At 48.8% G+C, this 72,089-nt stretch overlaps 2 long non-coding RNA genes across 2 annotated transcripts; one reads left to right on the forward strand and one right to left on the reverse strand.

The window, feature by feature from the left end:
* Window positions 1–27,934: 27,934 nt before the first annotated feature.
* Window positions 27,935–29,304, reverse strand: LOC134935818 (uncharacterized). The gene is made up of 3 exons (XR_010180409.1): window positions 29,151–29,304; window positions 28,863–29,075; window positions 27,935–28,238 (listed from the first exon to the last, which is right to left on the reverse strand). It is a non-coding gene; the product is annotated as an uncharacterized LOC134935818 (long non-coding RNA).
* A 40,515-nt stretch (window positions 29,305–69,819) lies between these two features.
* On the forward strand, window positions 69,820–70,397 carry LOC134935819 (uncharacterized). The gene is made up of 2 exons (XR_010180410.1): window positions 69,820–70,003; window positions 70,113–70,397. It is a non-coding gene; the product is annotated as an uncharacterized LOC134935819 (long non-coding RNA).
* Window positions 70,398–72,089: the final 1,692 nt, after the last annotated feature.

Here is a 72,089-nt window from a genome sequence, read left to right on the forward strand (position 1 = left end):
GGGGAGGGGTGGACCTAGCTGTTAGGAAAGTACAGCCTTTAAGGGGAGGGCTTGATATATATAGGGAAGGCGAGGCCATTTTAAGTCTCTTGGTGATTTGGTTTCCCTCCCTCCCGCCCTGGTAGTTGGAGATTGTGGCACGTGGTGCTTTGGCTCTAAGTTGTTGGCTGTTTTCGTTGGCTATTTATTGGCGGAAAAGAACGGCAGTTTCGTATGGTAGAGAAAACTGTAGTGTTTTACAGTTTGTTGTGGTTTAGGTGCACTCACCTCCATCGACTTATGGCCGCTTGACCACCCATCCGGGAAGGCAGCGGCAGGGCACCCAGGAGCGGTGGGTAGCCACTGTGGGGGTTGAGTTGTCACCTATTACCAGTTTATGGTAAGCTTTTAGTAAATTTATAGGATTGAGTTATTTAAGTTAATTTAGATTAAGGAGCCGTTCTTTTGGGCCGCCACCATATGCCAGATGGAGCGGCATATTAAATTAATCTCTTTTTATTACAGGTTTCCTAATGGTTAGGGACAAATAAATAGCTAGCAATTTTCTGCCAAATTCAAGTCTCAGTGTCGTTATTTCTGGTTATGATTATGAATGCTTTACTTTCAAAGAAAGGGGTCCACCAAATATCACTAAGATGTTTATGACGCACTCACTGTTGTATCAAGAACCCATTTTTGTATTCGACGCCCACAGGGGCATTTTTACAGAGGAGGGGGCCCGTGTGCAGACTCCTCCTCATCACGGCACTGTAGGCTCTGGCGTTGTGCATTGTGCCAGAGTCTACAGCGCATGCGATTTTTACAGTGGCTGGAGCCCTGACTCGGGACTCCAGAGGGGTAATTAATAAAACATAGATGCACCCATTCTAAAAATGCCAATGGATGCCCACCACCTTCCCTTTCTCGATTCTATGGCTCTAGAAAAACAATTTCCACCCCGGATAAATTTGAAGGGCGGTATGTACTAAAGGAAAAATGTGGTAAAACCCCTGTTTTCGGGGGTTTTACCGCATTTTCAAATGTACTAAGACCCGGCCGCCGGGTTTTCATCGCCCAGGGTATCACCATCTTTGGATGGCGATACCCCATAGAAGCCTATGGGCTTCTAATCGCCTGCTGCCGCAACCCTCCGCCGCACCCTGCCGCAGATGCCTCCCCCCTCCACCAAAATACCTTCCTCCAGGCAGTCTCGACCCGGAAGGTAAACTCCTCCCCCTAGCAACGCAGCCGGAGGTCCTTTCCGGCTACAGGGAGAGGAGGAGGCGCCGGGGACAGCCTGCTGCTGCTTCCCGTCGGTGGAGTAGTGTGGAGACCCCCCCGCACACCACCTCAGAGGTATCGCAGGGGGCCTCCGTCACTGCATTGCGATGTTGATCGCATATGTTAGTGCATCCCGCCCCAATGATGATAAACAGAAAATATAAACAAAAAATTTATTCATTTCACCATTCACTGCAATTAAGCCTGGAAGGAGGAAGGGCACAACTGTCCTGTGTTCCGTAACCATTTTCATATTTTGGGGTCTATTCATGAAGCAGTGAAAAGACTGGAGAAGTGAGTCAGTGGAGGAGTTGCCCATGGCAACCAATCAGTGTTGAGCTAACATTTAAAAAGTGCATTCTATAAAATTATACAGAGCAGCTGATTGGTTGCCATGGGCAACTTCTCCACTCTTTTCACTGCTTTATGAATAGACCCCATAGGGGGAGATTTATCAAAGCTTTTTGAGAGATAAAGTGGAGAGAGATAAAGCACCAACCAGCTCCTGTCATTTTTAAACACAGCCTGTAACATGACAGTTAGGAGCTGATTGCCTGGTACTTTCTCTCTCTCCACTTTATCTCTCCAAGGCTTGCTAACTCTCCCGCATATTCACGGACTGTGGAAATGTTACATCTGTATTTCCCCTACACCGCCACTTGTCCCCTGGTTTAATCTGCAGTGTGGGTTACTCGCTGGCCAGTCAGACATGAAAGGGTTACCCGCGTTTATTTCTCCATTTTCTGGTCATTATTTGGTGATGTCAGTGCGATACGTGCAGTTTATCACCACTATCTATATCATTATTTTTATCATTTATTTTTTATTTTCGTTCAATGTATTTCTATTTTATGGTTAATGGTGATATATTAAATGTATAACAAAAGGTCAGTAATGAAGATAATGTTACACGCACGGTGGACACACATGAAAACAGCGCCCATAAAACTTATATGGAACACTAAACGCACACATGTATATTGGAGTTGCTGAGTGTAAACAATTAACACGATAAAAAGTAGAATGCACTGGTAGATTACAGTATCGAGTTGGAGGAGTGGAGATAGGGTCAATCTGCAGCCATTAAGGCGTCACAAGAATATAAAGATATAAGTTATCAGTACAGATTCTGACAGACATTGTGCTGCGTCCGATACTGTGTGTACACATATTAGTAAATGGCATTACATGGGGTTATGTAAAGAAATACATCGCTCTTCATCATTTCATGGCTCCTAATTTACAGTATATTCCCTACCAGTCACCTATAGTAGTAGCACTGGCAGGGCCACCATCGGGGGGGGGGGGGACTGTCAGGATTGTAGTACCAGGCCTAGACAGAGAGGGGGTCTGTCTGTGCAGCTGCAAATGAGGATCTACATAGAAATGTCCTGAACAAAATGGCCGCCGCCATGGAGGAGACAAAAAAAAAAAAACAATATGGACCAACAAGTACATAGGAACAGAAGGAAGCTTAGCATCATGTTTAACAGACGTCAGAGAGAAGGCCACAGTGTGTCTGCAGGATCAGGTGGCGGGGGTATTTGTATGAGAGGGAGGTGACTAGGGCAGGGCTGGGCATATATGTGTGAGAGGTAGGTGGCTGGGGTATATGTGTGTGAGAGAGAGGTGGCTGGGACAGGGCTAGACATATATGCGTGAGAGGTAGGTAGCTGGGGTATATGTGTGTGAGGGAGGTGGCTGCGGCAGGGCTGGGTATATACAGTACGATGGGTGTGGAAAAAAAAGCTGCAAAGTAAGATTGCTTTAAAAAAATAGAAGTGCTTATAGTTTATTTTTATCAATTAACAAAATGCAAAGTGAAGGCACAGAAGATAAATCTAAATCAAATCAATATTTGGTGTGACCACCCTTAGCCTTCAAAACAGCGTCAGTTCTTCTAGGTACACTTGCACACAGTTTTGGAAGGAACGCGGCAGGGAGGTTGTTCCACATATCTTGGAAAACTAAACACAGATCTTCTGTGGATGTAGCTTGCTCATATCCCTCTGTCTCTTCATGTAATCCCAGACAGACTCCATGATGTTGAGATTAGGGCTCTGTGGGACCATATCATCACTTCCAGGACTCCTTGTTCTTCTTTACGTTGAATATAGTTCTTAATGACATTGGCTGTATGTTTGGGGTTGTTGTCCTCACAGCCGACCTTAGGCCATACTTGCCTACCCTCCCGGAATGGCCGGGAGGCTCCCGAAAATTGGGTGACCCTCCCGGCCCCCCGGAAGGTGGGCAAGCCTCCCGCTTTCCCGCTCGGGCGCCCGCAGCAGAGAACAAGTGGGCGGCCCGAGGGGGTCCGATGACGCGATTCGCGCTGAATCGCGTCATCGTACCTCCGTCCCCTGCTATGCAGCGCCTCGTTTCTCGGCACAGCACAGCGGGGGGTGGAGTCACGATGACGCGACCCTTATGAAACGCCCCCAGACCGCCCATCCTGCTGCCGGCCACGCCTCCATACCGCCAGTCCTGCCTCCGGCCACGCCCCAATACACCTACAACGCTGCCTCCTCCCGGAGGAGGAGGCAGCAAAGTAGGTAAGTATGCCTTAGGCATAGGCAAACTAGACAAATGCCTAGGGCATTTGGTATGCCTAGGGGAACAAGCAGCTTCTGCTGATTAAAATTATATGCGGCATGCCTATATTCTGTGTTTGACTGTGGCTGTATCTGCATACGAAATGCTACGTTACAGTGTATTCCTGGAAATCATTGTAACGTAGCATTTCATATGCTGATACAGCCACAGTCGCACACAGAATATAGGCATGCTGCATATCATTTTAAACAGCAGAAGCTGCTTGTGCATTCTAGCCACATAGTAATGCAAATAAGATGCATTTTCATTAAAAAAAACGTCGCCCAACGTTAACAGAGCTGCCAGCTGACTCACGCCAGGCATCTCCTGCTGCATGGCGTATTGAGGCAAGATGTATGAGGACACATCTGTATCCAAGCAGAGGCAGAGGTCACAGTGTTAGTGGCTGTGTGAGTGATGTGTGTGGGTGGGTTGGTTGTGTAGTAGTGTTCGGCATATGTGTAAGGGGCATTATGTGTGTGAATAAAGTTGCACTAGTGTGTGGCATAATTTGAATTAGGGGTACTATTGTGTGGCCATGCCCCTGCCCAGCAAGAACACAGCCCTTTTGGGACTGTGTGCCAAATGCGCAATGTTCCTATTTAAAATATAGGGGGTAGGAACACCAATATGAGGACTGCTAAGGGTGAGGGGTGATGGTGCTGGGAAAGGGGTGCAGGGACAGAGGCGGAACTAGCAGCGGTGGTAGGAGTCACCAGCCAAAATCTTGCCTAGGGCATCATATTGGTTAGAGCTGGCTCTGGTTGTCCTGCTGCAGAATAAACTTGGAGCCAATCAGACACCTCCCTGATGGTACTAATGATGGATAAGTACCTGCCTGTATTTCTCAGCATTGAAGCAGTCGGCGGGAAATCATGACCATAGCCAGATTAAGGGGGAATGCAGGGCATACTGTACCCCGGGCCTCCCTCTGTCACGGGGCCCCGCGGCCATGGCACACTGACATCACTAGCTTTCCCTCTTATGCAGCAGCAGAACCAGATAGCCAGAATGTAAGCAGGACAGAATGCAGTACAGGCAGAGACACAGGATTTCATGAACTATCAATGGAGCTTTCCACCTGGGTGTCTGAGTCCTGTGTAACTTATTCCTCCTGAGTCCTGTCCCAGTGTGTAAGTAGTACAGAGACTGCTGCTATTTTTGCATGTGACAAGATAATTATAGATTTCATTTTTCTATGTGTATTTTAAGGTTGTTCTTAAAGTTGTCTTTGTTTCACTAAAAGAACATTTTATAAAATAGTTGTCTCTCAATTAGGTGGAGGTATAAACAGTACCCAGGTATTATTAAACTATTAGTTTACATCTAATATACACCATTGGGTTAAATTTAATATACACAATCCATACCTCCCACCATGACCCATTCCAGGAGGGACAACATGCTCTCTACCTGGACTTCCTTCAGAAGTTATGATTGCAATCTCCTGTGATGAAATACCTTTCTTATCAATTACATAGTTCAACACAGGTGACGCCAATCATATACTGTATATTAAGAGGGAAGTCCAGGTAGAGAGCGTTCTGTCCCTCCTGGAATTGTTTGGAGGTATGCACAATCTTATATACATTCCCCCTTCCATTGGGGCCCCCCTGTCTAAAGTGCCGCGGGCACCCCCAAGGCTTAATCCGGCCCTGATCATGACATGCATCTGTTTCTTAAGATGGGTCCAACTCAGCAGAGCCATAACTAGGCATTTTGGTGCTCTTGTGCAAGAAAGAGCATTGGCATCCACTCCCATATTACGAATACGGACAGCACATGACCAAGGCATGAGGCTAAAAAAAAAGTGGTTAACAACCTTATTCACATTAGACCACACATTAGTGTCCCTTATTCACCTTACATCATACGTAAATACCCCTTATATATGCTATGCCACACAGTGGTTAACATTATACAATAGAGTAGTACCCCTTATACACCTTATGCCACACAGTAGTACCACTTATTCATGTTACAATACACAGAAGTATCCCTTAAACACATTACATCACACAGTAGTGCCCTTTATACACATTTTGCCACACAGTAATAACCCTTATAGACATTACCTCACACAGTAGTGCCACTTACTCACATTATACCACACAGTAGCACCCCTTAAGCCACACAGTAGTGCCGCTTATTCATGTTATGTAACACAGTAGCACACCTTATACATGCTATGCACACAGTAGAGCTACTTATACACATTATGCCACACAGTAGTGCCACTTATACACGTTATGCCACACAGTAGTAGTGTCCCTTACACACATTACACTACACAGTAGTATCATCCCTTATAACACATTATGCCACACAGTAGCCCCCCCTTATAATGCATTACGCTACACAGTAGTAGTGTCCCTTATATACATTACACCATATAGAAGTAGAACCACTTATAACACATTATGCCACACAGGAGTAGCGACCCTAATAACACATTATGCCATACAGGAGTAGTGCCCCTTATAAAACATTATGCCACACAGTAGTAGTGACCCTTATATACATTATGCCACTCAATAGTACCTAGTTTATAGAAGAATGGAAGGAGAGTGGGGAGGGGGGGGGGGGGGGGTAAAGTGACTGTGAGGGCTGGCAGGTGCAGGCAGGATGGCTCTTCTCCTCAGGCCAGGCTCAGAGTTTTCATGCTAGGGATATCAGGGCAGGCGGAAAATGCGGTAGATATACAATAAAAAAGAAGAAAGGCTGCGCTATTTTGATGAACTGATAATGTAATCCTCTTATGTATAATTAATACAATTTATTAAAAGATATATAAAGATATATAATATCACTGTGCTTTTGTGATAATTAGAACGTAAAATGCATGCAACATAAAACAAAATAGATAAAACCATACAATATGGATGATAATATTGAAAAAGGGGTTACCCAATGATCAGAGCTGTGAGTGTATTTTAGTGGAAGAGTCCGTTCCAAATAGTTCCCCCAAATGGTTCTGTATCCGGTATAAGTATTCAATGGGAGGTAAGCAGTGTCCCGTGGAGTGGCAGTGTCCGCTAGAGGAATTAGTGCTCCAAGATCTTAAATGGCGGGCTCCTCATGCAATGCGGAAAGTTGAATCAATCGGTCCAATCTGCTATTTGTGTCCTCCAACTTTATGTCACAATCCGGAATTAAGATGGGGGATGGTTCGGCCTTCCAGTCGATAGTCGTCAGCTCAGGGTCCCTTGTTAACCTAACGCGTTTCGCTGCGTTCAGCTAGCAGCTTTTTCAAAAAATGCGGTAGGACAGCTTCAGAGAGAGGCGGATCCGAGGGGGGGGGGTGACATGTGGGGAGGGACCCCCTATTACTGTACCTGACCCAGCTGCAGCAGCTGCCTGTGAACCTGGAAGGTGTTGCAGGTGCAGCCACTACTCTTCCCTCACTCACTGCCGCCCGCTCCCCCTCATGCTGCTGCCTCACCTCCAATGTCCTGTAAGTCCTGCCAGGCGCACAACTAGCAACATACATCGCAGCGGGCGCCCACCCTAGTAACAGCTCCGCAGCCCAAACGCTGTAAACTTGTTCAGATCCTGCACTTCCCCATTTTTATGTCACACAAATGTCATTTTATAATGTCATGTAATTGTATAATAATAATAATAATAATAATAGAAATTTGTCTCCATCTGAAGTCCTTGCTGCGAATGCAGTTTTCTCTCAGTCTGAGCGCTAAATAGAAATGTCTCTTACTGTACTCAGAGCTGACTCTGATAGTCTGATAGCGCTCTCTCTATATATATACTGTATATATACATCTCCATGATTAGCTGTGGAAGTGAAGCAGAAGCAGCGTGCTGGGAATTACTGTACCGCTGAGGGGGGCATCTGACGACGTGTCACAACAAACTCGCTGACATATGTCTAATATTATACAGAAAACTTGAATTGCTAAAAATAATCCTTCTACCCGTATCCGGCACCAGCCTGAAATATGTTTTTTACTTGAAACCCACTCAGATACAGATGTAGGGTTCCGCAGATAATGGGCTTGGTTCGGATTCGGAAGGCAGAAAGAGCATGTAACTTTGGGGGTCATTCCGACCTGATCGCACGCTAGTTTTTTTTTGCTGCGCTGCGATCAGGTCAGAACTGCGAATGCGTATGCACCGCAATGCGCAGGCGCATCGCACGGGTACAAAGCGAATCGTTGCTGGGCGATGGGTTTTACGAAGAATCCATTCGCACAGCCGATCGCAAGGAGATTGACATGAGAAGGCGTTTGTGGGAGTGTTTGGAAAAACGCAGGCGTGTCCAAGCGTTTGCAGGGCGGGTGTCTGACGTCAAATCCGGGCCCGGACAGGCTGAAGTGATCGCAGCGGCTGAGTAAGTTCTGGCCAACTCTGAAACTGCACAAAACTTTTTTGTACCGCTCGGCTGCACATATGATCGCACACTTGCCCAGCGAAAATACACTCCCCCATGGGCGCCGACTATCTGCTCGCAGCAATGCAAAAAAAAAAAACAAGTGAGTGATCAGGTCTGAATTAGGCCCTTTGTGTCTGGAACAAACCATTTTGCAATGCAAGGGGAGGAAATACATTTACATTGTTTCTGTGCAGGGTAAATACTGGCTGCTTCTGCATGTAGCCCACATGTTAGCTTTATTTTTACACTGCAATTTAGATTTCAGTTTGGACCATATTTGCCTACTGTACTTTATTTATCTTCTCTCCGGGAGAACAGGCAGCAGCAGCAGTCAGCCTCTCCTATGTGCGGTGGAAAGGCGATCGCACCTGCCCCCTACTGCCCACCAAATATAAACGTAGCCCCCCACTACCACCACCAGCTCACGCTGCCGCCTAGCAGCCGCACATAATGATTTTATTTTCTATTTTGTAAGTAGGTGGCCTGGCAACACCTACCCCACTGGCCATACCCCCTCCCATTACCCGGGGCCCGGCAGAGCTGTCTTACCCCTGATCTAAGCAGCTGACTGACCCATCCATCCACTTGTGAAAGCAGCCGCCACCACTATCAGCCCACCTTTGCCTCAGTCCTAGCCCCGGTGCAACAGATCCGTCTGACTAGTCCACATTTTCACCTACAGTAAGTGCCCACAGTATATCCGGGAACACTCAGCCAGCATGCCAAATGCTGCCCCCAGTTATTATAACCACCCTGCTCGGCTATGAGGCATGCAGTGATAATGATCCATCAGCAGAATACACTTGTGTGCACCTCTCACTCAGCACCATGTCCTTCCCCGCTGGCTCAGTGTGTAATGGAGCCCATTCCATGGTGGCTTAGGGGCCTATTTATCACCATCTGCATCCAGGATGCGGATGACAGGTAATAAAATTGCCCCAACTCGCACTGCAATAACTGACTACATCGCAGGGATGTATAAATTATCGCGTGCAGGGACAAAGCTTGCGGTCAAGCTCTGTCCCTGCGATGATACTCCGCAGCATCATCAAAGTATTTTTCGGAAAAAATACCCCAATGTCCTGCTGCGCATGCACCGCCCTCGTCGACATCGTCGCTGCCCGGTCGACTCCCCCCGTCGCGACTCCCCCTGCGCGCCGCGGACCCCCTCCCCCAGAAGATCAATATACCCACCAGTCCAGGGAGCCGGTCCGCGCTGTTCCTGCTGGGCTGCCCGGCGCCGGATCCTTTTCGCTGCGGTGCTGTAAAGTGTGCTGCCGCTTTGCAGATTCACTTTACTGCACCGGGGTCACTTTGCAGCACATGGGGGACCCAGCGCCCGGCAGCGCTCACCGGAGCAGCGGACACCGGTTCCCTGGACAGGTGAGTATGTTTTTTTTTCTTTTTCATTTTTACACTGTGATCAGCTTGTGGGTCCAGCGCATACACGGAGCTGATCACTGGAGCCAGATACCCGCACAGCTCACTCTGCCAGGGGCAAATGCCACATTATCGCAGTGCTGCGCTGTGATCTCGCCAGCCTGAGCTGTTATTATCACAGGGCACACTGCTGTATTTTTTTTTAATTTTTTTTAGTAAATTTGGCCACATCACATTTCCCATTATAAATATGGTGAATACGATGCGGGGTACTAAAAAAAAATTAATTAAAGGGTTTGGAGCAGTTTTTCATGAAATAAATTCAGGTGATACTAAAATAATGTGAAAAGGGGGGTTCTCTGTTTTCACACCCTTTTCACATTATTTTAGTAAAAATAATTTTAATAAATAGACCCCTAAGTGTGCAATTGTGCTCCTTCCCTGGTGGCTCAGTGTGTAATGGTGCTCCTTTCCTGGTGGCTCAGTGTGTAATGGTGCTCCTTTCCTGGTGGCTCAGTGTGTAATGGTGCTCCTTCCCTGGTGGCTCAGTGTGTAATGGTGCGCCTTCCCTGGTGGCTCAGTGTGTAATGGTGCTCCTTCCCTGGTGGCTCAGTGTGTAATGGTGCGCCTTCCCTGGTGGCTCAGTGTGTAATGATGCTTCTTCCCTGGTGGCTCAGTGTGTAATGGTGCTCCTTCTCTGCTGACTCAGTGTGTAATGGTGCTCCTTCCCTGGTGGCTCAGTGTGTAATAGACCTCCTTCCCTGGTGGCTCAGTGTGTAATGGTGCTCCTTCCCTGGTGGCTCAGTGTGTAATGGTGCTTCTTCCCTGGTGGCTCAGTGTGTAATGGATCTCCTTCCCTGGTGGCTCAGTGTGTAATGGTGCTCCTTCCCTGGTGGCTCAGTGTGTAATAGAGCACCTTACCTGGTGGCTCAGTGTGTAATGGTGCTCCTTCCCTGGTGGCTCAGTGTGTAATGGTGCTCCTTCCCTGCTGACTCAGTGTGTAATGGTGCTCCTTCCCTGGTGGCTCAGTGTGTAATGGTGCTCCTTCCCTGGTGGCTCAGTGTGTAATGGTGCGCCTTCCCTGGTGGCTCAGTGTGTAATGGTGCGCCTTGTCTGGTGGCTCAGTGTGTAATGTTGCTGCTTCCCTGGTGGTTCAGTGTGTAATGGTGCTCATTCCCTGCTGACTCAGTGTGTAATGGTGCTCCTTCCCTGGTGGCTCAGTGTGTAATGGTGCTCCTTCCCTGGTGGCTCAGTGTGTAATGGTGCTCCTTCCCTGGTGGCTCAGTGTGTAATGGTGCGCCTTCCCTGGTGGCTCAGTGTGTAATGGTGCTTCTTCCCTGGTGGCTCAGTGTGTAATGGTCCTCCTTCCCTGCTGACTCAGTGTGTAATGGTGCTCCTTCCCTGGTGGCTCAGTGTGTAATAGAGCTCCTTACCTGGTGGCTCAGTGTGTAATGGTGCTCCTTCCCTGGTGGCTCAGTGTGTAATGGTGCTCCTTCCCTGCTGACTCAGTGTGTAATGGTGCTCCTTCCCTGGTGGCTCAGTGTGTAATGGTGCGCCTTCCCTGGTGGCTCAGTGTGTAATGGTGCGCCTTCCCTAGTGGCTCAGTGTGTAATGTTGCTGTTTCCCTGGTGGTTCAGTGTGTAATGGTGCTCCTTCCCTGCTGACTCAGTGTGTAATGGTGCTCCTTCCCCGGTGGCTCAGTGTGTAATAGAGCTCCTTCCCTGGTGGCTCAGTGTGAAATGGTGCTCCTTCCCTAGTGGATCAGTGTGTAATAGCACTCCATCCCTGGTGGCTCAGTGTGTAATAGAGCTCCTTCCCTGGTGGCTCAGTGTGTAATGGTGTGCCTTACCAGGTGGCTCAGTGTGTAATGGTGCTCCTTCCCTCATGGCTCAGTGTGTAATAGCACTCCATACCTGGTGGCTCAGTGTGTAATAGAACTCCTTCCCTGGTGGCTCAGTGTGTAATAGTGCTCCTTCCCTGGTGGCTCAGTGTGTAATAGAGCTCCTTCCCTGGTGGCTCAGTGTGTAATAGAGCTCCAACCCTGGTGGCACAGTGTGTAATAGTGCTCCTTCCCTGGCGGCTCAGTGTGTAATAGTGCTCCGTCCCTGGTGGCTTAGTGTGTAATAGTGCTCCTTCCCTAGTGGCTCAGTGTGTAATAGCGCTCCATCCCTGGTGGCTCAGTGTGTAATAGAGCTCCTTCCCTGGTGGCTCAGTGAGTAATGGTGCTGCTTCCCTGGTGGCTCAGTGTGTAATGGTGCTCCTTCCCTGCTGGCTCAGTGTGTAATGGTGCTCCTTCCCTGCTGGCTCAGTGTGTAATGGTGCTCCTTCCCTGGTGGCTCAGTGTGTAATAGAGCTCCTTCCCTGGTGGCTCAGTGTGTAATGGTGCTCCTTCCCTGGTGGCTCAGTGTGTAATGGTGTGCCTTCCCTGGTGGCTCAGTGTGTAATAGTGCTCCTTCCCTGGTGGCTCAGTGTGTAATAGTGCTCCTTCCCTGGTGGCTCAGTGTGTAATAGAGCTCCTTCCCTGGTGGCTCAGTGTGTAATAGAGCTCCATCCCTGGTGGCTCAGTGTGTAATAGTGCTCCTTCCCTGGTGGCTTAGTGTGTAATAGTGCTCCTTCCCTAGTGGCTCAGTGTGTAATAGCGCTCCATCCCTGGTGGCTCAGTGTGTAATAGAGCTCCTTCCCTGGTGGTTCAGTGTGTAATAGAGCTCCATCCCTGGTGGCTCAGTGTGTAATAGTAGTCCTTCCCTGGTGGCTTAGTGTGTAATAGTGCTCCTTCCCTAGTGGCTCAGTGTGTAATAGCGCTCCATCCCTGGTGGCTCAGTGTGTAATGGTGCTCCTTCCCTGGTGGCTCAGTGTGTAATGGTGCGCCTTCCCTGGTGGCTCAGTGTGTAATGTTGCGCCTTCCCTGGTGGCTCAGTGTGTAATGTTGCTGCTTCCCTGGTGGTTCAGTGTGTAATGGTGCTCCTTCCCTGCTGACTCAGTGTGTAATGGTGCTCCTTCCCTGGTGGCTCAGTGTGTAATAGAGCTCCTTCCCTGGTGGCTCAGTGTGTAATGGTGCTCCTTCCCTAGTGGATCAGTGTGTAATAGCGCTCCATCCCTGGTGGCTCAGTGTGTAATAGAGCTCCTTCCCTGGTGGCTCAGTGTGTAATGGTGTGCCTTCCCTGGTGGCTCAGTGTGTAATGGTGCTCTTTCCCTAGTGGCTCAGTGTGTAATAGCGCTCCATACCTGGTGGCTCAGTGTGTAATAGAGCTCCTTCCCTGGTGGCTCAGTGTGTAATAGTGCTCCTTCCCTGGTGGCTCAGTGTGTAACATAGTAACATAGTAACATAGTAACATAGTATCTGAGGTTGAAAAAAGACAATTGTCCATCGAGTTCAACCTATTTGTGGTCTCCTATGCATGATGATTTGACTAAAATTTCTGACTGATGCTGCTGTCAGCCGTTGCATTTTATCCCTATTTATAGTAACTATAATGCATGACTATGCACCATACCCCTGGATATCCTTATCCAATAGGAATTTATCTAACCCATTCTTAAAGGTGTTGACAGATTCCGCCATTACAACTCCCTCGGGCAGGGAATTCCAAACACGTATTGTCCTTACCGTGAAAAAGCCTTTACGCCGTATTGTGCGGAATCTCCTCTCCTCTAACCTGAGCGAGTGTCCACGAGTCCTCTGTGTTGATCTAACCAAAAACAGGTCCCGCGCAAGCTCTGTGTATTGTCCCCTTATATATTTGTAGATGTTGATCATATCCCCTCTTAGTCTCCGCTTTTCCAATGTAAACATGCCTAGTCTTTCAAGCCTTTCCTTGTATTCCATCGTCTCCATGCCCTTAATTAGTTTGGTCGCCCTCCTCTGTACCTTTTCAAGCTCCAGGATATCCTTTTTGTAGTACGGTGCCCAGAACTGTACACAGTATTCAAGGTGTGGCCTCACTAGTGATTTATATAACGGGAGTATAATACTCTCGTCCCTAGCATCAATACCCCGTTTTATGCATGCTAATATCTTATTAGCCTTCTTTGCTGCAGTCCTACTTTGGGTACTACTGCTTAGCTTGCTATCTATGAGGACACCTAAGTCCTTTTCCAGTACAGAATCCCCTAATTTTACCCCATTTAGTAGGTAGGTGTAATTTTTGTTCTTGTTACCACAGTGCATTTACCTTACACTTGTCTGTGTTGAAGCGCATTCTCCATTTGGCTGCCCATGCTTCTAATTTAACTAAGTCGTTCTGAAGAGACTCGGCATCCTCCTCTGTATTTATAGCCTTACACAATTTGGTATCATCTGCAAAAATTGACACCATGCTCTCTAGACCTTCTGTTAGGTCGTTAGTGAAAATATTGAACAATAGCGGTCCTAATACTGAGCCTTTCGGCACACCACTTAGCACTTCAGTCCAAGTTGAAAAAGATCCATTAACCACAACGCGCTGCTTCCTATTATCTAACCAGTTTTTGACCCAAGTGCATATTGTGCTTCCTAGCCCTGATTCTTGTAGCTTGTATATAAGTCTCATGTGTGGTACAGTATCGAACGCTTTGGCAAAGTCTAAAAAGATTACATCCACGTCTTTACCCTGATCTAGGTTTGCGCTTACTGTTTCATAAAAGCCAAGTAAGTTGGTTTGACAGGATCTGTCCTTCATAAACCCATGTTGATTCCTTTTAATGACCTTATTGGTTTCAAGGAACTTCTGAATACTATCTCTTAGAATACCTTCCAATACTTTCCCCACTATAGATGTAAGACTAACTGGTCTATAATTACCTGGTTCAGCTTTACTTCCCTTTTTGAATATAGGCACTACTTCCGCTATACGCCAGTCTTTGGGAACCATACCTGATATAACTGAATCCTCAAAGATCAAAGATAGCGGTTTTGCCAGTTCAGAGTGAAGCTCCATTAGAACCCTTGGATGAATACCATCGGGCCCTGGTGATTTATTAATCTTTAAATGTTTTAATCGGTCACAGACTACTTCCTCGCTTAAATAAGTACCTATCAGTGTGATATTCTCATTATTGAGATTGTGTGTCAGTCCCTGAATTGGGTCCTCTCTAGTGAATACTGTTGAAAAAAACTCATTTAGTGTGTCCGCTATGTCATTATCATTTTTGCTTAAGACTCCCAACTTGTCTTTCAAGGGGCCTATACTCTCCTTTTTTAATCTCTTGCTATTAATGTATTTAAAGAATTTTTTGGGATTCGCTTTGCTTTCCTTTGCTACTAGTTTTTCAGTTTCTACTTTAGCCGCTCTTATTTCCTTTTTGCAATTTTTGTTACATTCCTTATAGTGCTGAAATGACTCTGCTTCCCCGTCAGATTTGTATTTTTTAAATGCTCGCCTTTTCTTGCCCATAAGTTCCTTAATCTTTTTGTTAAGCCACATCGGTTTATGATTTTTATTCCCTTTTTTGCTACTCATAGGAATATATTTGAGTGTATTTTTAGCTAGCAGGAATTTTAGTACCTCCCATTTCTCCGTAGTATTTTTTCCTAAAAACAAACCTTCCCATTCAATATCCCTGAAAAATACCCTCATCTTTTCAAAATTTGCTTTGCTAAAGTTTAAAGTCCTAGTTGAGCCAGTATAGGGCTGTTTGTAGAAACTGATATTGAATGTGACCATATTGTGGTCGCTGTTTCCTATGGGTTCCCCTACTATAATACCCGATACCAAATCCTGATTGTTTGTTAATACCAGGTCTAAGATTGCATTGTACCTAGTTGGTTCCTCAATTAGTTGGACTAGGTAGTTATCATTTAGTGTGTTTTAAAAACATACTGCCCCTAGCAGTATCACATGAATCGTTTTTCCAGTTTATCTCTGGATAGTTAAAATCTCCCATCACTACTATGTCTCCTACTCCTGCTGCTTTTTCAATTTGCTTTAGTAACAATTCATCATCAGATGCGTTGATACCAGGCGGCTTATAGCATACACCCAATACTAACTTTTTTGTTCCTTTTTCCCCGCATGCAATTTCTACCCATAATGTCTCAACAGTGTCTACAGTCCCCTCCTGAATATCTTCCCATATATTAGGTTTTAAAAACGGCTTTACGTAAAGACACACCCCTCCACCCTTTTTATTTAGTCTGTCTCTCCTAAACAGTGTATAGCCCTCTAGATTGACTGTCCAATCATGAGATTCATCCCACCAAGTTTCAGTAATGCCTATAATATCATACTGTTTGCTTGCTGCAAGTATTTCTAGTTCATCCTTTTTACCAGTAATGCTTCTGGCGTTTACATACATACAACTAAGATAAGTATTTTCCCTTGCGTTAGGGACATCTTTCACCTTATGTGGCAAGGATGACCTGTAATCGTCATTGGTTAGTGCTTTGGTAAAATCCCTTTTAGTACCCTGGTGGCTCAGTGTGTAATAGAGCTCCAACCCTGGTGGCACAGTGTGTAATAGTGCTCCTTCCCTGGCGGCTCAGTGTGTAATAGCGCTCCGTCCCTGGTGGCTTAGTGTGTAATAGTGCTCCTTCCCTAGTGGCTCAGTGTGTAATAGCGCTCCATCCCTGGTGGCTCAGTGTGTAATAGAGCTCCTTCCCTGGTGGCTCAGTAAGTAATGGTGCTGCTTCCCTGGTGGCTCAGTGTGTAATGGTGCTCCTTCCCTGCTGACTCAGTGTGTAATGGTGCTACTTCCCTGGTGGCTCAGTGTGTAATGGTGCTCCTTCCCTGCTGGCTCAGTGTGTAATGGTGCTCCTTCCCTGCTGGCTCAGTGTGTAATGGTGCTCCTTCCCTGGTGGCTCAGTGTGTAATAGAGCTCCTTCCCTGGTGGCTCAGTGTGTAATGGTGCTCCTTCCCTGGTGGCTCAGTGTGTAATAGAGCTCCTTCCCTGGTGGCTCAGTGTGTAATAGTGCTCCTTCCCTGGTGGCTCAGTGTGTAATAGTGCTCCTTCCCTGGTGGCTCAGTGTGTAATAGAGCTCCTTCCCTGGTGGCTCAGTGTGTAATAGAGCTCCATCCCTGGTGGCTCAGTGTGTAATAGTGCTCCTTCCCTGGTGGCTTAGTGTGTAATAGTGCTCCTTCCCTAGTGGCTCAGTGTGTAATAGCGCTCCATCCCAGGTGGCTCAGTGTGTAATAGAGCTCCTTCCCTGGTGGTTCAGTGTGTAATAGAGCTCCTTCCCTGGTGGCTCAGTGTGTAATAGAGCTTCTTCCCTGGTGGCTCAGTGTGTAATAGAGCTCCATCCCTGCTGGCTCAGTGTGTAATAGAGCTCCTTCCCTAGTGGCTCAGTGTGTAATAAGGCTCCATCCCTGGTGGCTCAGTGTGCAATAGAGTTCCTTTCCTGGTGGCTCAGTGTGTAATAGAGCTCCTTCACTGGTGGCTCAGTGTGCAATGGGGGTGTGGTATGTAGGGTCGACCACACTTAGATCAACAGTGTCTAGGTCGACCACTATTAGTCAACAGTAAGTAGGTCGACAGGGACTCTAGGTCGACATGACATAAAGTCGACGTAAGTTTTTTTCACTTTTTGGGGTGTAGTTTTCTCCGTACAATGACCAGGAGCCCCAATTAGTGCGCCGTGTCCCCTCGCATGGTGAGCAACTGCGCTCGGCACAGGTTACCGTTCCCAATTGTAGTCCATGTGGATCATAAAGTATGAAAAAGTTTTAGAAAGGGAAAAAAATATGAAAACCTCATGTCAACCTTTTGTCATGTCGACCTAGAGTCCCTGCCAACATAGAAACCACGTCGACCTACTTACTGTCGACCAATAGTGGTCAACCTAGACACTGTCGACTTAAGTGTGGTTGGCCTAGAGACCGGATGCCGTGCAATAGAGCTCCTTCCCTGGTGGCTCAGTGTGTAATAGAGCTCCTTCCCTGGTGGCTCAGTGTGTAATAGAGCTCCTTCCCTGGTGGCTCAGTGTGTAAGAGAGCTCCTTCCCTGGTGGCTCAGTGTGTAATAGCGATCCTTCCCTGGTGGCTCAGTGTGTAATAGCGCTCCTTCCCTGATGTCTCAGTGTGTAATAGCGATCCTTCCCTGGTGGCTCAGTGTGTAATAGCGCTTCGTCCCTGGTGGCTCAGCATGTAATAGAGCTCCTTCCCTAGTGGCTCAGTGTGTAATAGAGCTACATCACTGGTGGCTCAGTATGTAATAGAGCTCCTTCCCTAGTGGCTCAGTGTGTAATAGAGTTCCTTCCCTGGTGGCTCAGTGTGTAATAGAGCTCCTTCCCTAGTGGCTCAGTGTGTAATAGACCTCCATCCCAGGTGGCTCAGTGTGTAATAGCGCTCCTTCCCTGGTGGCTCAGTGTGTAATAGAGCTCCTTCCCTGGTGGCTCAGTGTGTAATAGAGCTCCATCCCTGGTGGCTCAGTGTGTAATAGAGCTCCTTCCCTAGTGGCTCAGTGTGTAATAGACCTCCATCCCAGGTGGCTCAGTGTGTAATAGCGCTCCTTCCCTGGTGGCTCAGTGTGTAATAGAGCTCCTTCCCTGGTGGCTCAGTGTGTAATAGAGCTCCATCCCTGGTGGCTCAGTGTGTAATAGAGCTCCATCCCTGATGGCTCAGTGTGTAATAGACCTCCATCCCTGGTGGCTCAGTGTGTAATAGCGCTCCTTCCCTAGTGGCTCAGTGTGTAATAGCGCTCCTTCCCTGATGTCTCAGTGTGTAATAGCGCTTCTTCTCTGGTGGCTCAGTGTGTACTATAGCTCCTTCCCTGGTGGCTCAGTGTGTAACGGTGCTCCTTCCCTGGTGGCTCAGTGTGTAATGGTGCTCCTTCCCTCATGGCTCAGTGTGTAATAGAGCTTCATCCCTGGTGGCTCAGTGTGTAATAGCGCTCCTTCCCTAGTGGCTCAGTGTGTAATAGCGCTCCTTCCCTGATGTCTCAATGTGTAATAGCGATCCTTCCCTGGTGGCTCAGTGTGTAATAGCGCTCCTTCCCTGATGTCTCAGTGTGTAATAGCGCTCCTTCCCTGGTGGCTCAGTGTGTAATAGAGCTCCATCCCTGGTGGCTCAGTGTGTAATAGTGCTCCTTCCCTGATGTCTCAGTGTGTAATATCACTCCTTCCCTGGTGGCTCAGTGTGTAATAGAGCTCCATCCCTGGTGGCTCAGTGTGTAATAGTGCTCCATCCCTGGTGGCTCAGTGTGTAATAGCGCTCCTTCCCTGGTGGCTCAGTGTATAATAGCGCTCCTTCCCTGATGTCTCAGTGTATAATAGAGCTACATCCCTGGTGGCTCAGTGTGTAATAGCGCTCCTTCCCTAGTGGCTCAGTGTGTAATAGTGCTCCTTCCCTGATGTCTCAGTGTGTAATAACGCTACTTGCCTGGTGCCTCAGTGTGTAATAGAGCTCCTTCCCTAGTGGCTTAGTGTGTAACAGAGCTCCTTCCCTTGTGTCTTAGTGTGTAATAGTGCTCCTTCCCTGGTGGCTCAGTGTGTAATAACGCTACTTGCCTGGTGCCTCAGTGTGTAATAGTGCTCCTTCCCTGATGTCTCAGTGTGTAATAGCACTCCTTCCCTGGTGGCTCAGTGTGTAATAGAGCTACATCCCTGGTGGCTCAGTGTGTAATAGTGCTCCATCCCTGGTGGCTCAGTGTGTAATAGCGCTCCTTCCCTGGTGGCTCAGTGTATATAATAGCGCTCCTTCCCTGATGTCTCAGTGTATAATAGAGCTACATCCCTGGTGGCTCAGTGTGTAATAGCTCTCCTTCCCTAGTGGCTCAGTGTGTAATAGTGCTCCTACCCAGATGTCTCAGTGTGTAATAACGCTACTTGCCTGGTGCCTCAGTGTGTAATAGTGCTCCTTCCCTAGTGGCTTAGTGTGTAACAGAGCTCCTTCCCTTGTGTCTTAGTGTGTAATAGTGCTCCTTCCCTGGTGGCTCAGTGTGTAATAGCGCTCCTTCCCTAGTGGCTCAGTGTGTAATGGTGCTCCTTCCCTGGTGGCTCAGTGTGTAACAGAGCTCCTTCCCTGGTGGCTTAGTGTGTAATATTCCTTCTCTGGTGGCTCGGTGTGTAATAGAGCTCCTTCCCCGGTGGCTCAGTGTGTAATAGAGCTTCTTCCCTGGTGGCTCATTGAGTAATAGAGCTCCTTCCCTGGTGGCTTAGTGTGTAATGGTGCTCTTTCCTCTGTGGCTTTGTGTGTAATAGAGCTCCTTCCCTGGTGGCTTAGTAATATTCCTTCTCTGGTGGCTTAGTGTGTAACAGAGCTCCTTGCCTGGTGGCTTAGTGTGTAATAGTGCTCCTTCCCTAGTGGCTCAGTGTGTAATGGTGCTCCTTCCCTGGTGGCTTAGTGTGTAATGGTGCTCTTTCCTCGGTGGCTTTGTGTGTAATAGAGCTCCTTCCCTGGTGGCTCAGTGTGTAATAGTGCTCCTTCCTTGGTGGCTCAGTGTGTAATAGAGCTCCTTCCCTGGTGGCTTAGTGTGTAATGGTGCTCTTTCCTCGGTGGCTTTGTGTGTAATAGAGCTCCTTCCCTGGTGGCTCAGTGTGTAATAGTGCTCCTTCCTTGGTGGCTCAGTGTGTAATAGCGCTCCTTCCCTGGTGGCTCAGTGTATAAAAGTTTTTAGTTTACCTGCGGGAATCAATGCCATTTTCAGATGGTGTTGATTCCCGGAGCCCGCGGTCTGGGGTTCCAAAGAGGGATCCGTCCGCTTTTGACACACTGTGCCGTTGACCGGCACCTCCTTGGTAATTAACACTGCTATCCCACCCCCAATGATGTATATGCCCCACTGTACCTACATTGAACAGACGGCTGCCACTCACCTCTCACTATTATCTCGTACCCAATAGTCTACACACATTACCACCGTACCTCTGTGCCGCTCCATCACTCACCCTCTTACACATAGGGGTCTATTCATGTAGTAGTGAAAAACCCTGTTTCACCAATCACTTCAGAAGACAGGTCTTGTCACTGTCACGTCATACGGAAGAAGAGCTGACATGTCCCTGATTAGTGGTAGAGTCGCGTAGTCTGAGGGATTCATAGAAGAATGGAAACTGCTTCCCAAGCGTACCTCGCTGAGCGGAGAGAGGCAGTGACGTTCACTGTTCCTGCTATGACAATCCGCCCCTAGAATTCATCCCTGTGATGTGGGCAGACGCTGGCACACAAGGCGCAGTGTGCAGAAGATACGTGATACGTCAGTCGTCACACTGCTTGCTGGGATCGCAGAGGAGCCACTTATCGGAGAACGTTACCGGACAGAAAAGTTTTCCTGAATGACTACAAAACATTACTTTACTATATATTACATCACTATGATACATGAATAGAGCCCATGTGCTATGGTACAATACCACCCATTTGTGAATATTCACCACCTACAGGAAATGCTCTATGGCTGACAGTGACAAAGTATCACCCTTCTGGTCTCAGCAGATGGAGCACAAATACTCTCCTAAAGAAGGCCACCATGGATGGGCACTATTATACACTGGCCACCAGGGATGGGGCACTATTATACGCTGGCCACCAGGGATGGGGCACTATTATACGCTGGCCACCAGGGATTGGGCACTATTATATGCTGGGCACCAGGGATTGGACACTATTATATGCTGGGCACCAGGGATGGGGCACTATTATACACTTGCCACCAGGGATGGGGCACTATTATACGCTGGCCACCAGGGATTGGGCACTATTATATACTGACCACCAGGGATTGGGCACTATTATATGCTGGCCACCAGGGATTGGACACTATTATACACTGGCCACCAGGGATTGGGCACTATTATACACTGGCCACCAGGGATGGGGCACTATTATACGCTGGCCACCAGGGATTGGGCACTATTATATGCTGGCCACCAGGAATTGGGCACTATTATATACTGACCACCAGGGATTGGGCACTATTATACACTGGTCACCAGGGATAGAGCACTATTATACACTGGCCACAAGGAATTGGGCACTATTATATACTGACCACCAGGGATTGGGCACTATTATACACTGGTCACCAGAGATTGAGAACTATTATACACTGGCCACAGGGGATTGGGCACTATTATACACTGGCCACCAGGGATTGAGAACTATTATACACTGGCCACCAGGGATTGGGCACTACTATACACTGGCCACCAGGGATTTGGCACTATTATACACTGGCCACCAGGGATTGAGAACTATTATACACTGGCCACCAGGGATTGAGAACTTTTATACACTGGCCACCAGGGATTCAGAACTATTATACACTGGCCACAAGGGATTAGGCGCTATTATATACAGGCCACAAGGATTAGGCTCTGTCAAACATTGGCCACCAGAGATTGAGCACTATTATACACTGGCCACCAGGGATTGGGCACTACTATACACTGGCCACAAGGAATTGGGCACTATTATATACTGACCACCAGGGATCGGGCACTATTATACACTGGTCACCAGAGATTGAGAACTATTATACACTGGCCAGCAGGGATTGGGCACTATTATACACTGGTCACCAGAGATTGAGAACTATTATACACTGGCCACAAGGGATTGGGCACTACTATACACTGGTCACCAGGGATTGGACACTATTATATACTGGCCACCAGGGATTGAGAACTATTATACACTGGCCACCAGGGATTGGGCACTACTATACACTGGCCACAAGGAATTGGGCACTATTATATACTGACCACCAGGGATCGGGCACTATTATACACTGGTCACCAGAGATTGAGAACTATTATACACTGGCCAGCAGGGATTGGGCACTATTATACACTGGTCACCAGAGATTGAGAACTATTATACACTGGCCACAAGGGATTGGGCACTACTATACACTGGTCACCAGGGATTGGACACTATTATACACTGGCCACCAGGGATTGAGAACTATTATACACTGGCCACCAGGGATTGGGCACTATTATACACTGGCCACCAGGGATTGAGAACTATTATACACTGGCCACCAGGGATTGGGCACTATTACACACTGGTCACCAGGGATTGAGAACTATTATACACTGGCCACCAGGGATTGGGCACTATTATACACTGGCCACCAGGGATTGAGAACTATTATACACTGACTACCAGGGATTCAGAACTATTATACACTGGCCACAAGGGATTAGGCGCTATTATATACAGGCCACCAGGGATTAGGTGCTATTATATACAGGCCACAAGGATTAGGCTCTGTCAAACATTGGCCACCAGAGATTGAGCACTATTATACACTGGCCACCAGGGATTGGGCTCTATTATATACTAGCCACCAGAGATTGAGCACTATTATACACTGGCCACCAGGGTTTGGGCACTATTACACACTGGTCACCAGGGATAGAGCACTATTATATACTGGCCAACAGGGATTGAGAACTATTATACATTGACCACCAGGGATTGGGCACTATTATACACTGACCACCAGGGATTGGGCACTATTATACACTGACCACCAGGGATTGGGCACTATTATACACTGACCACCAGGGATTGGGCACTATTGTACACTGGCCACCAGAGATTGAGCACTATTATACCCTGGCCAAAAGGGATTGGGCACTATTATACACTGGCCAAAAGGGATTGGGCACTATTATAAACTGGTAACCAGGGATAGAGCACTATTATACACTGGTAACCAGGAATAGAGCTCTATTATACACTGGCCACTAGGGATTGGGAACTATTATACATTGACCACCAGGGATTGGGCACTATTTTACACTAACCACCAGAGATTGGGCACTATTGTACACTGGCCACCAGAGATTGGGCACTATTATACACTGGTCACCAGAGATTGGGCACTATTATACACTGGTCACCAGAGATTGGGCACTATTGTACACTGGCCACCAGAGATTGGGCACTATTGTACACTGGCCACCAGGGATTGTGCTCTATTATACACTGACCACCAGAGATTGTGCACTATTATACACTGACCACCAGAGATTGTGCACTATTATACACTGGCCAAAAGGGATTGAGCACTATTACACACTGGTCACCAGGGATAGATAACTATTATACGCTGGTCACCAGGGATTGGGAACTATGATACATTGACCACCAGGGATTGGGCACTACAGGGTGAATCAAAAGTCGCAGTACACCCTTTTGTTTCAAAAACTGTGCAGGAAATAGGAAAACTGAATACCCAGTGTAACACCCTATTATCTATGCTCACTGGGGTGAAGAGAAGATATTTCCAAATAGGCAAGGACCCTATGAATAGATATACCTGGTATGCTAGGTGTAAATATATGAATTGTATATGATATACATATCGTAATAAAAGTGTAACTATTTTAAGTATATAATATATACGGGGGATGCTGGAGGACGATATATCCCTATGGGTATTGAACTAGGGGATTATATGAGTAAATTGGCACGAGCGGGATAGAGAGACTAGTCCAGAATCCCCTCGTGCTGTAAAAAGTGTGCTCGCATGCGGGGGAGGACTTCAAGCAGCGCACAAGGATAATGTCAGAAAGAGACCGTTACCCCCCGGGAAGAGGAGAGCCGGAGCGGTGATGCAGACGGAGAGAGACGGGGTGAAAGGCTATATGCGGCCAGCTGAAGGGAGCTGAGTGACTGGCGGAGGAGGAGGCCAGAGAGCTGAGCTAGGGGAGCCACGGATACCGCTAACCTGATCCATCTCCCGGAGACTGATGAACGGAGGCAGGCGGGCGATGAGCTGTTGTGACGGAAATAACCCCAGCTGTAACCAGAGCCGTTAATGATGCTGCAGGTACGGGGGGAGCGATGCCCACTGCTGTTATAGCGCTGCCTATATTATGAAACGCCCCTATCTGATACTTGCCCAATAAGGGACATAAAGGGCAGCACAGTCAGAGGAGCAAGAGGAAAGGGACTACCCTTTTGGGGACCAGTAAGCCTGCCTACTAACAGCCGCACGTAGGTCCATAATACAGCCAGAACAGCAAGGACCAGGAAGGTAAATTCAAGAGCTTTATGTGATTTACATGATTTTCACTAAATAATACCCCCTACACAGCGATGGGAACTGAGGAGGAACTTTGATAACGGGCTGTAAGTGCGTATGGATGAGAGGCTATAGGGACGCGCAGCACTGCCCAGCCAGGTGAACCTGGAGATGTTGCATAGCAGGTACGGGGTATCGCTTTTACACAAGTGCCGATAGACCACAACTATACCCCTCTACCAGGATAATTATCCCCTCCAGAGACAGAGAAATTACCGAGATAAATATCCACTCACCGCACCTTTCACCTCCCCTCTACCTATTGAACTCATCTCTGTCAGGAAAATAGGGAAGGTAGAGTGGAACTCTGGGGAAGCAACCGTAGTAAGTGATCAAACCCCTTGCCGTGGAATTGAGTGACACACCTAGGAGGAGAATATATATACATATATATATATATAATTCTAGACTGGTATTATCCACAGGATCCCATCATTGGCCAAGCGTGGCCGAACTATCATCACTGTACACTGGGCCCCAACTGTGCACCAACGTGTTACCTCAATTACTCCACCCAGAGAGACACAGAGACTGGAGTAATTGATTAGCGATAGTATTACACTAGGTAATACAATTAGTCTTAAGACTAATTACCTTATCAATTTTTCTACCTAACCAGTTATGTTGATTTTTTTTGTAATGCATGCAGGAGGAAGTGTATAGGAATTAGTATACATTAACATATTAATATTTATAGAGTGTTAGTGTTGGTAACGGTATAACATTTAAATAAAATGTAAATTCTGCTATTGTGAAAATGCACTGTATTGCTGAACAATAAATACTTACCAGGACTACCGAACTCCGAACGAACACGTCATTAAGGGATCTGGAAGAAAAGAAAAAAACAAGCGGTGGTAAATGTAGGTAATAAGTTATTACTGAGTAAAGTGTTTCGATATATACCCTTTCTTGGCTTTCCCAAGCAAGCCTATAATATCCATAACGCTTAGGTGGAGGCACACATAGGGGTATATTTACTAAGCTCCCGATTTTGACCGAGATGCCGTTTTTTCATCAAAGTGTCATCTCGGTAATTTACTAAACTCAAATCACGGCAGAGATGAGGGCATTCGTATTTTTTTGGAAGTAGTTGTAAAAAATTACGAATGAATACACCATCGGTCAAAATACGCCTGTTTAGATATGAATCTCGGTCATTTACTAACCATTCGTAATTGCAATGTCTGCCGTGAAAATGCATTTGCGGCCGTGAAAAAATACAAATCGTAAAAAAGTCCTAAAAAAAAACGCACCTGCTTTTGAAAAGCGTGTTCATGTGTACTCAATTATCCATTACTCACACCTGAATGTTTGGCCCTATAAAAGTGTTCCAGGCACATTTTGAAATTCTCTCACTCTGAAATGGCGGCTGTGGTGTGTGCCAATGACTTTCTGTTTGCTGTGGGATACCTTAGACTGCTCCATGAGGCTTCCAGAAATCAGGGCCAGGTAAGTGAACATGGTCAGCAGGTTGTCAAGGTACCGCGGAGGCTGCGCCAGCCACGTTTTTTTAGGGGTCGTTTAAACTTAAACGCATTGTCTGATGATAGGGTCATACAGATGTTCCGCCTAAATAGAACCAACATTTTCCGCCTGTATGACCTTGTCAAACTGGGACTAGACCCTGAGACAGCACGCTCTTGCTCTGTCTCAGGCTTGCACAAACTCCTGGCTGTGTTACACTTTATGGCTACTGGGAGCTTCCAGGCTGTGGCAGGCGACGTTATTGGTATCTCACAGCCAACCTTTTCAAAATATTTGAATCAGGTGAGTCAAAAAATACATAGCCGGTTATGTCTAAGTGTTGCTTCTGTAAGCTCTTACAACACAGTATTGTATAGAATACCTAACATGACACTCACCTTAGATTGTTTAATGTCCACTCAGGTTTTGGATGTCTTGGATCCACATATTAATGCCTCAATCTGCTTCCCTACCCAGAAGTCGGAGTGGCGTGCTGTCAGGGTAGCTTTCTATGAGCTTGCTCGCATGCCCAATGTGCTGGGGGCCATAGATTGCACACACGTTCAGCTGAGATCACCTAGGGGCCGTCAATATATATATACTAATAGACATATGGCCCAATCCACTAATGTCCAGGTGGTCTGTGATGCAAAATAAAAAATGATGAGTGTTGTTGCAGGTTACCCTGGTGGCTGCCATGACTCCTTCATCCTCAGTCAGTCATCGCTCTTCGATAAATTTGAGGACGGACAAATGCCTGATGGCTGGCTGCTGGGTATGTTTTAAATGTGTTGTGTGTAAACTGTGTATGTCTTTTAACAACAAACTCCATTTTTGACTTGGGTAATGAATAATCTTACAAATGTACTAATGTTGACTATATCTGTTTTTCAGGTGATGGTGGTTACGGCTGCTACTCTTGGCTCCTTACTCCATTGTCCCAACCTGATTCTCCTGCTGAACACAGTTACAATCATGCACATAAGGCTACGCGGAATGTGATAGAAAGATGTTTTGGTGTGCTGAAATCTAGGTTTCGGTGTCTGGATAAATCTGCAGGCCTTTTGTTGTATAGTCCCTCAAAGGTGACTAGGATTGTGTTCTGCTGCTGTTTTCTCCATAATCTGTGTTTAAGTCAACATCTGGCACATGATGAGGGAGAAAGCAGTCAGCAAGCAGAGGAGTTAGAAACATCTGGTGACAGTGTGAGTACAGATGTAGGGAGGCAGGTACGGCAAGAAGTGATTCAGCGGTATTTTTCGGGTAAGTTTTTGTTGGATGTAATTATCCTTGACTAAACACTTTGCAATACAAACAATTGTGTGTTTTGTTACTTACTGTTTGTTGTTTATAGTGGTGTTTACATTGTAGTTAGTTTATGTTATCAATACATTGTCATTCATTTCCCCAAGAAAAACATACATACATACATAGCAGCTTCTATAATGTTTGAGACGGACACAGGAAGTTGTGTGTTTGCCTAAAAATTTTATTTATTGCGTTACACAAATGTTTTTTTTGTATTATTTTTTGCGCTTGTGTGTGCTGGGTGCTGTGCTTTGTGCTGGCTCACTGGCACGTGCTCGGGAGGATCGCCGAACAGGGGAGGTTACTGGCGTTTGGCTAGGGGTCGTGGTTCCAGAGCTGGAGGTCACTTGTTGTGCTGCCATCAATGATATGTTGTTGCTTAAATTATTTATGCTGGCATTCAGTTGTGTGTTGGTTGCAGTGTGGCTGGCTACAATCCGGGATAAAGACTCATTCACAACCTGGTTGTGCTGTATTAGTTGTATGAGTGTTTGGTGCTGGCGCTGTTGCTCATCAATGATGCGCGTTAAATGAGCCAGCATTTGGTTGTTGTCTGCCCGTATTTGCTCCATAGATGTTGCGATTTGGCCTACTTGGACAATCAGTCTGCCCGAGTTGCGACTAATGCGCGGTAGATGATGGGGCAGACTGGCAAGGTGTTGGGTATGTGCGGTCAGGCTGGCATTGCTTTGGGTCTGTTGGCTTGTCCAACTGGACCAAAAGTCATCTGGAATTTGTGGCTGGGGTGGAGCTTGGACCAGTTGTGGACTCATGGAGGCTTGGGGGATATCCTGCGGCTGTATTGGCTGGCTCGGGTCAACAGGTGTTAGTTGCAGTGTGAATGTTGCCTGTTGGTCTTGTCCCTGCTGGTCCACGTCGGGCATCAAGCTTGGCTCTGTATGGGGTGGCCAACATGCACTGTTTACTTTACAAATAATATATTTGCTAGTTCTAAACATTTCTACATTCCTAATACTCCATTATTTTTGTATTTTGAGTTGTGTTTTTAAACTTAAAATTTATTTGGTTTCCAAACACATATATACCATCACAGGCGTGCACATAGACTGACTTGCGTAATCCTCACCTAACTACCTCCCCTCCACAGCATTACAGTGTTCTGTCACCTCCCCTGTCCAGGATATAGACTGCTTACCTGGATAGTCCAGAGGAGCGGAGCAAGTAAGCAGTCTACATACAGGACAGGGGAGGTGTGTGAACACTATAATGGTGTGGAGGGGGTGGTGGTGGATTTATTTCAGTCAGTAATGTGGTGTTATTTTTATGTGCACGTGTGTGGCCTAAATTTTTACAAATGTCTGTTCATTTTTAAATTTGATGTTGGCGAGAGCAACCACTAAGACATTGAAAAATTCTGCATTTGCACCTTAAAAAATTTAAGACGTAACATCACATTGGTTGTTATGGCAAACATGTAATCTCAACTACAACTCACATCATAGTAACTGTACTGTGTAGATTATTTGCTATGTGTTTACTAGTTTATGTTTTGACTCACCAGATAACTGAGGTGATCTGGGCTCATCACTCTGTGGACTCGCCAATAGTGCCTGTGGTGGCTGGGGTGAGACTGCAGAAATGCGCCGCCTGGGTGGGGAAGATGGAGCCGCAGATTCAGAGACAAGACGCCGTGTCTTACTTGGCCTCCTGGGTAAGTGCCCCGAGCCCTGTGATGGGCGCCTTAGAGGAGGGCGGCTTACAGAAGCAGAACCTATGAGAATATATAAACATTAATATTTTGTACTTCTATGTGTTTGCAGAATATGTGACTACAGTGAATTCTTACCTGCAATCCCAGCATCATCCTGAGTTGTCTGTGGCCTGTCTGGCCGGCTGGTCTGTCGGACTGTTGAAAAAGTTGAAAAAACATTATGACCATACTTTGTAAAAAAATGCTAACTGCAAAGCATTAGTGTACTGTAACCATCTTGTACGTATTGTAAATTAAACTAATTTCTGCTTAAGATCTTCGTGATTCCTTAATTTGTTATGTATATAAAAATGTACATGGTGTTGCACAAAAAAAACTGTAACATTGATGAATTATGTGTCAGATATTGCATAGATTGATTACTTGCAACTTGAACCAAAATGTAAATTAAAAGTTTGTTTACAAATCGATTTAAAAAAAAACATCATAACAAGCTGCTATTAGATACAACAGCTATGTCCAAGCAATATCTCATATTAATTATTGGAACTACACATACCAGCATGCACTGCACCTGATTTTGCATTATAAATTTAAAAAACTACAGCCAAGGCAAGATGGGAAATGCAGTTTCAAAACACAAAAACAGCTTAAGGGTGCATAGGCCTGCAATACATGACCAACAATGGGGTAAATTTACTAAGCTCCCGATTTTGACCGAGATGCCGTTTTTTCATCAAAGTGTCATCTCGGTAATTTACTAAGCAATAATCACGGCAGTGATGAGGGCATTCGTAATTTTTTGCAAGTCCAAGAAAAAAATTACGAATGAATACACCATCGGTCAAAACGCGGCTGTTTAAGTATGAATCTCGGTAATTTACTAAGAAGTGCAAAGCAAAAAAAAAACAAACACTGCCGTGAAAAATTACAACTCGTAAAAAAGTGCTAAAAAAAAAACAGACCTGCTTTTTTTTTCCGTGATTGGATAGGCATGCAGGGATCCATGAGATCTGTGCATGTATATCAGTGGGAAGGGGTGGGAAAGTTGTTATTTTATTTAAAAAAATTGCGTGGGGTCCCCCCTCCTAAGCATAACCAGCCTCGGGCTCTTTGAGCCGATCCTGGTTGCAGAAATATGGGGAAAAAAATTGACAGGGGTTCCCCCATATTTAAGCAACCAGCATCGGGCTCTGCGCCTGGTCCTGGTTCCAAAAATACGGGGGACAAAAAGAGTAGGGGTCCCCCGTATTTTTAAAACCAGCACCGGGCTCCACTAGCTGGACAGATAATGCCACAGCCGGGGGTCACTTTGATATAGTGCCCTGCGGCCGTGGCATCAAAAATCCAACTAGTCACCCCTGGCCGGGGTACCCTGGGGGAGTGGGGACCCCTTCAATCAAGGGGTCCCCTCCCCCCAGCCACCCAAGGGCCAGGGGTGAAGCCCGAGGCTGTCCCCCCCATCCAATGGGCTGCGGATGGGGAGGCTGATAGCCTTTTGTGATAATGAAAAGATATTGCTTTTAGTAGCAGTACTACAAGGCCCAGCAAGCCTCCCCCGCATGCTGGTACTTGGAGAACCACAAGTACCAGCATGCGACGGAAAAACGGGCCCGCTGGTACCTGTAGTACTACTACTAAAAAAATACCCAAAAAAAGACAAGACACACACACCGTGAAAGTAAAGATTTATTACATACATGCACACAAACATACATACATACTTACCTTATGTTCACACGCAGGTCGGTCCTCTTCTCCAGTAGAATCCAAGGGGTACCTGTTGAATAAATTCTACTCACTAGATCGCGGGTCCCAGGGTCCTCGGGGCATCCATTTGTAATCCACGTACTTGCATAAAATAAGAAAACGGAAAGCCGAGCCACGAACTGAAAGGGGCCCCATGTTTTCACATGGGACTCCTTTCCCCGAATGCCAGAAACCCACTCTGACTGATGTCTAAGTGGGTTTCTTCAGCCAATCAGGGAGTGCTACGTTGTAGCACTCTCCTGATCGGCTGTGTGCTCCTGTACTGAGTGACAGGCGGCACACGGCAGTGTTACAATGTAGCGCGCCTATGCGCTCCATTGTAACTAATGGTGGGAACTTTCTGCTCAGCGGTGACGTCACTTTAGGTCAACCGCAGGGCAGAAAGTTCCCACCATTGGTTCAATGGAGCGCATAGGCGCTACATTGTAACACTGCCGTGTGCCGCCTGTCAGTCAGTACAGGAGCACACAGCCGATCAGGAGGGTGCTACAATGTGGCGCTCCCTGATTGGCTGAAGAAACCCACTTAGACAGAAGTCAGAGTGGGTTTCTGGCATTCGGGGAAAGGAGTCCCATGTGAAAACATGGGGCCCCTTTCAGTTCGTGGTTCGGCTTTCCGTTTTCTTATTTTATGCAAGTACGTGGATTACAAATGGATGCCCCGAGGACCCTGGGACCCGCGATCTGGTGAGTAGAATTTATTCAACAGGTACCCCTTGGATTCTACTGGAGAAGAGGACCGACCTGCGTGTGAACATAAGGTAAGTATGTATGTATGTTTGTGTGCATGTATGTAATAAATCTTTACTTTCACGGTGTGTGTGTCTTGTCTTTTTTTGGGTATTTTTTTAGTAGTAGTACTACAGGTACCAGCGGGCCCGTTTTTCCGTCGCATGCTGGTACTTGTGGTTCTCCAAGTACCAGCATGCGGGGGAGGCTTGCTGGGCCTTGTAGTACTGCTACTAAAAACAATATCTTTTCATTATCACAAAAGGCTATCAGCCTCCCCATCCGCAGCCCATTGGATGGGGGGGGGACAGCCTCGGGCTTCACCCCTGGCCCTTGGGTGGCTGGGGGGGGGGATCCCTTGATTGAAGGGGTCCCCACTCCCCCAGGGTACCCCGGCCAGGGGTGACTAGTTGGATTTTTGATGCCACGGCCGCAGGGCACTATATCAAAGTGACCCCCGGCTGTGGCATTATCTGTCCAGCTAGTGGAGCCCGGTGCTGGTTTTAAAAATACGGGGGACCCCTACTCTTTTTGTCCCCCGTATTTTTGGAACCAGGACCAGGCGCAGAGCCCGATGCTGGTTGCTTAAATATGGGGGAACCCCTGTCAATTTTTTCCCCATATTTCTGCAACCAGGATCGGCTCAAAGAGCCCGAGGCTGGTTATGCTTAGGAGGGGGGACCCCACGCAATTTTTTTTAAGGATTTTACAGTGTTTAATTTAAAAAAAAAAAAATGAACCCCAGCACGGATCACACAGATCCGGCCGAGATTCATTGTAAAAAAGTCGGCAGTGTTTTGCTAATCACTGCCGTAAAAATAAAAATAAAAACACGAATGACATCGACATCGGAACAAAAGAAAAACCCGAATACGGCAGCTTAGTAAATCCGTCGTAACAAATTCAAAAAGTTGCAGTTTTACACTTTCGATGTCATTCGTGATTGAACTTTGACCTGAAACGGGAAAATACGAATGTTAGTAAATTTACCCCAATGTATGCATACTTTTAAAAAATAATTTTTCCAGCATTATCATTTTGCACACTTTAAAATATAATTTCTAATTATCAAACTCACCATCCTGCGTGGGTCGGTCCGAATCCCGGACATGAGTTGCAGACACCACTTCTGCTGGAATCAGTGCCCGCACAGGCTCCTCCCACTCCCGATAGGTTGCCCGGAAAGGGGGTCCAGCCCCGGTTTTGCGGGCTGATTTAGCCTCTTTGGCCATCTTGGCCTTGACACGGCGCTTTATGTCATAGAACCTCTTGCGACACGTGTCCTCAGTCCGCCTCACCACACCCTCACTATTTACGGCAACTATTACTTTCCCCCACAGGACAGACTTCCTGCGGGAGGACACCTTGGCAGCATCCTGCCCAAACAATTGCCGATGGTGCTTCATGAGCTCACGCACCAACGCCATGTTTTCAGCATAGCTAAACTTAATATTCCTGCCAGTCTTGGTAGTGGTGCGTGGCTGCGGAGCCACAGCACCATCACTCTCACTGGAGAATGCAGCAACAGGCACCCCCTCCTCCTCCTCCTCCTCACTAACCTCCTCCCTCTCACTAACCCCCTCCACCTCACTCACCTCCTCCACCTCACTAACAGCCTCCACCTCACTAACCGCCTCCCTCTCACTAACCTCCTCCACCACACTGACCTCTGAGTCAGACATGAGGACAAACGACACAAAACACAGAAAAATAAATACAGAAAACACACTCCTCCACTACTACTACTACACACCACACAGCCAACACACACGCTCACTCACTCACAAACAATGACAAAAGACTATAAAAAAAAAACAAGGACAAAAAAGTTTACAAACTGTGAAAAAACAATACTACAAATATGACAAGACTACTTACACACACAGTACAGCACTCAACAATCACAAAACTCCTCACCAAATCCACCAAAAACTCCATCAAACTCACCAACTACAAATACACCTTCCTCTCTCCTCTCCACTAGCTAAACCCACGAGGTGCGGTGTGTTTGGGGCGGTTTTATAGTAATGTGCACAGACACTCCTCCATCACGAATACAACCAATCACGGACGCGTGACAAAAACGAAACTTAGGACTAAAAACGCGGCCGCGAAATAAAAATCACTGCCGTAACAGACATGTGACGCAGTCGTAAAATACACTAAAAACACGGCCGCAAAACAACCAAATCGGCCGCATTCTACACCAGAAAACCACGAATGACATCGACATCGGACAAAACAAAAAATACGAATACGACAGCTTAGTAAATCCGTCGTAACAAATTCAAAAAGTTGCAGTTTTACACTTTCGATGTCATTCGTGATTATTCTCCCACCAAATCGGGAGAATTACGAATGTTAGTAAATATACCCCACAGTCTAGACTCTACAGTATAGTACAACCCCATTACCATTAGTGCCACTAAGTTGGGAGGGGTTACACCCAGTAAGGTATGGGTGAGGTGGGCTATCTTTTAGGGTATGTACCGAACATGGGCGCCATCTTGAAATCGGCCATCTTGAATCTAAGTCATTTTTTTTTTCAAATGGAAAGGGGGTCGTGTAACATATCAAACAACATCAGAATTTGCAGACAAGATTATTGCTGCAAATAGATTTGAAATAGCCATTATGGTTCAAACGTTACAACACTTTTTTTGTTGCAGGTGACTGAAGATGGCTTTGACAAAAGAGGAGAGAATTGAGGTCATTTTGATGTCTGGAGAACAAAGTTTCCATGTCATAGCTGTAGACTTTAACAACCGGCACCCAGAAAGACCTCCAATTTCTCTTACGTCCTAGAGGATGCTGGGGTCCATATTAGTACCATAGGGTATAGACGGGTCCACTAGGAGCCACTGGCACTTTAAGAGTTTGAGAGTGTGGGCTGGCTCCTCCCTCTATGCCCCTCCTACCAGACTCAGTTTAGAAAATGTGCCCGGAGGAGCTGGTCACAGCTAGGGGAGCTCCATAGGAGTTCTTTCAGTTTTATATTTTTTTAGAGTTTAGGCACAGGGAGGCTGCTGGCAACAGACTCCCTGCTTCGAGGGACTAAGAGGGGGGGAGTAGTGTCCAAGCCTGAGAGTTTAATGGCCACTATCTCCGCTGACAGGACACTGAGATCCTGAGGGGATCGCTCACCCCAGCAGCATGCTGCCACCCCCTTACAGAGCCAGAAGACTTCAGTGGCGAGTTAGTCACCGGACCCCCTGGCAAGCAGGGAGCCAGTGTGAAGATGGCGGCAACAGGGTAGGGAGCGCAGTACTAACTGCGCTACGGGGCTCAGTGGTACATGGTGCGGCGCTGTAAGGGGCGCCCTGAGCCAGCGCCTACACCCTACACTGTCCAACAAGCCTGTCAGGGTCCCTGGATCGCTGCCAGCACATTTCCTTAGGCCAGTATAAACTACAGAAGAGCGGGAAGCAGCGCCATGAAAAGGGGTGGAGCTTCTCCTCAGAGTGGACCCAGCAGCGTTCAGCGCCATTTTCATGCCTGCAGAATCGCACGGTACGGTACCAGGGAGTTGCAGAAGGGAAGGGGAGGCTGTGTAAAGTCTGTGTAGTCTATTAAGGTACACAGACAGCGCTGGTAGTGTCATTATTTCTACCTTAAAAAGCGCTGTGTGTGGGTTGGCTCCAATCTTGGTGTCTCTCTGTGGCATACTTGGGGGGAAACTGTGTATGACATTTCCGTGTGTGTGTGTGTGTGTGTGTGTGTGTGTGTGTGTGTGCGCGCGCGCGCGTGTGTGTGTGTGTGTGTGTGCAGCAAGGAGGGACACTGACGCGCGCCCGAAATTAGGGGGCGTGGCCTATTGGAAAGGGGGCGTGGTCTCGTGGCAAGTGCCGCGATCGCAAGCCACGACCCAGTTTTCGTCATTATGGGGGCATGAACAGCGCTGTGAGAGCTGCTGGTCATGCCCCCTGTCCCTCTCTGCCGTGAATAGACGCTGTGCGCATGCGCACAGCATCTATTCACTGCTGCTCTGCTCAGAGCAGCGAATGGCAGGGGGGATCTCCCAACTGCCCCCCACCCGCGGGACACTGCGACTCGGGGGTGGGACAGTGGGACAGACTATAAAAAACGGGACTGTCTCGCCAAAATCGGGACAGTTGGGAGGTATGGTGTTTACTATCCCACATAGCCATGTCTAGGGCCTCTGTGTCATATGCTGCAGAAGATGTTTCCTCTCAGGAGGGATCCATTCCATGTACACAGGATTGTAATGCTTTGTCTCAGATCCCTATTGTTGAAGCTAATACTGAGACTGAAACTCAGGCGTTGAAGAAGTCTAGGGCAGTTAGGTCCGGTTCTGTCCCTATTCCTGCAGAATCCCCTAGCATGTTCCCACAGAAACGTGCACTTGCCCAAATCATGCAAGATGACACAGATACCGATTCTGATACTGCAGACGTGATGGGGATGTGCTGAGGGGGGCAGCATCCCTTGCAAAGGGGGTGCAGCTCATGATGAGGCCATTAGAGATGTGTTAATCATTAATGACACTACACCTGAGCAGGTCGAGGAGGCTTGCTTCACTGACAATAAGAAAGCCCCGCTAACCTTTCCCATGTCTAAAGAATAGCTATATTTTAAAAATCCTGGGGAAACCCGGAGAAAAAATTCCAGATCCCAAAAAGGGTTCCGGTTGCTTTTCCCTTTCCTGAGGAAGATAGGAAAAAATGGGAAAACCCACCAATTGTTGACGCATCTGTCTCCAGACTGTCTAAAAAGGTGGTTTTACCTGTCCCTGGTTCTACCGCGTTGAAAGAACTGGCTGATACTAAGATTCACACTACGCTCAAATCCATATACACTGCTTCAGGAATGGCCTTAAGGCCCACTATTGCCTGTGCATGGATTTCTAAAGCCATAGTTAAGTGGTCCAGCACATTACTACAGGATTTGGATACAATGGATAGAAGTGATATTGAATTGTTTTTACGTAACATACAGGATTCTGCGGGGTTCATGGTGGAATCCATGAAGGACCTGGGTACGCTGACTGCACGGATATCTTCCATGTCGGTCTCAGCCCGCAGGGGACTCTGGCTACGCCAATGGTCTGCAGACGCGGAATCCAGGAGAAGTGTGGAGAACCTACCCTACACAGGTCAGGCTCTATTTGGGGAAGCGTTGGATGTGTGGAATTCCACAGCAACCGCGGGTAAGTCACCTTTCCTTCCCTCTGCTACCCCTTCAATGAAGAAACCATTTTCTTCAGCTGTTCCGCAGTCCTTTCGGACCGCTAAGACAAAAAAGTCCAAGCCTCCTACCACTTTCTATAGAGGTGGTCGGGCAAAACCCCAAAAAGCCTGCACCCACAGGCTCCCAGGACCAGAGACATGCTTCTGGTTCCTCAAAATCCTCAGCTTGATGGTGGACATCAAAGCCTGGAGGACGGGATGGTGGGTGTGAGACTCAGACGTTTCAGACACGTCTGGGTGTCGTCCGGCCTGGATCCCTGGGTACAGGATATTGTGTCCAGGGGGTATAGACTGGAGTTTCAAGAACTCCCGCCTCACTGATTCTTCAAATCAGGCTTGCCAGCTTTGCTGACAGACAGGGCTATCCTACAGGAAGCTATCCTAAGATTGGAAAAGTCACAGGTCATTGTCCCAGTTCCACCTCATATGCAAAACAAGGGTTATTATTCAAACCTTTTTGTGGTACCGAAACCGGATGGTTCGGTCAGACCAATTTTGAACTTGAAATCGTTGAACCCTTACCTGACGTACCTCCACATTCCGATTTGGCTGCCGCACCAGGCTTATCTCAGATTTGCACTGTTGGACAGTCACTATCAATTTCAGGCACTGCCATTCAGTCTCTCCACAGCACCTAGGGTGTCCACCAAGGTGATGGCAGAGATGATGGTTCTCCTCCACAGACAGGGGGTGACCATAATCCCATATCTGGACGATCTGCTGATAAAGGCATCATCCAGGGAAACGTTGTTGCAGTCCATTGTTCTCACGACTGGTCTGCTCAGGGAACACGGTTGGATCTTGGACCTTCCAAGATCATGTTTGGAACTGACCAGGAGGTTGTCTTTTCTGGGAATGATCCTCGACATGGAAGTGCAGAGGGTGTTTCTCCCGGAGGAGAAAGCGTTGGTGATACAAACAATGGTCCGGGATGTCCTGAAGAAGCCAGCCCAGGTTTCGGTTCATCGGTGCATTCGCCTTCTGGGGATGATGGTGGCCTCTTACGAGACCCTACAGTACGGAAGGTTTCATGCTCTGTCCTTCCAACTGGATCTCCTGAACAAGTGGTCGGGATCTCATCAACACATGCACCAGAGGATACGTCTGTCGCCGAAACCCAGAATTTCACTCCTCTGGTGGCTGCAACTACCTCATCATCTGGAGGGCCACAGGTCTAGGATTCAGAACTGGATCCTTCTAACCACGGATGCAAGTCTCCGGGGCTGAGGCGCAGTCACTCAGGGGAAAACCTTGCAAGGATGGTGGTCAAGCCTGGAATCCAGCCTTCCAATAAACATTCTGGAACTGAGAGCCGTCTACAACGGTCTTCTCCAAGCGGCCCATCTTCTGCGAGATTGAGCCATTCAAGTGCAGTCGGACTATGTAACGATGGTGGCTTGCATCAACTGACAGGGCGGAACGAAGAGCAGAGCTGCAACGTCAGAGGTAACAAGAATCATCCTCTGTGCAGAAAAACACGTGTTGGAGATGTCAGCAATCTTCATTCCGGGAATAGAAAACTGTGAAGCTGACTTCCTCAGCAGACACGATCTCCATCCAGGAGAGTGGGGACTCTGTCCGGAGGTGTTCACGGAGGTAACAGATCTTTGGGGTGTACCTCAAATGGACATGATGGCCTCTCGTCTCAACAATAAGCTTTGACGGTATTGTTCAAGGTTGAGGGACCCGCAAGCCGTGGCGGTGGACGCCCTAGTGACTCCGTGGGTGTTCCAATCGGTGTACAGGTTTCCTCCACTTCCACTCATTCCAAGAGTTCTAAAACTCATAAGGAGAACAAGAGTTCAGGCAATCCTCATTGCTCCGGACTGGCCAAGGAGGGCTTGGTACGCGGATCTTCTGGATCTACTACTAGAAGAGCCGAGGCCTCTTCCTCTTCGGGAGGACCTGCTGCAGCAGGGGCCGTTCGCTTATCAAGCGCGGCTACATTTGACGGCATGGAGGTTGAACGCCATATATTAGCTCGGAAGGGCATTCCGAACAAGGTTATTCCTACCTTGTTACAGGCTAGGAAAGGAGTAACGTCTAAACATTTCCATCGCATTTGGAAAAAATATGTATCTTGGTGTGAGTCCAAGAAGTTTCCTACGGTGGAGTTTCAACTTGGACGGTTTCTCCTCTTTCTGCAAGCAGGTGTGGGTATGGGCCTGAGGTTGGGATCCGTAAAGGTCCAGATTTCGGCCCTATCCATTTTCTTCCAGAAACAGTTGGCTTCCCTCCCTGAGGTTTAGACTTTTCTGAAAGGGATTCTGCACATCCAGCCTCCCTTTGTGCGGCCTACGGCGCTCTGAGATCTTAACGTGGTGTTACAGTTCCTCCAATCGGATTGGTTTGAGCCTCTTCTGGAGGTTGAGGTAAAATTTCTCACATGGATGGCTGTCACTTTGTTGGCCTTAGCTTCTGCTAGACGTGTGTCAGTGTTGGGGGCTTTGTCTTGTTAGAGTCCCTACTTGATCTTCCATTAAGATAGAGCTGAGCTCCGGACACGTCAGCAGTTCCTTACGAAGGTTGTGTCGGCATGTCATATCAACCAACCTATTGTGGTGCCAGTTGCTACTGACTCCTCAATTTCATCAAAGTCCTTGGATGTTGTAAGGGCTCTGAAAATCTATGTGAAGAGGACTGCTCGTCACAGAAAATCGGACTCTCTGTTTGTCCTGTATGATTCCAAGAAACTTGGGTGTCCTGCTTCTAAGCAGACGATCTCTCGCTGGATCAGGTTCACTATCCAGCATGTGTATTCTACGGCAGGATTGCCGTGTCCTACGTCTGTTAAGGCCCACTCTACTCGTAAGGTGGGGTCTTCCTGGGCGGCTGCCCGGGGTGTCTCGGCTTTACCGCTTTGCCGAGCGGCTACTTGGTCTGGGTCGAATACGTTCACGAAGTTCTACAAGTTCGATACTTTGGCCTCTGAGGACCTTTAGTTTGGTCAGGCAGTTCTGCAGGAGCCTCCGCGCTCTCCCTCCCATTCTGGGAGCTTTGGTACATCCCCATGGTACTAATGTGGACCCCAGCATCCTCTAGGACGTAAGAGAATATAGGATTTTAATTACCTACCGGTAAATCCTTTTCTCGTAGTCCGTAGAGGATGCTGGGTGCCCGCCCAGCGCTTCGTGATCCTGCAGTGGTTACTTAGTTCCGTACTGCTTAGTTCTTGGTAAGTACTGTTTTGTTACTTGGTAAGTAATATTGGTGGTCATTCTGAGTTGATCGCTAGCTGCATTCGTTCGCTGTGCAGCGATGAGGCAAAAAAACGGCACTACTGCGCATGCGTATGTGGCGCAATGCGCACGCGCGAAGTACTAGTTGCGGTTCACACAAGGTCTAGTGAAGCTTTTCAGTCGCACTGCTGGCCGTAGAGTGATTGACATTAAGTGGGCGTTTACTTTCTGGATGTCAACTGACCGTTTTCAGGGAGTGTTCGAAAAAACGCAGGCGTGGCTGGGCGAACGCAGGGCGTGTTTGTGACATCAAAACAGGAACTGAACAGTCTGAAGGCATCGCAAGCGCTGAGTAGGTATTTAGCTACTCTAAAACTGCACAAAAAATTTTTGCCGCTGCTCTGCGATCCTTTCGTTCGCACTTCTGCTAAGCTAAAATACACTCCCAGTGGGAGGCGGCATAGCGTTTGCATGGCTGCTAAAAACTGCTAGCGAGCGAACAACTCGGAATGACCACCCTTGTTCAGCCATTGATGATGTTTCAAGCTGGTTAGCTTGGTTTGCCTTGTGTGTGTGAGCTGGTGTGAATCTCGCCACTATCTGTGTAAAATCCTTCTCTCTAAGTTGTCCGTCTCCTCGGGCACAGTTTCTAGACTGAGTCTGGTAGGAGGGGCATAGAGGGAGGAGCCAGCCCACACTCTCAAACTCTTAAAGTGCCAGTGGCTCCTAGTGAACCCGTCTATACCCCATGGTACTAATGTGGACCCCAGCATCCTCTACGGACTACGAGAAAAGGATTTACCGGTAGGTAATTAAAATCCTATTTTCACATAACACTGTCAGGTGCCTAATTTCCAAATTCCGAGAAACTGGGACTGTGGCTAACAAGTCACGGAGTGGTCGTCAAAAAAGTGCTGCTGACGAGACAACCTCAACAATGGTTTTGGCATCCTTCGTGAAGAGCCCACAACACAGCACACAATGTTTGTCAGCAGAATGTTGAATCAGCCAGTCATCGATTGCACAAAGCTTTCATGCCCATCGATGGCATCCATTCAAGATCCGGCTACTCCAGTACCTAGCAGAGGATGACCCAGACAGACGTATGCGGCACGTGGGCCTTAGAGCAACATCAACCTCTTTTGCACAAGGCTTCTTGTTTAGTGATGAGGCCAACTTTTATGTCAGTGGTGAAGTCACCCGTCACAACCACAGGTACTGTTGGTAATGTAAAGGTTATGGGGGGTCATTCTGACACGTTCACTCTCTGCTTTTTATCGCAGGTGAGCGAACGGGTACCCACTGCGCATACGCTGGCGCCGTAGTGCGCCGGCGCATGCCAGACGGCCGAAGGCCATAGCTGGGCTGCGATTGCCTCTGCCTGATTGACAGGCAGAGGCGGTCGCTGGAAAGGAGGGGGCCAAACGCTACCATTTCATGGGCACGGTCCAGCCAACGCAGGCGTGGCCGGACCGCGCAGAGGGCGGCCAACAGCGGCTGCGTGACGTCACACGCAGCCGCTGCGGGCCGGGGAGCGACGAGTAGCTCCCGGCCAGCATGCTAAAGCTGCGCTTGTCGGGAGCTACTCTTGAAGTGCAAAGGCACCGCCGCTGTGCGATGCATTTAAACTTCTGCGGGAGGGGGGGGGCGGCACTGACATGCGGGGCGGGACAGCCCTGTGCTGGGCGTCTCCCCGCATGTCAGTGTGAATGATCGTAGCTGTGCTAAATTTATTACAGCTACGATCATCTCAGAATGACCCCCATGGTGTGGTGTGAGATATGGAGTACCCGTGTATTTGGACCCATTTTCATTGACCAGAACCTAAATGCACAACGCTAGCTGGAAATGCTGCAGGAAGTGGTCTTCCCCTCAGTTCTGAATGAAGATGGCAGCTTCCCCTGTTACTTTCAGCAGGATGGAGCTCTACCACACTACGGAGCAGTTGTTCGTCAGTGGTTAGATGGTCAATTTCCTGGTCATTGGATTGGCTGACGTGGTTCAGTGGTATGGCCACCCAGATCACCTGACCTCACACCACTTGACGTTTATCTGTGGGGTCATTTAAAGCAACTCGTGTATACGGAGAAAATGTCCAGCAACGCATTGAAGAAGCGTGTGCCAGCATTTATTCGGAAATCCTGCTGCGAGTGCATGACGATTGGATCCAGTGCCTTCAAATTTGTATTGACCAAGAGGGACAACATGTTGAACACATTGGGTGGGATTCAAATGATATATCACACCCAATTTCCTTTCTAAAATGATCTCCGTTATTGCGTATATTGCGCCCATAGTGATCAGGTTTAGCTTTATAAAATGTTGGGTGCCTCCCTACTCCGGGGGTATTGAGCTGAAATAATGATACCACGCCCCTGAGGGCAGAAACAGAACGGGTGTGGAAAGGGGTGAAAAGAATTGAATCCCGCCCACTAAATGACTGTCCTGTATGGAGAACAGTTCAGCCTGTAATTCCAACAAAAAAAGTGTTGTAACTTTTGAACCATAACTACTATTTCAAATCTGTTTGCAGCAATAAACTTTCCAGCAAATTCCAATGTTGTTTGACATGTTACACAACCCCCTTTCCATTTGAAAAAAACTAACTTAGATTCAAGATGGACGATTTCAAGATGGCGCCCATGTTCGGTACATACCCTAAAAGATAGCCCACCTCACCCATACCTTACTGGGGTATTCAGTTTTCCCATTTTCTGCACAGTTTTTGAAACAAAAGGGTGTACTGCGACTTTTAAATCACCCTGTATTATACACGTACCACCAGGGATTGGGCACTATTATACACTGGCACCTGGGATTGGGCACTATTATACACTGGCACCAGGGATTGGGTACTATTATATGCTGGGCACCAGGGATAGAGCACTATTATACACTGGCCACCAGGGATTGGGCACTATTGTACACTGGCCACCAGGGATTGGGCACTATTGTACACCGGCCACCAGTGATTGGGCACTATTATACACTGACCACCAGGGATTGGACACTATTATACACTGGCCACCAGGGATTGGGCACTATTGTATACTGGCCACCAGGGGTTGGGAACTATTATACACTGGCCAGCAGGGATTGGGCACTATTATACACTGGCCAGCAAGGATTTGACACTATTATACACTGACCACCAGGAATAAAGCACTATTAAACACTGGCTAGCAGGGACTGGACACTATTATACACTGACCACCAGGGATTGGACACTATTATACATACACTGGCACCAGGGATTGGGCACTATTGTACACTGGCCACCAGGGGTTGGGAACTATTGTACACTGGCCACCAGGGATTGGACACTATTATACACTGACCACCAGTAATTGGACACTATTATACACTGGTGCCAGGGATTGGGCACTATTATACACTGGTGCCAGGGATTGGGCACTATTGTACACTGGCCACCAGGAATTGGACACTATTATACACTGACCACCAGGGATTGGACACTTATACACTGGCACCAGGGATTGGGCACTATTGTACACTGGCCACCAGGGATTGGGCTCTATTGTATACTGGCCACCAGGGGTTGGGAACTATTATACACTGGCACCAGGGATTGGGCACTATTGTATACTGGCCACCAGGGGTTGGGAACTATTATACACTGGCACCAGGGATTGGGCACTATTGTATACTGGCCACCAGGGGTTGGGAACTAGTATACACTGGCACCAGGGATTGGGCACTATTATACACTGACCACCAGAGATTGGACACTATTGTACACTGGTCACCAGGGATTGGACACTATTGTACACTGCCTAGGGAATACAATATTTTTTTCCCCTTATTAAAAAGGTACAGATAGTTATATTTTATGACAGTATTGTTATATTTGTGCTACTTTTGAGGAAACCATTATTCTAAAGCATACTGTACCTAATAAAATGTGTTTTTATTTTACATTTAACTGAATGTGAAATGAGTGCACCTCAAATAAACTGACTCTCCTTGCTTTCTTTCTTCTGAACCTTATTTATTTGAACCAGTTGGTGGCGCTACCTTACACAAATTCATTGGGCAATCAATATAAGATTCCATCTAGAAACTCTGGATAAACCAATGGCGGTTCGGTGTTAATAATATGTAAGAACTAGGGATGTCCCGGCCATCTTGGGATAAACTGTTTGTGACATTGTAGATTGTTACTCATTACAATATATTATTATTATTCTGCAAAGAGATTGATGTTTCTCCGCTCTTCAGCGCTGTTACATTTTAATTGGAGACAAATTGAGAAGTTGATATATAAATGAGGGATGAGCGGGTCCGGATCACGGAGAACCGAACCCACCCGAACATTGCGATCCGAGGCAGGATCTGAGTCCGACTCAGGAAATCCTGCCTTACTCGGACCACAAAGCGAGGCCGATCGTCATCTTCCCGCTGTCGGATTCTCGCGGGTTTTGGATTCTATATAAGTCCCGTGCATCGACGCCATCTTCACTCCGGCTGTGGAGAGTGTACTGGATGGACGTGATCTTCTCCAGTACTGTGTTGTCTGGCGTGGGGAGGGCGCTCTGTCTGCTGTATCTGAAAGGGGCGCTCTGTCTGCTGTATCTGAAAGGGGTGCTCTCTCTGTCTGCTGTATATGAAAGGGGTGCTCTCTCTGTCTGCTGTATATGAAAGGGGTGCTCTCTCTGTCTGCTGTATCTGAAAGGGGTGCTCTCTATGTCTGCTGTATATGAAAGGGGCGCTCTCTTTGTCTGCTGTATATGAAAGGGATGCTCTCTCTGTCTGCTGTATCTAAAAGGGGCGCTCTCTCTCTCTGCTGTATATGAAAGGGGCGCTCTCTCTGTCTGCTGTATCTGAAAGGTGTGCTCTCTCTATCTGCTGTATATGAAAGGGGCGCTCTCTCTGTCTGCTGTATATGAAAGGTGTGCTCTCTCTGTCTGCTGTATCTGAAAGGGGCGCTCTCTCTGTCTGCTGTATCTGAAAGGTGTGCTCTCTCTGTCTGCTGTATCTGAAAGGGGTGCTCTCTCTGTCTGCTGTATCTGAAAGGGGTGCTCTCTCTGTCTGCTGTATCTGAAAGGGGCGCTCTCTCTGTCTGCTGTATCTGAAAGGTGTGCTCTCTCTGTCTGCTGTATATGAAAGGGGCGCTCTCTCTGTCTGCTGTATATGAAAGGTGTGCTCTCTCTGTCTGCTGTATCTGAAAGGGGTGCTCTCTTTGTCTGCTGTATATGAAAGGGGTGCTCTCTCTGTCTGCTGTATCTGAAAGGGGCGCTCTCTCTGTCTGCTGTATCTGAAAGGTGTGCTCTCTCTGTCTACTGTATATGAAAGGGGCGCTCTCTCTGTCTGCTGTATCTGAAAGGGGTGCTCTCTCTGTCTGCTGTATCTGAAAGGGGCACTCTCTTTGTCTGCTGTATCTGAAAGGGGTGCTCTCTCTGTCTGCTGTATATAAAAAGGGGTGATCTCTCTATCTGCTGTATCTGAAAGGGGTGCTCTCTCTGTCTGCTGTATATGAAAAGGGGTGCTCTCTCTGTCTGCTGTATCTGAAAGGGGTGCTCTCTCTGTCTGCTGTATCTGTAAAGGGGTGCTCTCTCTCTCTGCTGTATATGAAAGGGGTGCTCTCTCTGTCTGCTGTATATGAAAGGGGTGCTCTCTCTATCTGCTGTATCTGAAAGGGGTGCTCTCTCTGTCTGCTGTATCTGAAAGGGGCGCTCTCTCTGTCTGCTGTATATGAAAGGGGTGCTCTCTCTGTCTGCTGTATCTGAAAGGGGTGCTCTCTCTGTCTGCTGTATATGAAAGGGGCGCTCTCTCTGTCTGCTGTATCTGAAAGGGGTGCTCTCTCTGTCTGCTGTATATGAAACTGGTGCTCTCTCTGTCTGCTGTATCTGAAAGGGGTGCTCTCTCTCTGTCTGCTGTATCTGAAAGGGGTGCTCTCTCTGTCTGCTGTATATGAAAGGGGTGCTCTCTCTGTCTGCTGTATCTGAAAGGGGTGCTCTCTCTGTCTGCTGTATATGAAAGGGGTGCTCTCTCTGTCTGCTGTATCTGAAAGGGGTGCTCTCTCTCTCTCTGCTGTATATGAAAGGGGTGCTCTCACTCTCTGCTGTATATGAAAGGGGTGCTCTCTCTCTCTGCTGTATATGAAAGGGTTGCTCTCTCTGTCTGCTGTATATGAAAGGGGCGCTCTCTTTGTCTGCTGTATATGAAAGGGATGCTCTCTCTGTCTGTTGTATCTGAAAGGTGTGCTCTCTCTGTCTGCTGTATATGAAAGGGGTGCTCTCTCTGTCTGCTGTATATGAAAGGGGCGCTCTCTTTGTCTGCTGTATATGAAAGGGATGCTCTCTCTGTCTGCTGTATCTGAAAGGGGTGCTCTCTCTGTCTGCTGTATCTGAAAGGGGCGCTCTCTCTGTCTGCTGTATCTGAAAGGTGTGCTCTCTCTGTCTGCTGTATATGAAAGGGGCGCTCTCTCTGTCTGCTGTATATGAAAGGTGTGCTCTCTCTGTCTGCTGTATCTGAAAGGGGTGCTCTCTTTGTCTGCTGTATATGAAAGGGGTGCTCTCTCAGTCTGCTGTATCTGAAAGGGGCGCTCTCTCTGCTGTATCTGAAAGGTGTGCTCTCTCTGTCTACTGTATATGAAAGGGGCGCTCTCTCTGTCTGCTGTATCTGAAAGGGGTGCTCTCTCTGTCTGCTGTATCTGAAAGGGCACTCTCTTTGTCTGCTGTATCTGAAAGGGGTGCTCTCTCTGTCTGCTGTATATAAAAAGGGGTGATCTCTCTATCTGCTGTATCTGAAAGGGGTGCTCTCTCTGTCTGCTGTATATGAAAAGGGGTGCTCTCTCTGTCTGCTGTATCTGAAAGGGGTGCTCTCTCTGTCTGCTGTATCTGTAAAGGGGTGCTCTCTCTGTCTGCTGTATCTGAAAGGGGTGCTCTCTCTGTCTGCTGTATATGAAAAGGGCGCTCTCTCTGTCTGCTGAATCTGAAAGGAGTGCTCTCTCTGTCTGCTGTATCTGAAAGGGGCTCTCTCTGTCTGCTGTATCTGAAAGGGGCGCTCTCTCTGTCTGCTGTATATGAAAGGGGCGCTCTCTCTGTCTGCTGTATCTGAAAGGGGTGCTCTCTCTGTCTGCTGTATCTGAAAGGGGTGCTCTCTCTGTCTGCTGTATCTGAAAGGGGTGCTCTCTTTGTCTGCTGTATCTGAAAGGGGCTCTCTCTCTGCTGTATCTGAAAAGGGCACTCTCTCTGTCTGCTGTATATGAAAGGGGTGCTCTCTCTGTCTGCTGTATATGAAAGGGGCGCTCTCTCTGTCTGCTGTATCTGAAAGGGGAGCTCTCTCTGTCTGCTGTATTTGAAAGGGGCGCTCTCTCTGTCTGCTGTATCTTAAAGGGGTGCTCTCTCTTTCTGCTGTGTCTGAAAGGAGTGCTCTCTCTGTCTGCTGTATCTGAAAGGGGCGCTTCTCTGTCTGCTGTATCTGAAAGGGGCGCTCTCTCTGTCTGCTGTATCTGAAAGGGGTGCTCTCTCTGTCTGCTGTATCTGAAAGGGGTGCTCTCTCTGCTGTATCTGAAAGGGGCGGTCTCTGTTTGCTGTATCTGAAAGTGGCGCTCTCTCTGTCTGCTGTATCTGAAAGGGGTGCTCTCTCTGTCTGCTGTATCTGAAAGGGGTGCTCTCTCTATCTGCTGTATCTGAAAGGGGCGCTCTCTCTCTGCTGTATCTGAAAGGGGTGATCTCTGTCTGCTGTATCTGAAAAGGGCGATCTCTCTGTCTGCTGGATCTGAAAGGGGCACTCTCTCTGTCTGCTGTATCTTAAAGGGGTGCTCTCTCTGTCTGCTGTATCTGAAAGGGGTGCTCTCTGTCTGCTGCATCTGAAAGTGGTGCTCTCTCTGTCTGCTGTATATGAAAGGGGCGCTCTCTCTCTCTCTCTGCTGTATCTGAAAGGGGTGCGCTCTCTGTCTGCTGTATCTGAAAAGGGTGATCTCTCTGTCTGCTGTATCTGAAAGGGGTGCTCTCTCTGTCTGCTGTATGTGAAAGGGGTGCTCTCTCTGTCTGCTGTATCTGAAAGGGGTGCTCTCTCTGTCTGCTGTATCTGAAAGGGGTGCTCTCTCTGTCTGCTGTATATGAAAGGGGTGCTCTCTCTGTCTGCTGTATGTGAAAGGGGTGCTCTCTCTCTGTCTGCTGTATCTAAAAGGGGCGCACTCTCTATCTGCTGTATCTGAAAGGGGTGCGCTCTCTGTCTGCTGTATCTGAAAAGGGTGATCTCTCTGTCTGCTGTATATGAAAGGGGTGCTCTCTCTGTCTGCTGTATCTGAAAGGGGTGCTCTCTCTGTCTGCTGTATCTGAAAGGGGTGCTCTCTCTGTCTGCTGTATCTGAAAGGGGTGCTCTCTCTGTCTGCTGTATCTGAAAGGGGCGCTCTCTCTGTCTGCTGTATCTGAAAGGGGTCCTCTCTCTGTCTGCTGTATGTGAAAGGGGTGCTCTCTCTATCTGCTGTATCTGAAAGTGGCGCTCTCTCTGTCTGCTGTATCTGAAAGGGGCGCTGTGACAGGACGGTCCCGTACGAAAGCACTTGCCACTTTCGCGTCCCGTCGGCTGCGCACAGAATGGAAGGTCAAGTCACACGAGGCCTGACCACATAGGGGATTCCCGCTTACCGTCAGTAACCGCCTGTTACTGACTCCACCCACTGCGTTGTGGGCGGGTTTTGCTGCCACCACCAAGCTCCTAACCGGCCGTGGCGTTTGGAACCACGGTTCTGCTCTGTATGTGCCGACGCACTGCCTTACCACAGTTGTGTGGTGCTGACGAATCCCCACTAGCCACTTGCTAGGCCTCTACCGATAGCTGGCGGAAGGCGGAGCTTGGAGACGTTTAGGTGCTTCCCTGGACAGCCGGAGGACGGGGCTAGGTTTGGCCTAACCCTGTAGGTCACAAGATGAAGCAGTCTTCTTGAGGCAATGATGTTTATTTGCTCAATGATAACCTTTAAAAAGGCTCCTCCCTATTGCTAGGGGCAGCAGCATACAATCAGATGTTTTCAGCAGAATAAGATAGTATAATACACCCTCCTATGGGCCAACTGCCCTCCTTTTATCCCTCTCCAAGACCCATTACCACAGGGGGTAAGCCCGCCCTGTGGTGCACAACCAATCAATGTTTACCCATGAGCTGTGCATGCCTTGGTCACATGCACAGCTAACATTGTTCCCTATGGACAGTGGGGAGTGGTCGTTCTCCTTTGACTATCCCATCTTGGAGGATCAGGATACGCCCCGGTGCCATTCAGTCTAGGCTGGGGGAAGTTTTCCCTCCTAAATCTGACTTCCAGAAACCTGCCCGGGACCCAGCTCACTGCCTGCAGCCTGGATTTGGGCTCCAGAGCTGGGCAGCCTGGCTCCCCGGTCCAGGTTTCTTGGCCACTACGGGTGATCTCCATGGAGCTCCCAGAAACCACTCAGCTTGTTTCATAGCTGAGCTGCTTCTCTTTCTCCCAGTGCCCCTTGGAAGTGTGAGGCTGGATGGGAAAGCATTCCGTTTTTGGGGAAAAGGTCTGGGAGAATCCATCAGCCTGCACAGCCATGGATTCCCCCCTCCTGGGACACACAACCAAGTAAGTGCAATTTACCTTTAAATACATCACATTTAAAACACACTCTACATTCCCCTTTACATATACACTGAGCCTGTGCCCTGCACAGACTCTACATATTCAGGCACTGCAGTGCCTTACAACAGACTGTACTTTTTATTATTGGTAACACAATGAATGGTTTCTTAACTACTGTGCCCAGCGCTCAGGGCTGGGCTTCCCTAGCCCTGCAGCCTGGCTGCTAGGGCTCTCTCAGTGCTGGAGGTATGGGGCTGGCTTCCCCCATCCTCCAGCCTGCCTGCCTGCCACTGGGGTCCAGGGAGCTGGCTCTCCCTGTCCCCCCAGTGTGGCACTAACTCGGTGGCCTCACCGCACAGTGCGGCGCACCCCCCTGATCTGGAGCCCAGCGGCCCGGGACACTTGTCCCGGCCGCTGTGTCTCTGGCTCCTTTGCAGCACTGAGGTGCCGGGAGCGTAGCTCCCGGGCCCCAGCACTCACCACCCTACTCATCCCCTCGCTGCCAGGGAGCCGGCTAGCCCGGTCCCCTGTATGCGGCGCTGGATCTGTGGCCTCGCCGCAGCGTCCGGCGCACCCCTCTTGCCGCCCAGCAGCCCGGGACGTTCATCCCGGCTGCTGCGGCTGGCCACCTCCGATGGGCTGAGGCGCCGGGAGCGGAGCTCCCGGCCCCCAGCGGCGGCACACACAGAGAGTGCTGCAACGGGAGCCGAGCTCCCAGCCGCAGCGGCTCACCCTTCTCCCCCCCCCCCGGCGCACACACAGCTCAGACTCCGGCGGCGCACACCCGACGGCGGCAGCGGGAGCTGATCTCCCGGCTGCAGCAGTCCCCTTCTCCCCCGGCGTGCACACTGCTAGTGTGCCCGGGGCTGCACTGACCGCTGCCGGGAGCGGAGCTCCCGGACTCTGGCGGTCATCGGCTCCCCTCTCCCCCGGCGCGCACTCTCTGATCAGCGTGCCGGGGAGCTCCCTCACTGCCGTGGTCTCCGGAGAGGTCCGGGACCACGGCACATCATAAAAAAATAAATTTTTTAACAGAAATGCAAACATGGTGCCTAGCGTCCACAATATTTTTAAATATGGCGCGAAGCGCCCATTGTCCTGCAAATGGCGCCGGGCACTAGGGGTTAATCCCTTCAGTGCCGCGGCGGCCATTTTACTCGTGGCTTGGGCCTCTCCGGCCACACTCCCCCCCCCCCATTCAAGCGGGTCAACCAGGGACCCATGTCCCAACGATTTGGGTCCTGGTCCCGCAGTCCATTGGGGTGAAGGGGACGCTACCTGGGGGGGTGTAGGCTCTGGCCTAGACAGTTCATCCATAGTGTAGTGGGCCTCTCTTCGTGGGTGCACAATGTTCAAATAGTCCACCTGAAGTCCAAGTTCTAGGCTCCACCACAAAAGTCTGTCCAATTTCCCCAAGGTAGGTTGCAGCCACCTAACAGGTAGGTGGTAAGTCACCACGGTGGGGGGCCGGTTACAAACACGTGCCACCCAAGGTGTCCCAATTGTGGCATACCCCACCTCCCACAATAGCAGTATACTGCTCAAACTGGCCACAGGGTGCTCCTGCCCATATGGCTCTTTCTGGCTCGGTACTGCTCCCAGTCCGTGCAGTGGCGCAATAGTTCGTAACACACAGTCCTGGTCAAGAATGTGCGCCATCAGCACTGGAGCGGGTACCCGAGCCTCTTTCAATGACTGGAATGCCAACTCGCAAGCGGGTGCAAAGTCCACTGACTTGGGAATGCCCTTCCTAGCCATCTCTGTCAAGGGGTTCACTACAGGACTAAAGTCAATGACAACGTGTCCGTAGGGCCTTACAGGTTCTAAGGTCAGTACCGGTCTGGGTGATGGGGGTCGGGGACAGCCTCTGGTTGCCTCCACCCCCTCTGGTTTGGGCCTACCCCTGTCTCCTCACACATGGTGCCCCAGGCACTGCACCTCCGTCATACCTATCTGGCAACTGTCTGCCCTAACTGTCAGACCTGCCCTCTAATCCTCCTCCGTCGACCTATGACTCGGGAAACCTACCCTGTCACCTAGGCCTACTCCTTCCTCCTCGTCCGCTACCTGTGCCACAGTGATGGCGGCCAGACCACCAGCCTCTGGATCCTGTGTGGCATCCACTACAGGGAGGCTGCGTGTCTTCCCCGATCTACTGAGCACAGGCAGGGGACCTGCTATGTCCACAGCAACTGGCTGTAAAGGTTCTCCTATGGGCAGAGGCCCAGAGACAACACAACCGCTGGAGTGCCCCAGCTGCCAACGCATGGCACCAGCCTTACAGTTGGTCTGGGCGTCATCCGACATTCCAGACCAGGGTAAGCACTGTGTCAGGCACTTCAGGGTACGGTCTATCTCAGGGTTACTGTCCAAAGGGGTTTCGCTGGCAACCGACACCGGTTGCGCAGGAAAGTTCCCTGGGGGGACCAGTTAGACACATTCCCTATCTGGTCTATCCCCTCCCACTTTCCTGTCTACCCTGTACCTTAACCCTTCCCGCCAGGTCAAACTTCCTGCCCCAACCCTGTCAAGGCCGCTGCCAGAGTGGCGCCTCATGCCTTTCGGGGATGGGTCAGAGAGTTGAGCCTCCCTAAACTCCTGCCTGTGGCCCTCAATCTCTCCTAAATTGGGACACTCTACTGGGGGATCTAGGTGGGGACTACTAGGGTCAATCTGGTAGGGGTCAGTCATGGAAAAGTCAGTGTGGTTTCTCATACTCACCGCCGGAGTTGGCAAACCACTTGGGTCAGGAGCATCATTGGGCACCCCCACAGGATCAAACGAGCTGGAACCGACATCCTCTGCGTTGCTAGGGGACGTAGGCATACCAGAGGCAAAAGGCATGCGGGGTCGATGTGCCGATCTAGCCGCTGTAATCTTTTCCTCTGGGCTGGTTGATGCTGTGGTTGGCTTTGCTGGCAGTTGTCTAGCAGCTGTAGTCTTTTCCTCTGGGCTGGGCTGTGCTGGAGTAGCTGATGTCAACGGTGGTTTTGGAACTTGACTCCAGGGAATGGCGCCAACAAACGTAGTGACGATCCCACCACCCAGATCATTTCCCAGGACCACATCAGTTGGGAGACCATCCATGACGGCAACTTCTCGCAACTCTGGTCCAGCTCCCCAGTCCAGGTAGACTCTTGCCATGGGAACCGCTTTCTCTGTTCCATCTGCCAGGGTGACCGTGGCAGTGCGACCCTGCAATACTGCAGCAGGATCTATGAGGTGGGGGCTCACCACAGTGATTGAGGCCCCAGAGTCTCTTAGGCCTTCTCCCTGCAGGGGTCCCACGTGGACTGGCTGCAGGTGCCTTCACATGTTGTGTAGGGGCTGTTTGGCCATGCAGGTGACTCTCTCCGCAGAGTGCACCTGTCTCTCGCCACACTCCATCGGACTGACTGGAGGGGGAACAGTCTCTGTAGGCTCATCTCCTCTCGTCAAACAAGCGAGCCGGGCTCCAGCACTCGGATTTGGGGCACGAGTCTGGGGTGCTTAGGATGCAGGACAGTTCATCCTCAGATGTCCGATTTTCCCACAGCCGTAGAACTTCTTCTCCAGTCGTGGCACCGATGATCTCTGATCAGTTGCAGGGACGCTGCGGTGCGGTTGCTGGCCAAGAGCACCCGGGTTGGAAGATGCTTGTCTTTGGGGGTGATGAGCTGAAGAGGGGGGTCCCCTTGGTGGTGCAGTCTTTTGGAGCTGGCTGCTGGCTGGGCGCTTCTGCCCCTGTGGCCGAATTGCCACATACTTGTCGGCTAATTGGGCAGCCATTTTTAAGCTGGGTGGCTCCCGATCTAGCACCCACTCCTTCACTTCTTGGGCGCACCTGCGGTAGAACTGCTCCCTGCAGATCAGGTCGATTAGTGCGTCCAATGTAGTGGCTTCCGAATCCTTCACCCACTTCACCACGTACTGCCGCAGCTGGGTGGCGAACTGCTCATGGGTGCTGCTAGGATTCTTGGGCAAGTCTCTGAACTTCTTCCTGTAAGACTCTGGAGTGATGAAGAATCGCTGGAGGAGGGCCTTCGCAACTTCGACGTAGTTCCCACAGTCCTACGTGGCCACTCCTCGATAGGCCTCCAAGGCCTCTCCATGCAGAGTGGGCACAAGGTTTCTCACCCACTCTGACTCGGGTAGATCGTGTAGTTTACAAGTCCTTTCAAAAACTTGCAAATGTCCATCAATGTCCCCATCACTGTCTGCAAACTTGGCAAACTGAATACGTCCTGATCTGTGTACAACAGCTGACAACGGCTCCCGGGGTACCACGGCCTGTGGTGCCCGCTCATCACGCCACATCTGGATGATGATCAAGCGCTCTTGCTCCGTTGCCCTTTCCCCCAATTCCGCTAGCCGATCTGCTAGGCTATCCGTACTGCCCCCCCTGGGACGTTGGGATCCTGGCCCTGCTAGGGATTGCTGGGAAACATGGCTGCTGCTAGAAAGGGCGGAGCTTGTGGGTCTCACCGGTTCCATACGAAGGTCCACTGGTGGGCCGTCCTCTGCGATGCTGACGCCGTCAGTGCTTTCCACCTCCGCCCGATGGGACTCCTCCACGCTCATGAGCGCCGCCTTCATGACGCTTCTGGATGCGTTGGAAGGGATATCCACACCCTTCTCCTGGCACACGATCTCCAGATCGCCCTTGGACATTCCGCTGAATTCCGCCATCTTGTGCGTTCTCCTGCGCTGCAGCTACTCCTCTCCTGAGTAACTCGGCTTCTCCAATCGGGTGATGAAAAGCCGCCTGGGAATATCCCACCACTATGCCACCAATTTCTGTGACAGGACGGTCCCGTACGAAAGCACTTGCCACTTTCGCGTCCCGTCGGCTGCGCACAGAATGGAAGGTCAAGTCACACGAGGCCTGACCACATAGGGGATTCCCGCTTACCGTCAGTAATCGCCTGTTACTGACTCCACCCACTGCGTTGTGGGCGGGTTTTGCTGCCACCACCAAACTCCTAACCGGCCGTGGCGTTTGGAACCACGGTTCTGCTTTGTATGTGCCGACGCACTGCCTTACCACAGTTGTGTGGTGCTGACGAATCCCCACTAGCCACTTGCTAGGCCTCTACCGGTAGCTGGCAGAAGGCGGAGCTTGGAGACGATTAGGTGCTTCCCTGGACAGCCGGAGGACAGGGCTAGGTTTGGCCTAACCCTGTAGGTCACAAGATGAAGCAGTCTTCTTGAGGCAATGATGTTTATTTGCTCAATGATAACCTTTAAAAAGGCTCCTCCCTATAGCTAGGGGCAACAGCATACAATCAGATGTTTTCAGCAGAATAAAATAGTATAATCCTATGGGCCAACTGCCCTCCTTTTATCCCTCTCCAAGACCCATTACCACAGGGGGTAAGCCCGCCCTGTGGTGCACAACCAATCAATGTTTACCCATGAGCTGTGCATGCCTTGGTCACATGCACAGCTAACATTGTTCCCTATGGACAGTGGGGAGTGGTCGTTCTCCTTTGACTATCCCATCTTGGAGGATCAGGATACGCCCCGGTGCCATTCAGTCTAGGCTGGGGGAAGTTTTCCCTCCTAAATCTGACTTCCAGAAACCTGCCCGGGACCCAGCTCACTGCCTGCAGCCTGGATTTGGGCTCCAGAGCTGGGCAGCCTGGCTCCCCGGTCCAGGTTTCTTGGCCACTACGGGTGATCTCCATGGAGCTCCCAGAAACCACTCAGCTTGTTTCATAGCTGAGCTGCTTCTCTTTCTCCCAGTGCCCCTTGGAAGTGTGAGGCTGGATGGGAAATCATTCCGTTTTTGGGGAAAAGGTCTGGGAGAATCCATCAGCCTGCAGAGCAATGGATTCCCCCCTTCTGGGACACACAACCAAGTAAGTGCAATTTACCTTTAAATACATCACATTTAAAACACACTCTACATTCCCCTTTACATATACACTGAGCCTGTGCCCTGCACAGACTCTACATACTCAGGCACTGCAGTGCCTTACAACACACTGTACTTTTTATTATTGGTAACACAATGTCTGGTTTCTTAACTACTGCGCCCAGCGCTCAGCGCTGGGCTTCCCTAGCCCTGCAGCCTGGCGGTCAGCGGCTCCCCTCTCCCCCGGCGCGCACTCTCTGATCAGCGTGCCAGGGAGCTCCCTCACTGCCGTGGTCTGCGGAGAGGTCCGGGACCACAGCACATCATAAAAAAATACATTTTTTTAACAGGAATGCAAACATGGCGCCTAGCGCCCACAATATTTTTAAATATGACGCCAAGCGCCCATTGTCCTGCAAATGGCGCCGGGCACTAGGGGTTAACCCCTTCAGTGCCGCGGCGGCCATTTTACTCGTGGCTGGGGCCTCTCTGGCCACAGGCGCTCTCTCTCTGCTGTATCTGAAAGGGGTGCTCTCTTTGTCTGCTGTATGTGAAAGGGGTGCTCTCTCTGTCTGCTGTATCTGAAAGGAGTGCTCTCTCTGTCTGCTGTATATGAAAGGGGTGCTCTCTCTGTCTGCTGTATATGAAAGGGGTGCTCTCTCTGTGTGCTGTATCTGAAAGGGGCACTCTCTCTGTCTGCTGTATCTGAAAGGGGTGCTCTCTCTGCTGTATCTGAAAGGGGTGCTCTCTGTCTGCTGTATCTGAAAGGGGCGATCTCTCTGTCTGCTGGATCTGAAAGGGGCGCTCTCTCTGTCTGCTGTATCTTAAAGGGGTGCTCTCTCTGTCTGCTGTATCTGAAAGGGGTGCTCTCTCTGTCTGCTGTATCTGAAAGGGGCGCTCTCTCTGTCTGCTGTATCTTAAAGGGGTGCTCTCTCTGTCTGCTGTATCTGAAAGGGGTGCTCTCTCTGTCTGCTGCATCTGAAAGTGGTGCTCTCTCTGTCTGCTGTATATGAAAAGGGTGATCTCTCTGTCTGCTATATCTGAAAGGGGTGCTCTCTCTGTCTGCTGTATGTGAAAGGGGTGCTCTCTCTGTCTGCTGTATCTGAAAGGGGCGCTCTCTCTGTCTGCTGTATCTGAAAGGGGCGCTCTCTCTGTCTGCTGTATCTGAAAGGGGCGCTCTCTCTCTGCTGTATCTAAAAGGGGTGCCCTCTGTCTGCTGTATCTGAAAAGGGCAATCTCTCTGTCTGCTGGATCTGAAAGGGGCGCTCTCTCTGTCTGCTGTATCTTAAAGGGGTGCTCTCTCTGTCTGCTGTATCTGAAAGGGGTGCTCTCTCTGCTGTATCTGAAAGGGGTGCGCTCTCAGTCTGCTGTATCTGAAAAGGGTGATCTCTCTGTCTGCTGCATCTGAAAGGGGTGCTCTCTCTGTCTGCTGTATATGAAAGGGGTGCTCTCTCTGTCTGCTGTATATGAAAGGGGTGCTCTCTCTGCTGTATCTGAAAGGGGTGCGCTCTCAGTCTGCTGTATCTGAAAAGGGTGATCTCTCTGTCTGCTGTATATGAAAGGGGTGCTCTCTCTGTCTGCTGTATGTGAAAGGGGTGCTCTCTCTGTCTGCTGTATCTGAAAAGGGTGATCTCTCTGTCTGCTGTATCTGAAAGGGGTGCTCTCTCTGCTGTATCTGAAAGGGGTGCTCTCTCTGTCTGCTGTATGTGAAAGGGGTGCTCTCTCTGTCTGCTGTATCTGAAAGGGGCGCTCTCTCTGTCTGCTGTATCTGAAAGGGGTGCTCTCTCTGTCTGCTGTATATGAAAGGGGTGCTCTCTCTGCTGTATCTGAAAGGGGTGCTCTCCCTGTCTGCTGTATGTGAAAGGGGTGTTCTCTCTGTCTGCTGTATATGAAAGGGGTGCTCTCTCTATCAGAGGCGTAACTAGGGTTTTTGGAGCCCAGGTCAAGATCAATAATGGCACACCCCCCCCCCCCCCCCCCCCCCACTCCCCGAATTTTTTTTTTTTTTTTAAATAAAAATAATAAATATATAAAATGATAATAATAAAAAAAAAATACAAAAGGAAAGTATGTGCAGACGCCACCGGTGTCACTGCATATAAAGATGTCAGAGTGTGTATGTACAGATGTAGGTGCAGTGGTCGAAGTTGAATTTTTGAAGGCGTAATGAAAGAGTGCAGATAGCAATTATGCGCGCGCCTTTGGGGCGCGGTCACTCAAAAGGGGCGTGTCCTTCAGTGTAGTAGGACCCCTTATACTATCTAGTACTGGTGCCCCTTTCACATTATAGCACACGGTATGAGCCGAAATTCACATTATAGCACACAGTATGAGCCGAAATTCACATTACCCCACACGGCATGAGCCGAAATTCACATTATAGCACACAGTATGAGCCGAAATTCACATTACCCCACATGGTATGAGCCGAAATTCACATTATAGCACACGGTATGAGCCAAAATTCACATTATAGCACACGGTATGAGCCGAAATTCACATTATAGCACACGGTATGAGCCAAAATTCACATTACTCCACATGGTATGAGCCGAAATTCACATTACCCCACATGGTATGAGCCAAAATTCACATTACAGCACACGGTATGAGCCGAAATTCACATTATAGCACACAGTATGAGCCGAAATTCACATTACCCCACACGGCATGAGCCGAAATTCACATTATAGCACACGGTATGAGCCAAAATTCACGTTACAGCACATGATATGAGCCAAAATTCCCATTATAGAGTTAGGGGATCCTACCCCCAGAATTAACATGGCCTGTGGGGCACTATGATGAGGGGAGCCCACCCCCTTAATAGGCTTATTGCAGTTTAGCAGCGGAAGGGCTGCAGCGGTTTCTCACCCCAAGCTGCGGCGCTTCTGCCACCTCCGACACTCCACATCTTCGGCACCACCCGGGATGCAGAGCACCGCACCGGGTATGCACCCTTTTCAGTGTGGTCTGCTGCGCTCAAAGGGGTTCTTGTTTCATGCTGCAGGATCCCGATGTGCGCCTTCCTCCCCGCTGTTACTGTCACGGTAAGCATTAGTATCGTTTACCGCAGAGGCCATTTTCTGAGGCATATGTGTTAAACCTCAGGAACTGAGATGCCCTTCTCACCATACAGCTGTGTGGCCGAGCCGGGCGGGGGGACAGCCAGCAGCAGCATGCCGGATATCAGCAGCAGAGGGTGCGGGCTGTACATACTTGAGGCAGCTGGATATTCAACAGTGCTGAAAGCCTCCGGAGCCCGCACCCCCGGAGCTACAGTACACCGGCAGAGGACACCCATCCCCCGAACCCTGCGTAGCCCAAAGCCGGAGATCAGCAGCATGTTGAACGCGGAAGCAGAAGCTGCTTATTGCCGGTCAACATGCTGCTGATCTCCGGCTTTGGGCTCCGCACGTGCCTTACAGCCCCCACCCTCGGCTGCTGATATCCGGCATGCTGCCCCTGCTGCTGGCTTTCCACCCGCCCGGCTCGCCCACCCAGCTGGATGGTGAGTGAGAAGGGCATCTCAGTGCCCGTGGTTTAATACATATCTCTCTTCGGTAAATGGCCATTAGTACATCCCACACACACTGATTACACACACACAGACTGGCCACCCCCAAATCCTACACACACCCACTCAGACTACACACACATTCTCATACTTTCCTCTCCCCCACACACACACTGGACTGCAAAAATTTACACACACTGACACTGTTCCACACACACACAATTAACACACACTCACACTGTCCCACACACACAATTAACACACACGCACACTGTCCCACACACCAGTGGCGTGCGGTGAGGTCAGCGGCGTGCGGTGAGGCACTACAGCCATAATGTCCGCCGAATCCTGCCGATGACCCCTACCGCCACCGAGCCAATGCCCGCCACTGCCTCTGAGCCGATGCCCGCTGCCACCACCAATTGCTTACAAACTCGCCCACCATCAACTGACCCAGCCCTCCGCCCCTAATTTGCAACTCAGTCCAAAGCCGTCAATGCCTGCTACCTGCCTGCTCATCATACTTATGATATATTGTACATTTTTATAGAAAATAATAATAATTTGTGTTTGGGACTGGGAAGGGAGTGGGAGGAGGACATGAATGCAATTATGTTGTCCAGGGCTTCCATTAACTTAACGGAGAAGGGTCTGAATGGGTTAAAAATGTAAAAAAAAACTGCGTGAGGTCCCCCCCCCTAAGTATAACCAGCCTCGGGCTCTTTGAGCCGGTCCTGGTTGTTTAAATACTGGGAAAAAATTGGACAGGGGTTCCCCGTATTTAGACAACCAGCATCGGGCTCTTAGTCCGGTCCTGGTTCCAAAAATACGGGGGACAAAAGATGTATTTTTAAAACCAGCACCGGGCTCCACTAGCCAGGGACATAATGCCACAGCCGGGGGACACATTTATGTAGGTCCCTGCGGCCGTGGCATTACCCCCCCCCCAACTAGTCACCACTGGCCGGGGTTCCCTGGAGGAGTGGGGACCCCTTAAATCAAGGGGTCACCCCCCCTCCCGGCACCCAAGGGCCAGGGGTGAAGCCCGAGGCTGTCCCCCCCATCCGTAGGCTGTGGATGGGAGGCTGATAGCCATGTAAGTAAAAAAAGAATATTGTTTTTTGTTGTGGAACTACTAGGCCCAGAAAGCCTCCCCCGCTTGCTGGTACTTGGAGAACCTCAAGTACCAACACGCAGGGAAATAACGGGCCCGCCGGTACCTGTAGTTCTACAACAGAAAAAATACCCAAATAAAAACACAACTCACACACCGTGACAGTAAAAATTTATTAAAACACACTGACACACTCACACATACTTACCTATATCCCACGCCGGTCACGTCCACTTGTCCAGTAGAATCCAAAAGGGGTAGCTGTAAAAATGAGAGACACATTACTTACCTACATCCCACGCCGGAGAGAGAGAGAAGAGAGTAGAGAGGAGGAGGAGGAGGAGGAGGCGGCTAACCTGCTGCTGCTGGGGAGACCGGCACACACTGCAGGGCCACGACGGGAGGACGGAGCCGGCGGAGGAGGGGGAGAGCCGCACACCGCCGCTCCTGTCAGCGGCAGCGGAGGAGGACGGGGCGCACACTACAGACGCCAATAACCGCCGGGACAATTAACACACACACACAATTAACACACACGCACACTGTCCCACACACACAAATAACACACACACACACTGTCCCACACACACACAATTAACACACCCACACGATTAACACACATTCACACTGTCCCACACACACACAATTAACACACATTCACACTGTCCCACACACACATACAATTAACACACTCACACTGTCACACACTCACACAATTAACACACATTCACACTGTCCCACACACACACAATTAACACACTCACACTGTCACACACTCACACAATTAACACACACTCACACACAATTAACACACACACACTGTCCCGCACCCCCCTCTCCCGACAGAAAAAATATATAAACATAATTTGAAAGCCCGCTCACCTGTTAAGGCCCGCGCACCTCCGAGGTCGCGGTCACGCGCACGCGCGATCGTGTTCAGTACAATGTGCAGGGAGGAGGGGGGGGGATCAGGGGAGGCTCCTGGCTGCCGCTGCCTGTCCAGTGTGACAGGCACAGCAGCCGGGGAGACAGGGAGAGCGCCGCAGGTAGCGCCGGCGGAATCCCTGTCGCATGGGGTGAGCGGGCCGTGCCGGTGGCACTCCCTCTCTGTTGGGGCTTCCACGGCGCCCAGGGCACGTGCCCTGCTCGCCCCGTGCTAGATACGCCTCTGCTCTCTATCTGCTGTATCTGAAAGGGGTGCTCTCTCTGTCTGCTGTATATGAAAGGGGCGCTCTCTCTGTCTGCTGTATATGAAAGGGGTGCTCTCTCTGTCTGCTGTATCTGAAAGGGGTGCTCTCTCTGTCTGCTGTATCTGAAAGGGGTGCTCTCTCTGCTGTATATGAAAGGGGTGCTCTCTCTGTCTGCTGTATATGAAAGGGGCGCTCTCTCTGTCTGCTGTATCTGAAAGGGGTGCTCTCTCTGTCTGCTGTATATGAAAGGGGTGCTCTCTCTGTCTGCTGTATCTGAAAGGGGTGCTCTATCTGTCTGCTGTATCTGAAAGGGGTGCTCTCTCTGTCTGCTGTATCTGAAAGGGGTGCTCTCTCTATCTGCTGTATCTGAAAGTGGCGCTCTCTCTGTCTGCTGTATCTGAAAGGGGCGCTCTCTCTCTGCTGTATCTGAAAGGGGTGCTCTCTGTCTGCTGTATCTGAAAAGGGCGATCTCTCTGTCTGCTGGATCTCAAAGGGGCGCTCTCTCTGTCTGCTGTATCTCAAAGGGGTGCTCTCTTTGTCTGCTGTATCTGAAAGGGGTGCTCTCTCTGTCTGCTGCATCTGAAAGTGGTGCTCTCTCTGTCTGCTGTATATGAAAGGGGTGCTCTCTCTCTCGGCTGTATCTGAAAGGGGTGCGCTCTCTGTCTGCTGTATCTGAAAAGTGTGATCTCTCTGTCTGCTGTATCTGAAAGGGGTGCTCTCTCTGTCTGCTGTATGTGAAAGGGGTGCTCTCTCTGTCTGCTGTATCTGAAAGGGGTGCTCTCTTTGTCTGCTGTATGTGAAAGGGGTGCTCTCTCTGTCTGCTGTATATGAAAGGGGTGCTCTCTCTATCTGCTGTATCTGAAAGGGGTGCTCTCTCTGTCTGCTGTATCTGAAAGGGGTGCTCTCTCTGCTGTATATGAAAGGGGTGCTCTCTCTGTCTGCTGTATATGAAAGGGGCGCTCTCTCTGTCTGCTGTATCTGAAAGGGGTGCTCTCTCTGTCTGCTGTATATGAAAGGGGTGCTCTCTCTGTCTGCTGTATCTGAAAGGGGTGCTCTCTCTGTCTGCTGTATCTGAAAGGGGTGCTCTATCTGTCTGCTGTATCTGAAAGGGGTGCTCTCTCTGTCTGCTGTATCTGAAAGGGGTGCTCTCTCTATCTGCTGTATCTGAAAGTGGCGCTCTCTCTGTCTGCTGTATCTGAAAGGGGCGCTCTCTCTCTGCTGTATCTGAAAGGGGTGCTCTCTGTCTGCTGTATCTGAAAAGGGCGATCTCTCTGTCTGCTGGATCTCAAAGGGGCGCTCTCTCTGTCTGCTGTATCTTAAAGGGGTGCTCTCTTTGTCTGCTGTATCTGAAAGGGGTGCTCTCTCTGTCTGCTGCATCTGAAAGTGGTGCTCTCTCTGTCTGCTGTATATGAAAGGGGCGCTCTCTCTCTCTGCTGTATCTGAAAGGGGTGCGCTCTCTGTCTGCTGTATATGAAAGGGGTGCTCTCTCTGTCTGTTTTATCTGAAAGGGGTGCTCTCTCTGTCTGCTGTATCTGAAAGGGGTGCTCTCTCTGTCTGCTGTATATGAAAGGGGTGCTCTCTCTGTCTGCTGTATCTGAAAGGGGTGCTCTCTCTGTCTGCTGTATATGAAAGGGGTGCTCTCTCTGTCTGCTGTATATGAAAGGGGTGCTCTCTCTGTCTGCTGTATATGAAAGGGGTGCTCTCTCTGTCTGCTGTATGTGAAAGGGGTGCTCTCTCTCTGTCTGCTGTATCTAAAAGGGGTGCACTCTCTATCTGCTGTATCTGAAAGGGGTGCGCTCTCTGTCTGCTGTATCTGAAAAGGGTGATCTCTCTGTCTGCTGTATATGAAAGGGGTGCTCTCTCTGTCTGCTGTATCTGAAAGGGGTGCTCTCTCTGTCTGCTGTATCTGAAAGGGGTGCTCTCTCTGTCTGCTGTATCTGAAAGGGGTGCTCTCTCTATCTGCTGTATCTGAAAGCAGTGGCGCTCTCTCTGTCTGCTGTATCTGAAAGGGGCGCTCTCTCTCTGCTGTATCTGAAAGGGGTGCTCTCTCTGTCTGCTGTATCTGAAAGGGGTGCTCTCTTTGTCTGCTGTATGTGAAAGGGGTGCTCTCTCTGTCTGCTGTATATGAAAGGGGTGCTCTCTCTATCTGCTGTATCTGAAAGGGGTGCTCTCTCTGTCTGCTGTATCTGAAAGGGGTGCTCTCTCTGCTGTATATGAAAGGGGTGCTCTCTGTCTGCTGTATCTGAAAAGGGCGATCTCTCTGTCTGCTGGATCTCAAAGGGGCGCTCTCTCTGTCTGCTGTATCTTAAAGGGGTGCTCTCTTTGTCTGCTGTATCTGAAAGGGGTGCTCTCTCTGTCTGCTGCATCTGAAAGTGGTGCTCTCTCTGTCTGCTGTATATGAAAGGGGCGCTCTCTCTCTCTGCTGTATCTGAAAGGGGTGCGCTCTCTGTCTGTTTTATCTGAAAGGGGTGCTCTCTCTGTCTGCTGTATCTGAAAGGGGTGCTCTCTCTGTCTGCTGTATATGAAAGGGGTGCTCTCTCTGTCTGCTGTATCTGAAAGGGGTGCTCTCTCTGTCTGCTGTATATGAAAGGGGTGCTCTCTTTGTCTGCTGTATATGAAAGGGGTGCTCTCTCTGTCTGCTGTATATGAAAGGGGTGCTCTCTCTGTCTGCTGTATGTGAAAGTGGTGCTCTCTCTCTGTCTGCTGTATCTAAAAGGGGTGCACTCTCTATCTGCTGTATCTGAAAGGGGTGCGCTCTCTGTCTGCTGTATCTGAAAAGGGTGATCTCTCTGTCTGCTGTATATGAAAGGGGTGCTCTCTCTGTCTGCTGTATCTGAAAGGGGTGCTCTCTCTGTCTGCTGTATCTGAAAGGGGTGCTCTCTCTGTCTGCTGTATCTGAAAGGGGTGCTCTCTCTGTCTGCTGTATCTGAAAGGGGTGCTCTCTCTATCTGCTGTATCTGAAAGGGGTGCTCTCTCTGTCTGCTGTATCTGAAAGGGGTGCTCTCTCTGTCTGCTGTATCTGAAAGGGGTGCTCTCTCTGTCTGCTGTATATGAAAGGGGTGCTCTCTCTATCTGCTGTATCTGAAAGGGGTGCTCTCTCTGTCTGCTGTATCTGAAAGGGGTGCTCTCTCTGCTGTATATGAAAGGGGTGCTCTCTCTGTCTGCTGTATATGAAAGGGGCGCTCTCTCTGTCTGCTGTATCTGAAAGGGGTGCTCTCTCTGTCTGCTGTATATGAAAGGGGTGCTCTCTCTGTCTGCTGTATCTGAAAGGGGTGCTCTCTCTGTCTGCTGTATCTGAAAAGGGTGATCTCTCTGTCTGCTGTATATGAAAGGGGTGCTCTCTCTGCTGTATCTGAAAGGTGTGCTCTCTCTGTCTGCTGTATCTGAAAGGTGTGCTCTCTCTGTCTGCTGTATATGAAATGGGTGCTCTCTCTGTCTGCTGTATCTGAAGGGGTGCTCTCTCTGTCTGCTGTATGTGAAAGGTGTGCTCTCTCTCTGCTGTATCTGAAAGGGGTGCTCTCTCTGTCTGCTGTATCTGAAAGGGGTGCACTCTCTATCTGCTGTATCTGAAAGGGGCGCTCTCTCTCTGCTGTATCTGAAAGGGGTGCTCTCTCTGTCTGCTGTATGTGAAAGGGGTGCTCTCTCTGTCTGCTGTATGTGAAAGGGGTGCTCTCTCTATCTGCTGTATCTGAAAGGGGTGATCTCTCTGTCTGCTGTATATGAAAGGGGTGCTCTCTCTGTCTGCTGTATCTGAAAAGGGTGATCTCTCTGTCTGCTGTATCTGAAAGGGGTGCTCTCTCTGTCTGCTGTATGTGAAAGGGGTGCTCTCTCTGTCTGCTGTATCTGAAAGGGGTGCTCTCTCTGTCTGCTGTATGTGAAAGGGGTGCTCTCTCTGTCTGCTGTATATGAAAGGGGTGCTCTCTCTATCTGCTGTATCTGAAAGGGGTGCTCTCTCTGTCTGCTCTATCTGAAAGGGGTGATCTCTCTGTCTGCTGTATGTGAAATGGGTGCTCTCTCTGTCTGCTGTATATGAAAGGGGTGCTCTCTCTATCTGCTGTATCTGAAAAGGGGTGCTCTCTCTGTCTGCTGTATCTGAAAAGGGGTGCTCTCTCTGCTGTATCTGAAAGGTGTGCTCTCTCTGTCTGCTGTGAAAGGGGTGCTCTCTCTGCTGTATCTGAAAGGTGTGCTCTCTCTGTCTGCTGTATATGAAAGGGGTGCTCTCTCTGTCTGCTGTTTATGAAAGGGGTGCTCTCTCTGTCTGCTGTATGTGAAAGGGGTGCTCTCTCTGTCTGCTGTATCTGAAAGGGGTGCACTCTCTATCTGCTGTATCTGAAAGGGGTGCGCTCTCTGTCTGCTGTATCTGAAAGGGGTGCTCTCTCTATCTGCTGTATCTGAAAGTGGCGCTCTCTCTGTCTGCTGTATCTGAAAGGGGCGCTCTCTCTGTCTGCTGTATGTGAAAGGGGTGCTCTCTCTGTCTGCTGTATGTGAAAGGGGTGCTCTCTCTGTCTGCTGTATATGAAAGGGGTGCTCTCTCTATCTGCTGTATCTGAAAGGGGTGCTCTCTCTGTCTGCTGTATCTGAAAGGGGTGCTCTCTCTGTCTGCTGTATGTGAAAGGGGTGCTCTCTCTGTCTGCTGTATATGAAAGGGGTGCTCTCTCTATCTGCTGTATCTGAAAGGGGTGCTCTCTCTGTCTGCTGTATCTGAAAGGGGTGCTCTCTCTGTCTGCTATATCTGAAAGGGGTGCGCTTTCTGTCTGCTGTATCTGAAAGGGGTGCTCTCTGTCTGCTGTATCTGAAAAGGGCGATCTCTCTGTCTGCTGGATCTCAAAGGGGCGCTCTCTCTGTCTGCTGTATCTTAAAGGGGTGCTCTCTTTGTCTGCTGTATCTGAAAGGGGTGCTCTCTCTGTCTGCTGCATCTGAAAGTGGTGCTCTCTCTGTCTGCTGTATATGAAAGGGGCGCTCTCTCTCTCTGCTGTATCTGAAAGGGGTGCGCTCTCTGTCTGCTGCATCTGAAAAGGGTGATCTCTCTGTCTGCTGTATCTGAAAGGGGTGCTCTCTCTGTCTGCTGTATGTGAAAGGGGTGCTCTCTCTGTCTGCTGTATCTGAAAGGGGTGCTCTCTCTGTCTGCTGTATGTGAAAGGGGTGCTCTCTCTGTCTGCTGTATATGAAAGGGGTGCTCTCTCTATCTGCTGTATCTGAAAGGGGTGCTCTCTCTGTCTGCTGTATCTGAAAGGGGTGCTCTCTCTGTCTGCTGTATGTGAAAGGGGTGCTCTCTCTGTCTGCTGTATATGAAAGGGGTGCTCTCTCTATCTGCTGTATCTGAAAGGGGTGCTCTCTCTGTCTGCTGTATCTGAAAGGGGTGCTCTCTCTGTCTGCTGTATCTGAAAGGGGTGCGCTCTCTGTCTGCTGTATCTGAAAAGGGGTGCTCTCTCTGCTGTATCTGAAAGGTGTGCTCTCTCTGTCTGCTGTATATGAAAGGGTGCTCTCTCTGCTGTATCTGAAAGGTGTGCTCTCTCTGTCCGCTGTATCTGAAAGGGGTGCGCTCTCTGTCTGCTGTATATGAAAGGGGTGCTCTCTCTGTCTGCTGTATATGAAAGGGGTGCTCTCTCTGTCTGCTGTATGTGAAAGGGGTGCTCTCTCTGTCTGCTGTATCTGAAAGGGGTGCACTCTCTATCTGCTGTATCTGAAAGGGGTGCGCTCTCTGTCTGCTGTATATGAAAGGGGTGCTCTCTCTGTCTGCTGTATATGAAAGGGGTGCTCTCTCTGTCTGCTGTATGTGAAAGGGGTGCTCTCTCTGTCTGCTGTATCTGAAAGGGGTGCACTCTCTATCTGCTGTATCTGAAAGGGGTGCGCTCTCTGTCTGCTGTATCTGAAAAGGGTGATCTCTCTGTCTGCTGTAAGGTGTGCTCTCTCTGTCTGCTGTATCTGAAAGGTGTGCTCTCTCTGTCTGCTGTATCTGAAAGGGGTGCTCTATCTGTCTGCTGTATATGAAAGGGGTGCTCTCTCTGTCTGCTGTATCTGAAAGGGGTGCTCTCTCTGTCTGCTGTATGTGAAAGGGGTGCTCTCTCTGTCTGCTGTATATGAAAGGGGTGCTTTCTCTATCTGCTGTATCTGAAAGGGGTGCTCTCTCTGTCTGCTGTATCTGAAAGGGGTGCTCTCTCTGTCTGCTGTATCTGAAAGGGGTGCGCTCTCTGTCTGCTGTATCTGAAAAGGGGTGCTCTCTCTGCTGTATCTGAAAGGTGTGCTCTCTCAGTCTGCAGTATATGAAAGGGGTGCTCTCTCTGCTGTATCTGAAAGGTGTGCTCTCTCTGTCTGCTGTATATGAAAGGGGTGCTCTCTCTGTCTGCTGTATATGAAAGGGGTGCTCTCTCTGTCTGCTGTATGTGAAAGGGGTGCTCTCTCTGTCTGCTGTATCTGAAAGGGGTGCACTCTCTATCTGCTGTATCTGAAAGGGGTGCGCTCTCTGGGGTATATTTACTAAGCTCCCGATTTTGACCGAGATGCCGTTTTTTCTTCAAAGTGTCATCTCGGTCAATCTCGGTCATTTACTAAACACTAATCACGGCAGTGATGAGGTCATTCGTATTTTTTGTGAAGTTCATGTAAAAAATTACGAATGAATACACCATCGGTCAAATTACGCCTGTTTAGAGACGAATCTCGGTCATTTACTAACCATTCGTAATTGTATTTGCTGCCGTGAAAATGCTATTGCGGCCGCATAAAATTACGAGTCGCATTTTTTTGCTAAAAAAAACCGCGCCAGCCTTTGAAAATCGCGTTTACATGTGAACTTAATTATCCATTACTCCCATCTGATTTTTTGGGCCTATAAAAGTGTTTCAGGCACATTCTGAACTACTCTCACTCTGAAATGGCTGCTGTGGTGTGTGGCAATGTTTTTTTGTTGGCTGTGGGATACGTTAGACTGCTCCATGAGGCTTCCAGGAATCAGGACCAGGTAAGTGAACATGGCCAACAGGTTGTCCAGGTACCGCGGAGGCTGCGCCAGCCTCGTTTATTTAGAGGGCGTTTAAACTTAAATGCATTGTCCGATGATAGGGTCATACAGATGTTCCGCCTAAATAGAAACAACATTTTCCACCTGTATGACCTTGTCAAACTGGGCATAGACCCTGAGACAGCACGCTCTCGCTCTGTCTCAGGCCTACACAAACTCCTGGCTGTGTTACACTTTATGGCTACTGGGAGCTTCCAGGCTGTGGCAGGCGACGTCATTGGGATCTCACAGCCCACCTTTTCAAGATATTTGATGCAGGTGAGTCTAAAAATACCTATGCGGTTCTGGCTAAGTGTTGCTTGTGTAAGTTGAAACACCACAGTATTGTAGAGAATACCTAACATGACACTCACCTTAGCTTCTTTAATGTCCACTCAGGTTTTGGATGTGTTGGAGCCACACATTAAAGCCTCAATCTGCTTCCCTACTGAGGAGTCGGAGTGGAGTGCTGTCAGGGTAGCTTTCTATGAGCTTGCAGGCATGCCCAATGTGCTTGGGGCCATAGATTGCACACACGTTCAGCTGAGATCACCTAAGGGCCGCCAGTATATCTATACTAATAGGCATCTTGATCAATCAACTAATGTCCAGGTGGTCTGTGATGCAAAATTAAAAATTATGAGTGTTGTTGCAGGTTACCCTGGTGCCTGCCATGACTCCTTCATCCTCAGTCAGTCATCGCTCTTCGAAAAATTTGAGGAGGGACAAATGCCTGATGGCTGGCTGTTGGGTATGTTGAAAATGTTATGTGTGTATGTCTTTTAACCACAGGCAAGATTTTGGAGGAGGTGTTTGAATAATCTAACATATGTCCTAATGTTGACTATATCTGTTTTTCAGGTGATGGGGGTTACGGCTGCTACTCTTGGCTCCTTACTCCATTGTCCCAACCTGATTCTCCTGCTGAACACAGTTATAATCATGCACATAAGGCTACGCGGAATGTGATAGAAAGATGTTTTGGGTTGCTGAAGTCACGTTTTCGGTGTCTTGATAAATCTGCTGGCCTTTTGTTGTATAGTCCCTCAAAGGTGACTAGGATTGTGTTCTGCTGCTGTTTTCTCCATAATCTGTGTTTAAGTCAAGATCTTGCACATGGTGAGGGAGAAATCAGTCAGCAAGCAGAGGAGTTAGAACCATCTGGTGACAGTGTGAGTACAAATGTAGGGAGGCAGGTACGGCAACAAGTGATCCTGCGTTATTTTTCTGGTAAGTTTTATTAGGCTGTAATTATCCTTCACTAAACACTTTGCTCTACTTTCTAGTGTGTGTTTTGTTACTTACTGTTTGTTGTTTATAGTGGTGTGTCCATTGTGCTTAGTTGATGCTCAAAAAACATTTACAGTCATTACCCTTGAAAAACATAACTCCATACATACACACCAGCTTCATACATTTTGGAGACGGACACAGGAATGTGTTTTGTATTCTAATTATTTTTTTTTGGGGTTCAAAAAGTTTACATTTATTTTTTTCTCGTGTGTGTGCTTAATGTATCCTCAATTCATATATTTTCAGACAACTAGGTTGTCTAGACCATCCACTAAGACCTTATTTTATTTAAGTAAAGCACCTTGAGCAATTGAAGACGTAACATAACATTGATTGTTGGGTAAAACATGTAAACTCCAAACAAACTAACATCATCCAAAGTCGACTGTGTATATTCTTGCTTATGTGTTTTGTTTCAAAATTTAATCACCAGATAACTGAGGTGATCTGGGCTCATCACTCAGCGAACTCGCCAGTAGTGCCAGTGGTGGCTTGGGTGACACTGCCGATAGCCTTCGCCTGGGTGGGGATGATGGAGGTGCTGAATCAGAGCCAAGACGCCGGCTCTTAGTTGGCCTCCTGGGTAAGTGGGCCGAGACCTGTGATGGCCGCCTTACACGAGGTCGGCTTCCAGAAGCAGAACCTAGGTGCCAAATTTGTAAATAATATTTTGTACTTCTATGTGTTTACAGAATATGTGACTACAGTGAAGACTTACCTGCAATACCGGCATCATCATGACTGGTGTGAGGCCTGTCTGGCCGGCTGGTCTGTGTGACTGTGTAAAAAGTCACACCAACATTATTACCCTGTTTTTTTTTAAAGTACCCAGTGAAAACCATTAATGTACTGTAAGCATATATTTTGTTTGGTTGCCACAACAAAATTAAGCTTAAGAGCTTCTAGATTTGTGATTTAGAGTTGAATATCAAAATGTACTTCATGTGGCACACAATAAATTTATAAGCTGAACAATTTGTGACTCACATATTGCAGAGATTCAGTCCTTTCCAGTTTAAAAATAGTGTAACGTTTTAAATTTTGGGAAGCTTTTTTTGTTTAAATTTTAAAAAAAGCTGTTTGTTTTTTACAAACAAACACACATGTTCCAGCATTAACGGCAATATTATTTTTTATTGTTTATTTTTTTTGAAGAAAAAAAACACTGCACATGTTTATTTCAAACAAATACTGCAAGGAGAAAAATCAAACCAAAAAAAGTGTCCCGACCACGAACTGAAAGGGGAACCATGTTTGCCCATGGGTCACCTTTACCCGAATGCCAGAAACCCACTTTGAGTTATGCCTAAGTGGGTTTCTTCAGCCAATCAGGTAGTGCCACGTTGTAGCACTCTCCTGATCAGCTGTGTGCTCCTGTCCTCACTGACAGGCAGCACACGGCACTGTTACAATGTTGCGCCTATGCGCTACCTTGTAACCAATGATGGTAACTTTCTTCCCTGCGGTGGACCTAAAGTGACGTCACCGCAGAGCAGAAAGTTCACCGCATTGGTTAAAATGTAGCGCATATGCGCTACATTGTAACAGTGCCGTGTGCTGCCTGTCAGTGAGGACAGGAGCACACAGCTGATCAGGAGAGTGCTACAACGTGGCACTCCATGATCCCTTAACATGTGTTGGCAATTGTTCATTACTCACACCTGACGTTTGGTACTTTTAAAAGGGGAGCCAACACATTTCTACACACTCTAAATCTGAAATGGCTGCTACTGTGTGTGGGTCTGCTGTATTGTTTGCTGTAGGATACTTGTCACTGCTTCCTGATGCTACAATAAAACCAAGGCAGGAAAAACAACTGGGTCTGCAGGTTGTATATGTTCCGAGTAGGCTGGCCATGCTTTTTAGTTTATATTGTCCAATGTAACTGCAAAAAACTTGATGTTGACCATGTTATACAGATGGTCACACTAAATGTTCTAAGTGTTTTTCCACGGTATGATTTTGGCAAACGGACCCTACACCCTGACACAGCACACTCTCGCCCTGTCACAATATTCATCTTGGACTATACATTACTGATTTTTGTGTTTGTGTGTTGCAAATTAACCAATACACATATTTTGATTAGATAATTTATTGAAAAATACTGAACAATATATTCTGAACACATATATTTTACTTGCAACTGGCCAGCATATGATGTGCAGTACAGATTATCTTTTCTTTTTTTGGGTGCTGGGTGCAGAGGCTTGTGGTTGTTCGTGGGTGCGGCTTCGACTTGATCGTCGAACTGGTGATTGTACTGGTGTTTGGGTCGGGGTTGTTGTGCTTGAGCTTGTGGCCACATGTTGTTGTGCCATTGCACTAAAATTTTGGCTCAAAATATTTAAACTGGCCGTTAGCTGGGTATAAGCAGCTGTATTGTTGGCAATGGTTCGCGACAAATTGTCATTTATGACTTGATTATGCTGGATAATCTGTATGAGGGTTTGGTGTTGGCGCAGTTGCTCATCCATGATGCGCTGATGGGTTGCCTGCATTTGAGAATTGTCTGCCCTCATCTGCTCCATTGTGTTTGCTATCCGCCCTACCTGCACGATGAGTCTGGCAGAGTTGCGGCTAACTTTAGGCAAATGATGGGGCAAACTAGACAGGTGTTGTGTTTGGGTGTTGAGACACGCAGAGTGGTGTGCCTGTTGTGCGGCCCA

The sequence above is a fragment of the Pseudophryne corroboree genome, chromosome 6 (assembly GCF_028390025.1).
Source record: "Pseudophryne corroboree isolate aPseCor3 chromosome 6, aPseCor3.hap2, whole genome shotgun sequence".
NCBI classification, from domain to species: Eukaryota; Metazoa; Chordata; class Amphibia; order Anura; family Myobatrachidae; genus Pseudophryne; species Pseudophryne corroboree.